Source organism: Prionailurus viverrinus, chromosome B2, assembly GCF_022837055.1.
Source record: "Prionailurus viverrinus isolate Anna chromosome B2, UM_Priviv_1.0, whole genome shotgun sequence".
In the NCBI taxonomy this organism is placed as follows: domain Eukaryota; kingdom Metazoa; phylum Chordata; class Mammalia; order Carnivora; family Felidae; genus Prionailurus; species Prionailurus viverrinus.
The window spans coordinates 30,196,087-30,257,034 of record NC_062565.1 but is presented as its reverse complement, the minus strand read 5'-3'; the positions used below and the strand labels follow the sequence as shown (position 1 = coordinate 30,257,034).

Here is a 60,948-nt window from a genome sequence, read left to right as displayed (position 1 = left end):
CTGCCTCTCCAATGGTAGGAGCCAATGGACTAAGAGACCTCATTTATATTAAAATATAAAACAATGTTGCAATTAATGATGAGAAACTGAGAAAGGGAGAAACAGGTCAGAGAGGAAGACTGGGGCATTGAGGGATAAAAAGGGGAAGGTGAGAAGGAGTGATGGGGAGACATGAGAGACAGAGAGGAAGGAAGGGCAAGAACTGGGCTGAGGCTCAGTGTCACGGGCATTTGTGATGTGCTGAAGGGCGCTCCTTGCGATGGGCCAATCTTGGTTTCAATCTCAGTTTCGGAGGTTGTGTGAAATTCGGTTTCTTTCTTGGGGAGGCCAGCAGTTGGTTTGGGGCTTTCCCTGGGTGGGAGGGGTGATGACTAGAGTCTTGTGCCCCAAACTCAGGGAAATACAGTCTCTACAGTGGGCTCTGTGGAGAAACTAGTGAAATCTCTGAGGCCTCCAAATGAAGCTGAAATGACGTTAGCTTCAAACTTGGACTTAGCCTAACCACCTAAGTTGAGATTTAATAAGTTTGACCGTAACTCAAATTTAACCTCAACCCAAATTGCAACCCAAACTCAACCCTAACCTCAAATCTAAACACATCCCAATAAATGAACCTGAAAGTAAACTTAGCCTCTAAACTAACGTAACCTTGTTTCCTATAGCTAAATCTTGAAATCTACTCATCTCCATACCTGACCCTTTAGTTAAACCTGACTCTAAAGGTAAGTCCAGTCGAAGCCACAGACCTGAAGTTGAGCTTTCTCCTGTTTCACCCCATTATTTATCCATCCCTCCATTTAAGAAATTTTCATTGGGCCCCTGGGTGGCTCAGTTGGTTAAGTATCTGACTCTTGATTTTGGCTCAGGTCATGATCTCACGGTTTGTGAGTTCAAGCCCTGAGTTGGGCTCTGTGCTGACAGCGTGGAGGCTGCTTGGGATTCTCTCTCTTCCTCTCTCTCTCTGCCCCTCCCCCGCTTGGTCTCTCTTTCTCAAAATAAATAAACTTTTAAAAAGTTTTCATTACGTGCTGGGCACTGTTCTAGGTAGTAGGAATATGGTGACAAACAAATCGGACATCCTAGCAAGGCAGAAAGGAAATAATACTGAAGAAGTCAGTAAGTAGTGCTATGAGGAAATAATACAGGGCATGTGATGAATGGCAGAGGACTACTTGAGACACAGTGGTCAGGAAAGTCCTAAGTAAGTGGCATTTAAGCTGAGACCCAAATTACAAGTAAAAGTGACCAGGTGAAGGTTTAGGGGAGAAGCATTCCAGGCAAAGGGAATAGCCTATTGCAAAGGCTGGAAGGTAGAAATGAGCTGGGGGTGTTGAGGAACAGAAAGGAAGCCGGTGTGGCTGGAGCAAAGAGAGAGTGGGAAGCAGTGGGGGATGAGGTCAGAGAGAGGAGGCAGGAGCCAGATCACACAGGGCCATGCAAAGGGAAATAAAAGGAAAATCTGGCTTTTATTCAACCATAGGAAGCCTTTGGAAGGTGTCAGTGTGTATGTGTGTGTGTGTATTAGCAGGGGAAGGGGGGAATAGGGGATATGGAGGAGGAGGAGGAGGGAGGCAGAGGTGATTGGATTTATATTTTTATTTTTAATTTTTTAAGTTTTATTACAAAAATGTTTTTGAGAGAGAGCCAGCTTGCACGTGCAGTCACCTGAGCAGGGGAGGGGCAGAGAGAGAGAGTGAAGAGGGAGAGAGAATCTCAAGCAGTTTCCACGCGAGGCATGGTGCCCCTACGTGGGGCTTGTTGAGGGGCTTGATCTCATCACTGTGAGATCATGATCTGAGCTGAAATCAAGAGTCTAACACTTAGCTGACTGAGCCACCCAGGCAGCCCTGGATTTATGTTTTTAAAAGATCCTGTGTCTAGACTGGATTGTAGGAGTAAAGAGTGAAAGCATGGACACCAGTTAGGAGGCAATCGCAGCAATAGCAGGAGAGAAGATGGTGGCAGCCATGAAAATGGAGAGAAGTAGATACATTTGGGATATGTTTCAGGGGTAGAATTGCCAGGACTAGATGATAAATTGGATGGCAGGGGAGTGGGGGTGGAAGATGGAGAGACAGAAGTGGATTCTGATGGGATGGCAGAACCAAAAGTTCAATTCTGAATAGGTTAAGTCTAAATCTTTGAGGCAGACATCCACGTGGAGATGTCACTTGGCAGTGACATAGGAGTCTGGATTTCAGAGGCAAGGTCAGAACTAGAGAGACAATGCTGGGAGTCATCAGCATGAAGATGGCATTTAATGCCATGGAACTGGAAGGGATACCTTGTCTTGTGCATCCTCTTAACACCCCCTTCAAGGTATTTATGTTTTCCCCCTCATAATAAATGTTATGTACCTTCCATTTTAAATTCCAGAAGCAGGGACCTACCTCCTGTTTCCAGAAGCAAACCCCTCCAGACTTTGTCATCTTCTCCTGAACTCTCACTGGGATCTAACCTCCCTGGATTAGATTCCTTACACCACAAGGACACTTCTACCAATCAATTTCACAGTATTCTGTGGAATTCCTTAAATATTCTGTTTCATTTTTGAAAGAGTCTTCCTCTGGCAGTATTTACCCTAATGATGCTCCTTCTCTTTTGTGGTGAAGCCTGCTCTTTCTTCTACCCAATCACTAGGAGGCAGGGAGCAGAGGAGAGACCATGATTCTGCACCACTGATAACCTCCTTTTCTTCTCTTGAAGCCCATGCCTTTCGCATTTGCCATGCTCTATCTGCACAGCACAGTCTTCTCCACCAAATCTTTATCACACTCTTAACATCTATATCTAGCTCAGTTTTTCTTCGTATCTCATCCCCACCAACATCTTTAGGGAGTTCAAAACCACACAGATGAGTCTCACGCTCTGTCCTCTCAGTGCTTCAACTCTCAATTACAACAGCTCTCCAGCCTCTTTCCCTACTTTAGGCATCCACGAGCAAGGTTGTCTCTGAAACCTCAGCCTCACTTGGAAGGGCTACATCTTTGAGATCTTGAACTCTGAATTCTCCCTCTCATCACGACCACTCCGCTTTCACAACCCCAACTCTTCCCTCCCATCAAATTAGTTCTCCATTCTAAGACTTCCAACCCCTCTTCTTTCCTTGTTTTCCTTGTCCATTTGGTTTAACTTGCACTGCATGGTCAAAAATTTCAACTACTTTCACCAGCACTTAAGAATCACTTGGTGTTTGGGGCGCCTGGGTGGCGCAGTCGGTTAAGCATCCGACTTCAGCCAGGTCACGATCTCGCGGTCCGTGAGTTCGAGCCCCGCGTCGGGCTCTGGGCTGATGGCTCAGAGCCTGGAGCCTGTTTCCGATTCTGTGTCTCCCTCTCTCTCTGCCCTTCCCCCGTTCATGCTCTGTCTCTCTCTGTCCCAAAAATAAATAAACGTTGAAAAAAAAAAAAAGAATCACTTGGTGTTCTACCAAGATGACCTTGAAAAACTTGACTTGGGTAAACTCAATTGTTTCATTCTTGGGGGCTTCTCCTGGGCTGCCAAACACTGCAGGAGGGAGTCATGTCACCAAAAGGGGCCGTCTGCTAATCCTGGCCATCTAATCTCAGAAAGCCCTCAGTGTTTCTTAATCCTTTCTTGATTCCCTGTTATACCCCTGCAGGCGTTGTTCTAAAAATCCGTGCCTCTTGACCTCTTTACTTTCAGTTGGTGATACTATCATCTATTTTATTGTGCTCAAGGCACGCCAAGCTGGATCTCTTCACGTCCTTCTTTTCCTTCACTTTATTTACATTTCATCTTTCTTTTCTTCTGACTCAGAGGACTCTCCTGTCCAAGGCTGATCCTTTGCACTGTGTATTCCACTTCCTCTGTCTTTACTATATTCTTTCCCCGCTTACATCTTTAGTATCTTTCTCTCTTCATGCACCTTGCTTGCATTTTACAAACATGTTTTTGTAATATTGTAATTTCTTGTAAATAAGAAAATCCTTCCCTGGACTCTGTTTTTCCCTCAAATGTCCATCCCATCTCTCACTTTCTTTTTCTGTGTGATGTCTCCAGAGACTAGCCCCTTTGCCCACTTTTTTTGGGAACTGGTAAAATTTTCCTTATCTGTAAAATTCGTGGGTTGAAGCAGAGATGATTCTTAGTTATCTTCCACATTCACCATTCTATGACTTTGTACCTACCACCTCCCTTTCCTCACCTCCCACTCATTCCTCAACCTATGTAAAGTGATTTCTGCCCCTTTGGTAAGTGGAAACTGTTTTCTCAAAATTTGTAATTGTCTAGTTCCTGAACCCAAAGTATCTTTTCAACCTTCCCCTACTAGACCTCTTTGAAGGATTAGATGTGGGTGCCCTGTCTCTGCTTGGCACACCCCTCCCTTGCCCTACTCCTCTTTCCCCACCTCCCCCCTTTATTGATTCTTCTTGCGCCTACCATCTTCAGGGGCTCTTCTGGTTACCCTCTCTCGGGGATCCTGTCCACTCAGGGGCTCAATCTCCGCTAGGAAGGGAATGATGCTCAAATCTACCCCTCCAGCTCAAACTTTTCTCTTGAGCTCCGGACCTGCTTGCCGGAAGTCTCCAACCTGAGTGTTATGTTAGCATCTCAAATTCAGCAGGCCGCCTTTGAGCACTTTATTACTCTAAGCATTACTTAGGGTAATTACCTGTAGTTGTTACTTACATATTGTTTATTTTATTAGAGTGTAAGTTCAGTGAAGTCAGTGAGTTTATTTCATTTAAACCCTTTGGGGGCGCCTGGGTGGCTCAGTCGGTTGAGTGTCCGATTTTGGCTCAGGTCATGATCTCACGGCTGGTGAGTTCAAGCCCCACATCGGGCTCTGTGCTGACAGCTCATAGCCTGGAGCCTGCTTCAGATTCTGTGCCTCCCTGTCTCTCTGCCCCTCCCCCACTCACATTCTGTCTGTCTCAAAAATAAACATTAAAAAAAATTTTTTTTTAATAAAAAAACACCCTTTGTTTTGCAGAGTACCCTGATCCTATCCGGCACTTAATAAAATTTTATTGATTAGGGGCACCGGGCTTCTCAGTTAAGTGTACAACTCTTTTTTTTTTTTTTTAAAGGAGTGACTGTTTTATTTTTTTCAACGTTTTTAATTTATTTTTGGGACAGAGAGAGACAGAGCATGAACGGGGGAGGGGCAGAGAGAGAGGGAGACACAGAATCGGAAAGAGGCTCCAGGCTCCGAGCCATCAGCCCAGAGCCTGACGCGGGGCTCGAACTCACAGACCACGAGATCGTGACCTGGCTGAAGTCGGACACTTAACCGACAGCACCACCCAGGAGCCCCGAGTGTACAACTCTTGATTTCAGCTCAGGTCATGATCTCACAGTCGTAAGCTCGAGCCCCGCGTTGGGCTCTGTGCTAGGTGTGGAGTCGGCTTGGGATTCTCTCTCAAAAAAGAAATTATTGATTCGATGTCTGAAACTGAATTCCTTATCTTTTCCCTCAGCCAGGTGTCTCCTTTTAGGCGGAAGGCATCATCTTTCTAATCCCCTAGGCTCAAAGCTCAGAGTCACCTAAGATTCCTCTTCCCTCAGTCCCACCATCCCAGGAGTTGTCTTGTGCTAATGACTTACCCTTTCAAGTTTCTAAGATCTGTTTCCTCCTTTAATGCCATTGTTACTGGGGCCTAAGTGAAAGTACACAAGTTTCAGAGTAAGATGAGCTTCGTGCTAATTGCACTACTTTTTGGAAGTTCAGTACGTTTATGAGCCCTTGGTTTCTTCTTTATAATAGAGATCCACCACCCACCTTCTGAACCGTTTTGGCAGAATTACTCATGTTAGGAACATGGCAGGTGTTCACCGTATGATAGTTGTTTTCTTCTTTACTCTTTGTCTGTAACCCCTGCAGCACTCTCCTGCTCTCTCTCTTCTGCACAGCTGTCACTATGGCACACAGGATGAAGGCCCAAATCCTTCATCTTGGCCTTCTGTGGTCCTTTCTTCAACATGTGCACACTCACACCTGTACTTCGTCTACCTCACAACATTCATCTTTTTCCTCAATACGCCGTTTTTTTGACTCCTGGCCTAAGCTGAAGCCATTTCACTTATCCACAGAGCCTTCCCCACCCATAGAAATTGTACCTATTCACCAGCACCAGCTCAAATGCCCTCTTCCTGCTCAGAGTCCGCCGCCCCCCGTGCTTTAGGATGGAATGCACCTTCCCCTTTCTGTATCCACCATGTCTTACGCTATAAGATTTACTCAGCACCCTGCCCTGAGTCACAGTTAGGTGTGGGCCTGCCTCCCCTGTGGGACTTATATTGAAGTAGGTTGGGTTTCTTTCAGCTACCTGATGCTCAGTTGAACTACACTGAATAGAGTCCCTCCCAAACCCTTTTCCTAACTTAACCCAAACCTGCTGCAACCCCAATTCCCCAACTGACACTCTTTTATCTTGCTAGTCTTGTTCCCTAATCCCGTTTTTCTAACTGAACCCCAATGCATCATCCTTCACTGAGAACTGATTCCTCCTTCCAGCTCTCGAGAGCAGATACACTCACACCTCCCCAGTGTTTCACGGGAGGCACTGAGTCATCCCTTGGGGACCCCTGGGCCTCCCTCCCTGCCCCCATCACAGTGGACAGGATGCCTGCTACCTGGCCCCAGGGGGTCAGAGGAAGCCAAGGCCTCTAGGGCTTAGTATTTTTATCAACCTAGGAAGAAGAGACACAGAAGCGGAAACCCTGTGGTCAGAGAAAGTGAACAGCCCTCATCTCAGGGGAACCCCCAACAGGGCCAGGGGCCAGACACCAGGGAGGGACGTTGAAAAGAAGGAGGTTTGGGGGGCCAGGTATCAGGGCTTATCTTGCTTTGGTTTTACGTAACTCTGGCAGAGGGGAAATGATTTGAAAACCAGAGAAAAATCTCCTGGAAGAGCAAATTTGGACACCAGAAGTTTCTATTGCTTACCTGTCAAGCCCCAGCTTCGAATCCTAACCCCAACTCCCCCCGACAACAAACATGGGCTCTTTGCATGCCACTTCCGAAACCTCCGGCCTGTGAGAGGAACCGGACGCCTGGGTTGCTCACAGCTCGCCGGCTCTTCTCTGAATCACAGCAGCTTCCTCTCACAGGATCTTTCTCACCAGCCCTTCCTCCTCCTGCTCCATGAACAGTTGCCTGGTCCCTGCGAGGCCTTGGGTCTCTGAGCTGTCTTCTCCCAGGGTCTTGCGCCCACCCCGTGTGCCCCTGCTTCCACGGGCTTCCCCTCCACCTCCACGCCTGGGACTCTCCCGAGTACATGGGGCCTCCAGATCTGAAAAATAGGTTTCTGACCCGTAAGATTCTCTGCGGTAGACCTGTGCAGACTGTACACGCCAGCGCATGCCTGTACCGTCTCTTCCTTTCACGGAGTTCCCTGTTGTGTCCTGGGGAATGGAACTGGGCTTTGGTACTGTCAACAGCTTCCTCTCCCTCCAACCCCCAGGACCTTTTTCTCAACTTCAGGAAAAGATACCTATCCGGAAAGCCAGGCCTGGACTGCCCAGAGATGAAGCCCGGGTCTGGGGTGGGGGCAGAAGCTGGGTAGAGAGGAGGATTGGGGCCCTGGAGGTACAGAGATGGACTAAGGAGCTAGAGGGGAGATAGCCTTGGGTGTGGATCCCTGGTTGCCCAAGAGCAGACAACCCAGGTTACATAATTTGGCTCTTTCCACCTCCCTCCCCGGCTCCTAATTTTAGCAACCGAAATTCCACTCCCCCACAGGGCTCTTCCTCTGTCCGTTCTGCTTCTATCCCGTCCTCCCACAATCTCCTCATGGCCCCCAGCTCCAGCTGCCCCCAACTCAGAACGTTCAGTGACTCAGCAAAGGGAAAGCCCTGTGCCGGGGGAAGGGGGTGTTAAGTGGGGAGGAGGATGTGGTTCTGCCCCGGGGAACTGGGGAGAGGAGGGAAACTGGTTTTGTTCCCTTTTTTGCCTCTGTTCACATCTATTTCTCCAGTCACTGCCTGCAGAGTAGAGGAGCCCAGCGCAGGGAGGGGAGTGAGACTGGGGGGCAACATGGGTCTTCTCCGGGCTGCCTAGGTATGGGGGTGGGCAAGCAGGGCCTTCCTGCCTCCAGCTGAGAGTGCGGCTCAGTGTGTGCGTGCGTGTTGCAGGTGTGTAGGAGCTGCGGGTTTTGGCAGGCGGGGTGGGAAAGGAGATGTCACGTATGATGAAAACCACAGCAATGGAAAAAGGCAGAGGAGACACTGGGAGTGAGATGTGGAACCAGGTCTTATTAGGAAATGGAGGAGTCAAGGAGCAGTGGCGGTGGCCCATATCCTCCCCACCCCCACTCGTTACAAGTTTCACTCCCACCCCATATCCTTTGCGCGGGGCAGCATCAGCCTCTTCCTCGTCACCCCCGCCCTGACCTGCCCCTTACTACTGCCCTGCCTCTAAGGCTGCACTCCCTGCAGTTTCTCACTCTTTCCCTGGGGTCACTTGAGGGCCTCTGCGTGGCGATTCAGGGCTTGAGAAAGGGCCGTCACAGCTCCCATCACGCGGCCCAGCTCCCAGGTCTCAATCTGGCTTCGGAATCGCTGCAGGAAGCGGTCAGGGTGCCAGCGGACCTGCTGGACCCTCAAGTACCTCCTCAGAGCCCCCTGCTCCTCCAAGGGGGGGCCCCTGGCCACCAGGGCTGCAGCCATGGCCTCTGGGTCCCCTCCCCCAGGGCAGGGCCAGGGCACATCGCCAAAGCGCCAGAGGCTGCCCCTCCCTGCTCCTCTTGGGTGCTCTGCCCTGGGCCCAGCCCTGGCCGGCTCTGGCCCTCGGTCCCCACGAGCCTCCTGTGCCCTCTTGGCTCGGCTCTCACGCAGTTCTTCCTCCTTGGCCCGGGCTCGGTCTCGGAAGAGCCGCTGCTCCTCCTCCTGCTGTCGCCAGTTGTGACCGGAGCCCTCAGCCCGTGGGGGTCGGCGGGCTCCCTCTGCCTCGTGCTGCTGCTGCTTCTGGGCATGTTCCCGGGCCAGGCGATCTGACCAGGCTGAGAAGGACTCGGGTTCCTGGGTCTCATGGGAAGCATCATCTGTTTGGGAGGGCAGGATGGGGGTGGTCGGGGAGATGCTGTGAAAAGGTGACAGGCAAGAGCGGCAGGGAGATTCAGAGAAAGGGGGCACAGGAAGCCAGTGGGAGCACCCATGCGGTGGGTACAGGAAAAGCAGTCAAGGGGAAGAAGGGCAGCTATGGATGGGAATGGATTCCTTACCTTCAAACCTCCCGATGACCTCCTGCCACTCATCCTCCAGTTCTCCCTGCAGCTTCTGCCTCCATTCCCGCTCCTTAGAGGCCTCGTCTTCTTCCTCTTCTTCAGCAGAATCCCAGGGAGGTCCCCAGCCCAGAATTTGCCCAGGGGTCTCCCCATCCTTATTCTTTATTCCCATAGCAGAGGGGCAGCGGCTCAGCAGTGGCAGGAAGAAGTCCGTGTAGGCTGTTGGTGGGAGAGCAGTGAGCAGAAATTAGCTGGGACTCCCACTCCTTGGCAGGCTGCCATCTTGAATCCTGCTGGTCACTCCCTCCCTTGGTCTTAGAGCAACGGAAAGGGTTGCCCACATGGAAGTCTCCTGGGCATTAGGAAATCATGGTCACCGACAAATATCTACTGATAGTTTACCACATGTGTGATAAGTGTGGTAGTTTACAATATTATGACCTATGTTCCCACAAACTGTTTCAGTGTCCTGGGAGTTCTGCTATGTTAAATGACATTTTCTAGTCTGCGTCCAGCCACCTCGGGCAATGTCAAAAACCTCTAACTATGTACTTCGTTTTTAGTTTGAAAATACTGTCACTTTATAACCCTGTGTTTCTCATCCAAAACTAATTCAGACTGGTTAAATACCTGTATGTTTTACTCTGTACCATTATAGATATACAAATAAATAAGAGGTGCCTTTGTACATGGCTTTTTTTTTTTTTAAGTATTTACCCATTTTGACAAAGACAGAGACAGCGTGATTGGGGGAGGAGTAGAGAGAGAGGGAGAGAGAGAGAATCCCAAGCAGGCGCCACACTGTTAGTGCAGAGCCTGATGTGGGACTCCATCTCATGAAACCGTGAGATCATGCCCCGAACCCAAACCGAGAGAAGGATGTCTAACTGACCCGAGCCATTCAGGAGGCCCTTACGATACTTTTCAATGAACTGAGTAAAATAAGTGTTTTCAGGGGAATTTCTCTCAGCCAACCTCATATGAGGCATACTGGAAGGGGGATTGGGAAGTAAAGGGAAATGTTCCCAGGAACAGAGCAAGGTTGTTCCAAATGACTGCTGACCTAGGGCAGGGGAAAAGGGCTGATATAGAGGGTCCCACCCAGGGGCTGGCTGACAGGAGGCTGGGGGTGAACAGCAGAGGGACTGACATTCCTGAACCCCCCTCTTCCTGAGCCCTCACTGCATCCACTCTAGCATCAGCAGAAGGCCATGCTGCTCACTTCACTACCAACCCAGCCCTCTACCCCTGGTCAAGCCCACCCACCATGGCCACCAAGCACCTCTTCACTCCGGGACAGAGGAAGGTGAGTGAAGTACCCTCCCTTCCTATGGACCTACTTTCTCTCCCTAGGGCAGGAGGAAATGGGCCGGCAGTCCTTAAATCCTTATTTTGTGGTGCTGGGAAGTACTGGCCACCTGACAAAAGGATGGGACAAGGGAAGGATTGTCCTGTCACTGCCAGGAAGGCAGGAAAACAGAATGGGCCAACCTGGGCTGGCCAAGGCCCATCACCCCCCACCCATCACCTCTTGGTGCATCTCTGAGCGCCGCCCAGCCCAAACCATATCAGGATGAGGGAAGGGGGTACTTATTACTGATGTGACTGGTCACAAGCCCTCCCAACTTGTCCCATCCAGCAAATACCTGGTCCTGTCTTTCAACTGTTTATTCCCCATTAGGGTTCACAGCCGCGGGAGGGTGGGTGGGTGCTCAGACTCCCATAGGAGGTTTTAAAATTCATAGATTTTAAGGAGTAAGGCCTCCAACTAAAAAACAGGGCAAGTAAAATATGGCACAGCATATTAAATAGCCACTAAAAATGATGCCTGTGTGAGGAAAAAACTGGCTATAAAACCATACATGGGATCCAGTCACAACCATGTGAAAAAAAGAGGCCAAATCTTATGGTTAAAAAAAATAATTAGAAGGAAATGTGTAAAAATTCTGGTCTCTGTGTGGTAGGACTAGGGGTAAATATTTTAATGTAAACAGGATACAACTGATGTGAAAAAATTTTTCTCTTTTTAAAGAATGAAGAATAAATTTAATCACTGTTAACAGTTTGCTGTGGTCCCTTCCAGTCCTGTCTTGGTGTATATAAATGCATATATGGGCGTCTTTTTTTCAGAGGTATGTGACCATGCTATTTCTATTGTTTGGCAACTTGCTTTTTTCACTTAACGTCTCATTTGTATTTTTCCACAAGAGTATACACAGCCTACCTCATTCTTTTTTATGACTGTGTAGTGTTCCGCTATGCATATGAAACAAACATCTCCCACCCCCAGTCAACAGACTTTGTTTCCAAAAATGTTCAGCCTCCTACATATATCTCTGTGGACAAGGAGTGGGGTAGATTCTCGGAAGTGGAATTTCTGAGTCAAAGAACGTGCGATTTTACTGAATTGCTCTCAAATTTGTGCCAACATACGCCCTGATACAGAATATGAGTGCCTGTGTTGTCCTTTACTAAAGTTGAGTATCACCAACCCACCCTTTTAATTTTGCTCATCTGATAGAGGAAAAGATTTCATTGTTTTTTTTTCCTTTTTTAATGTGTTTTGGCCCACTCTTTCTTCCTTTCTCTTTCCTTCCTTGTGTCCTTCTTTTTTAAAAGATTTTGTTTTTCAGTAATCTCTACACCCAACATTGGCTTGAACTCATGATCCTGAGATCAGGAGTCACAATCTCTACCAAGTGAGCCCGTCAGATGCCCCTGGCTCTTTATCTCTTTTGTGAATGACTTGTTCATGTTCTTCATCTACTTTTCCCCTGGAAATTATACATGTAGACATGAGAGCTCTTTATACTTTGTAGTACACTTTGTATACGTTTATACCTTGTGCCAAGTATTTGTAAATATTTTCTCCCATCCTTAGAAAGGTTTTATGCAGTTATATATGTATCAATATTTTCTCTCATTGCTTTTGGCTTTACGTCATCCTTAGATAGGCTTTCCCCACTCTAAGATTATAAAAATATTCTCTAGTGTTTTTTTTCTACTAATTTTTATTTTTAGAAATCCAAACAAATTTAAAAAGTATAGTACAATAAGCACCCCCACTCCTCCCACAAGGTATGTTACTGTTCTGTCATTTTTGCAACATTATTTTGTATTAAAGAAATAAAGTATCATAGGTAAAGTTAAAGCTTTCTCTAATATTGCCTTCTGAATATTATTCCCCATCTGCCCCTCACCACCAAAGGAAATGTCTCCTGTGAATTTGCTACATACCCTTCCTGTCATGTTAAGATATTTAAGCTGCTGTAATTTATTTATTTTAATTTTAGAGAGAGAAAGAGAGCGTGTGGACAAGAGGGGAAAGGGGCAGGGAGAGGACAGAATTTTAAGCAGGCTTCATGCTGGTCGTGGAGCCTGACATGGGTTTCAATCCCACAACCCTGGGATCACGACCTGAGCCGAAATCAAGAGGTGGATGCTCAACTGCTTGAGCCACTCGGTGCCCCCGTTATTGACTGATTGATTGATTGATTGATTATTTTTGAGAGAGCAAGCACGAGAGAGTGTGAGCGTGTGCACGCACAAGTCGGGGAGGGGCAGAGAGAGAAGGGGCAGAATCTGAAGCATGTTCTGTGCTGCCAGTGCAAACCCTGATGTGGGGCTTGAACCCACCAACCATGAGATCATGACATGACTTGAAGTCGGATGCTCAACTGACTGAGCCACTGAGGCGGCCCTCCGGTAATATACTTTTGAGTCAGGGGTGAGGTCGGAGTCCTTTCCTTAGATGAACCAAATACTCCAAAATTGTTTCTTAAATAGCTCACCACCCACCAGTGATTTGAAATGCCACTTTCATCATCAATTTAGCAGTACAAATCAACTTCCCAGGGTTCTTTAATATGTTGTACTTTAATATTGAGAAAAATCTAGATGAAAAAAATTTTGAAGTAAAAACACGCTCTGTGTCTTAGTGGTGGAAGCACTGTTCTTCCCCTCCCCATAACGAGGCATGATTTCTATTTTAACATCACGTTCACACTCACTGGTCCAACACACTTGTATTTGGGGAGCCTAGGTGGCTCAGTCGGTTAAGCATCCAACTTCGGCTCAGGTCATGATTTCACTGTTTGTGAGTTCGAGCCCTGCATCGGGCTCTGTGCTGACAGCTCAGAGCCAGCAGCCTGCTTCGGATTCTGTGTCTCCCTCTCTCTCTGACCCTCCCCTGCTCATGCTCTGTCTCTCTGTCTCAAAGATAAATAAAAACATTAAAAAAAACCACACCAATATTGTAAGTTTATACTGAGTGATGGTTGATAGAGGCACAGAGGAAGAAAAGGTAAAAGTGGGTAGGGTGGGGACACCCGGGTAGCTCAGTTAGTTAAGTGGCCAACTCTTGATTTTGGCTGAGGTCATGACCTCACCATCTGTGAGCTTGACCCACATAGGGCTCTGTGCTGACAGTGTGGAGCCTGCTTGCTGTTCTCTCTTCCCCTCTAGTTCTCTTTGTCTCCCCCACTTATTCTCTCTTTGTCTCAAAATAAACAAACAATTACAAAAACAAAAAGTGAGCAGGGTGGTTAGAGAAGGCTCCAAAAAGGAGGTGGGGCTTATGTTGGGCTGGAAAGGGAGGATAACTTAGCAAAGTGGAAATCAGGTGGATGGGAAGGCAGTCTTGTGAAAACATGCCTGGGGTCACTGAAGACAGAGCTGGGTAGCTGGAGTTGCAGGTTTGTGGTTGTGCCATGGTAGGTAAGGCTGAAAGGCAAATGGAACATAAACCAGATGGCTCAGCTATCTGCAAAACGGGCCACCGCTTACACCTACTGTGTAGGTCAAAGTGAGTAATAGGTGGGCGATGTCAGGTACTGTGCTGGCACAGAACAGAAGTACAGTAAATGTTACATAAAAAAACACATACACAAAGAAAACAGGCTGGCTTTGGACTTGATTGTTTTCGCAAAGACCGTTTCTTAGTGTCCACTAATTCTTGTTGTATGCAGAGAATGGTTATTGTCTGACTAAGGTGTGTTTATATGGGGGTCTTTGGCAGCTAAGACCACTTCCCCATGAGGTGATGGGTCCCAAAAAGAAGTTACCAAAAGCCATTCACTGGCTTCTCATCGGTTGTGACCGCGCAGCCAGACAATCCAGCATGAACTGCCTCATCTCTCGCCTAATGTGGGAATGGGAGAAAACCTCCCCTCCTCAGGGGATCCTGGGTCATTTCATCTGGTCAAAGGAAATATTTGCATTTTAAGACAGAATGGTCTCTAGAGCAGCTCAAAGCTGAATGAGACAGGCCATTTTACCAAAGAGCCAGAAGGCCACCTGGTGGCTGGACCGTCAGGAGAACAGGAGGAAGTAAGGCCCGAGAGGACACCACAGCTTGGGAATGACCTGAGAGCAGGTCCCCCTTAGGAAAGACAACAACCTGTCAGTTATGAGATTTCAAAAAGTTCCTGAACTTTCTGGGCCCTGCTTTCCTCATCTGTAATGAGATAATAGTATCAATCTCATATGCTTCTTAGATGTCAATACGACGAAGGAAAATCCTGCCACGCTATGAGGTAGTTTTATTACTCAAAAAGCCATAATTGGAAAATATGAGAATAAAAATAACAATACTTCTCATCTAGTGAGCGCCAAATCTGCCAAGTACTTGCCTCATTTACTTGTCACAGCTTTCATTTTAGAGAAGCAAGTTAAAATATAAATAATAATAATAATAATGATAAAAAAAGCAAATTAGGGTCACAGAAGTTAAGTTGCATGTTCCTGTTACACAGCCGGTAAGGGGTAGAGGCTGAACTTGGAGGAGGTCTGGGATCTGCCACAGGGTCCTCTGCTCTCTTGCCATGTATAACGTGAGCTGTCAAATTAGATGCTTGCATTTTGCACACCTGCTCTTTTTGTTTTTAACAAAAAATCTGAATGTGCCAGCCTATCTCATTATGTTAAGGGGAATTAAAGGGTTTTTTTAAATTTACCATATGGGGAGAAGTTTTTGGGGTGAGAGGTTTCTGTTGGGGAGCTGGAGGATGGTAATAGCAATCAAACTGAGTTAAGGTTGTTCATTCCAACCCAGATTTTCCTCCAACATTCTCACTAGAAGGAAAATCTCTAGAGGGTTTTATTTTCCTAAGGGCTATTATCTCTACTGAGCTGCCTCCGCTGTCAATAGGTCCCCACCTGAAACCCTCAGTGTCAAAGGTTTCTTAGAACTCAGATGTTTTTGGGACTTGGTAGGGCTGACCTGAAAGTACATACATCATATCTTAGGTAGCCGAGGAGAGCCTGGGTAGCTCCGGTAACCAAACACGTGAAATGTTTCTGCAGTGAAAAGCCATCAGTAGGATAAAAATGAATGATAGATAGTCTCCCTTTAGTTCAGGTTAGGTTTTCTCTCCAAACGAGTCTGGTGGCTGACTGATGAAAAATGTTTGGCTCTTAGTGTTTTGAGTTGCAGAACTGAGGCTAAGGGAGTATGGATCTGCTGATAATGGAAACGACGTCCAGCATCTACTGCATGTTAATCACAGGCCGGGTGCTCTAATTGCATATGGTGTCAGTTCATTCTCAAAACATACGTGACAGCATGGGTGCTTTGAACATGGGCACTATCATTGTATAATTCTGTAATGTATCACACAGGATAACACAGTCGTTACAGGGTACAGACGGTCTAGCTAGGCTGCCTGGGTTATAATCCCTGCTCTACCACTTTGTCACTGGGGGACTTTGGCAAGTAATTTTACTTCTCTGTGGTGTTTTCTCATCTGACAAATAGTGGAAAATATTAATTCTTATAGTTTCATAGGGTTGTTGGGAGGACTAGATGAGTGGTTTTGTGAGAAGTACTGGAATATAGCAAGAGTTATTTAACTCTTTGCACGCGGGCAAACTAAGCCTCAGGGAAGTTTAGGAAGTTGCCCAAGAATACTCAGCTGTTAAATGTGAAGCTGGGATTTGAACCTAGGCAATCTAACTGCAGAACCTACCCTCTATCCTACTTTTTGTACTGTGTCTTGACAACCAGTCAAGACACACAGTAGCTACTAATGTAGAAAGATGTGAAAATTGAAGTTGTTGTTTCGAGAATGCTGGGATCTTCAGAGAATGAATGGTAGCTCAGTAACCTAAAGGCACAAATGACTGCCACATGCCAACGTGGGCAGCTACTTTCCTCTGCATTGCTAGCTTATTTTTCATTTGTTGGCCTTCATCTCCTTCCCGTTTAGTTAGTCGCTCATGACCTTGTTCCCCACCAGGCAAACTCACCATCAGGGCCCTGGCGGGCAGCAGCGTGCAGCGCCGTGTCCCCGTGGCGGTCCTGGTGGGCAGGGTCAGCCCCAAGCCGAAGAAGCAGGCACAGGGCAGGGGCATCGTGCCGGGCACAGGCCCGGTGCAGTGGTGGGGGTTGCCCAGCGTCTACATCAAGGCCCGGGTGTCTCTGGAGGAGGGCTTGGGCCCGGACCAGCCGTCCTGCAGACAAGTAACGACGGAAGCGACGCTCTCGGCGTTGGCGGCGGGAAGTGGAGGCCATGGAAGTCTTGGGCTGAGGAAGAAGGAGAAAAAGGCAGCAGTCAGGGCCCCAGCCTTGCCTGGTCCCTCCCCCACCATCCCTGACATTCCATCTTGTTCCTCCCTTCGGTTCCCCTTCTTTTTACATCTTCAGGAACAGATGAGGCCTATCCTAACGCTCATCCCTTAACCAGATGATAGGTTTGAAAACAATTTTGAAGTGGGCTTGGGTCACAGACATTTTTAATGTAAAATTTGAGAAAAGGATAAATAATTGCTTTTGAGGCTCACTAGCCCAGGTAAGTTTTAATACGGGGCTTTGAAAAAGGCAAATAAAGAATGACGGGGGACATTTTAATCAACAGAAATCTGAATTTAAAAGTCACAGATAATTTCAAATAATGATCTAGAAATTGAATATAATCTACCCGGCAGACAGATGTGGAGGCTTCTCCCTCTGGGACCTGGGGGGAGGGGTTACTCATCAGACCTGCCCCCCGCCCCCCTAAGTACCCCCAGAGCTGTAGGCCCGAGGCCTGTGTTTAAGACGCTCGGAAGAAGGGAGGCGGGAAGGGCGGAGACACTGTAGGCTGGCGGAAATGGCGCACGCCGAGACGCAGGTAAAGGGCGGAAACGCACTTGGAAGGCACGTTACCGGATGTCGTCTCTCTCCGAGGGGAAAGGCGGGGGTGGGGGGGGTGTGTTCCCTCAGTCTGGCCTCGGGGGGAAACTAGGGGAACTTAAGGTAAAGGGTCCGTCTGAAACCGTAAGACTGGACGGTAGACGCGAAAAAGGAGCCGAGCAAGGGAGGGTAAAAACGGTGATTTAGAGATTTAGCTTCCCCTCCCCCAACAGGGAAGAGAGAAGAGATGGTTCAGAGATAGATAAGAGAGAAAAAAGAGGGGAGATGAAGAGGATTAAAAATCATGGTTAAAATGGAAAACCAAAACTAAAACCACGGTGAGGCCAAGAACTGGGACAAATCAAAAAAGACATGTGTGAAAGACATTGAAAAAAAAAAAAAGTGGGGCGCCTGGGTGGCTTGGTCGCTTGAGCGTCCGACTTCGGCTCAGGTCATGATCCCACAGCTCGTGAGTTTGAGCCCCACGTCGGGCTCTGTGCCAACAGCTCAGAGCCTGGAGCCTGCTTCGGATTCTGGGTCTCTGGCTCTCTCTACCCCTCCTCCACTCATGCTCTGTCTCTGTCTCAAAAATAAATAAACATTAAAACAAAATTAAAAAGAGTAGGACAAAGCAAACGAAAATTTGGACTTGGGAAAGACACAGAAAAAGAGATAGAAAGGGGAGGTAGAAAAAAAAAAAAGAGAGGAAGAGAAGTAGGAAGAATTCAGAAACCCAGCATACTCTTTTCCCAATTAACGACACATGTTGACTTCCTTTCCCTCTCATCCCATTTTCAAGCCCTCTATGCCTCCTTTTCATTCCTCTTTGCCCCTGTCCCGGTTGCTAGACAGCGACCCGGAAAACCCTGCACCTGCGGTGATGATAGCGAGCAGCTCTGGGCCTGGTCTCTGCTGCTCCCAGGTGGTCCTTCTGGGTACTGCCTGTGGGAGAGGTGGGAGAAGAGACCAGCCATCAGTTGGAGGATCAGTTTGGGGGAGACACCTGGTGCAGCAGGCTTAGCGGAAAAGGGGAGCACTAAGACCCAGGGACAGTGGAGAATTGCAGCGAGAAGCTGGTGGAAGAGGAGTAGGTGGTGTGTATGTGTGTTGGGGGTTGGGGGAGCCTTCTGGTACCTTGGTAGCATCCGAAACAGCATCAGCCATAACGACAGAAATGGCCAGTCAGTCTCAGGGTATCCAGCAGCTCCTGCAAGCTGAGAAGCGGGCGGCTGAGAAGGTGGCAGATGCCAGAAAGAGTGAGTTCCCTTTTCTCTCCCTTAGGAGTCTGGAAAGAAAATTGGGGTGCGGGGGGACAGCAAACGTTTGAGTCCCTGGGAAAATCCAAGGCCGGGGTGGGGTGGGGGAGAAAGCTGGGGCTGGGCTGGCTGATTAGGAGGCTGATTAGGAGGGTGATTAGCAGGGTGGGTGTTAGACTCTAGCACCCGGTCGGCTGAGAGGTGGCAGCAAAACTTTCTGGAAAGGAATGACCCCTACTATCACATTTTGTGAGGGGGTCTACTCCCACCCCCTATCCCTTCTTCTGCTTCCAGGGAAGGCCCGGCGTCTGAAGCAGGCAAAGGAGGAGGCCCAGATGGAGGTGGAGCATTACCGTCGAGAGCGAGAGCAGGAATTCCAGAGCAAGCAGCAGGCGGTGCGTTGTGGGAGAGTTGAAATGGGATCCTGGGGTGCAAGTTGGTGGGTGCATCTGATGAGGTGTGTATGGGGTGACCCTAGAAGAAAACAAGATGGTAAAGGGCTGAGGGGGACCCTTGGCAGGGACCACGTTATTGTTCAAGGTATGTGAGATGTATGAGAATCTGAGAGTTTTGAAAGACTTGGATGGCTTGTGGGGTGGGGGTGGGGGAGGGGACTTGCCACCGTCTGTGTGGAGTACGATATCATTTGGGGTGGAAAGCAAAGTTTTATGGTCACGTGTGGTGAGGTAGTGGGGGTTTTCCAGTTGTTTTAGGATGAAGTTGCATGTCAAATCTCAAAGGAAAGGGAATTGTGTTGCTTTCTTTGGTGTCTGGATATTTCCATGGGATGGGGGTGGTTTTGGCAAGGGCTTTTCTTCCTAGCCTTGCTCCAGGACTTTTTCCTCCACATACCTGTACCCTTCTTTCTGTGTTTCTGCTTTTGCCTTTCTGTCTTCTGCCCCTTTCCCGATCCCCCAGGCCATGGGCTCCCAGGGGAACCTCTCAGCTGAGGTGGAGCAGGCTACGAGACGCCAGGTACAGGGCATGCAGAGCTCCCAGCAGAGAAACCGTGAACGCGTCCTGGCCCAACTTCTTGGCATGGTCTGTGACGTCAGGCCCCAGGTCCACCCCAACTACCGGATTGCTGCCTAGAATTCACCATAGGACCTGACTGTTCCCTTCCAGTTCCCTTCCTCAAAGAAACCCCCCAAACAAAATTACCACCTGCCATCTTCACTGCTTCTTTCCTATTTTCTCTCCTTTCCATTCCCTAGAAATTCTAGGGGCAAGATCCAATAACTCTGTGAAAAGTACCCTGCTCAGATCTGAGTCTCCTTACTGTTCTTTAACCTTCACTGGGACCTTGTAAACTCCCAAGTCACTCTCACCGAAACCCTCTGTGAAATTTGTAGCATGGATAAGTAGGGATGTGGAAAAAACACTTTGACTTCAGAGCCTGGAAGCCTTGGGTTCCTTTCCCAACCCTGCCACTTTCTGGCTGTGCACCTAGGACAGCTACTTAATCTGTAGTCCAGTGTCCTCCTTTGCAAGACTGGCATGATGCTGATGGTGATAATAACAATAATACCTACCTTACGGGACTGCTGCAATGATTAGGAATCACTCTGTAAAGAGCCTAGCATGGTTTTTGGCATGTAGTTGCTGTGATTCCATAAATGTCTGCCCTATGATATTATTACCACCCGTTGCCCACCGTCAAAACCAAAACACAACTGTTTCCTCACATTTGTCAATGGCTGTCTAAATCACTCACTCATTCTGTGAACCTAGTAATTTTTCTGAAGAATTGGTTCTTCCCACCTCTCTTTTCCCAGAGACTTTATGGTCCCTGAAAAGGAAATGAAGACCTCGTTTAGCCTCTCTACTGTGGTTCCAGGAAGATGTTGCATTTCGTAGTCTCTCTTTTTGTCTCTAAATTGGTCTTTCTTTTTATTGGATTTTTCCCTTTCCTTTTCCGATTTCCCCAAAGACCCATCAGATGCTCACTGCTTCCTGAGATGTAAAGTGATGCTGTGTTCCTTTGTATGCATGGCCTCCCTTTCTACATCCTTAGCATCCTTTCCTTTGTAACAATAAGAAAGTGTCAATAATAATAATAAAAATAAAACCTTTGGGCAAATCAGTTGGTGTGTGGAAGCAGCTTCCTTTTTGCTTCATCATTTCTCACTTTCATTCACTCTCTTGTTCCTTATTTACATATTCCCCAAATACCCCAAAGCGCTGTCCTTTGAAGCTTGTTGGAAAAAATAAAAGCAACTAGTATGTTATTGTTTCTCTTAAATGAGGAACATATGTGGTTCCTCGTTGGGAATCCGAGAACTACAATGGCAACTATAGAGAAAAGCTGGGGTGTATTAACAAGCACTCTTTGCTCCTTATTTTGCATTATTTTTCTTCATGGCACTTATTACTACTTGACATTTGTTTATATGTTGTCTTCCCTGGAATGTGAACTCTGATGACAGGGCTGTTCACCGAGTCCCCGGATCCTAGGTTAGCGGTTGGCACAGGGTAGGCAGCTGATAAATACTGTTGAATCAATTGATACTTAAAGTCGGAAACATCATCCTTGGATCACTGTTCCTTCTCTTGGCCGCAGAACAATGCCTACTTCACCAAAGACTTGAACCAATGAGGTAATCCATAGGGTAATTATTAACCGGACTCTTCAAGCAGGGAGGCAGGATACAATAGAGACTAAACGACTTTTAAACAGCTAGCTTTATTTTGGATCTGTTGCTTTGTTTGTTGTAGAATGGCAATAATGGTACCTATTCCTTACTGTTAAGTGGCTAACTGGTAACAGGTAAAGAGCCGAATGTTTGCTGTCATTTTTGTTGACGTCACATCTGACTTTGGTAGCATATCAAAGACTGGGTTATCAAATGCTTCATTAAGGAAAAAATTCAAGCTCAACAATGGGGCTGCTGGAGGCGGGGCTAAAGACATTCTGGTCGAATTAACAATATTTATATAATGTTGCCTAAACCTCAAGCCCCACCACTTCTTTAAAACCTGAGGCAGAATCCACTCAGTGGATTTAGAACACCTTCCAGACTCGAATTTCCTGTCCCATAGCCTGAGGGCCCTTGGGGCATCAACTACATCGGCCAACATTTTGGGCAAGGGGAAAGGGTAAGACCCCTACGCGCGGCTCAGACTCATTCCTCCCCTCAACTGAGGTCCCACGTTCTCTAGCTCCAACGCTGACGCACCCGGGTCACCTTGACTACAGGCCAAGGACCCCGTGGGAACTCTCAGTCCCCGCCACCCTTTTTCCACCGAGCGGTGAGTCTACGGAGGGGTGCCCGGAGAGAAGACCTGCCCGACAGCAACCTAAAGGAAGAGGTGAAGTATATGGAGTAGAATAGGGCACGAGAAAATATATAACAGTAGGAGAGGATGCCAGTTTCCTTTATGTCCTTTGTTACTTGCAGTAGCGGAGGAGTTAGAAGTGGCTTTAAAAATTTTTTTCACACAGGCATTTTCTAAAGGCAACCCCGGAGCGCGCAGAACTATGGGATCGTGAAAGGGTCGCCTTCCGGTCCCTTGCGCCTGCGCGCTGGCAGCCGAGAAGGCGGGAGGCCCTGGTAAGAGGGAAGCCGAGAACCGGAAGTGAAGGCAGATTCCCTCCTTCGTCGCTGTTGCCGCCGCCATATGCGCTCGCCTTGCTCAGGTAAGCTTTGGCCTTATTTATCATCCGCTTCCATCTGCGTTTCTCTGCGGCCATTCTGCCTCGTGGACTCCTGATACCCCTTCCACAGACTATGGTCTGATCCCTGGGACCTAGATGGGTCGTTATTTGCATTGCTTGCATCCCTTTTGAGAGCTCTTAAGAGTTCGGGGGGGGGGAAGGGAAGGTAGGGGGCCCAATCCAAGATGGTGGCCCTAGCGCCATTGTGTTCCTTTTGCTCCCTGCTCCTTCGTTGGGCTCCTCGTTTATCGGATGCCCCAGCGATGGTGAGAGGCGGCGGTAGGTGCTCTTTGTTTCTGGGCATTTGCGGAGGGTGGGGCTCTTTTCACCTTCCTTCTCATCTCTGGGTCCTCTTAATGGCCCAAGGTGGGAATAGGAGGAGGAGCCGCCTTACGGGCCTGGTTGGACTTTTCTTACCTCGATTTACCAGCCTTTACTTGGAACATTTTCCAAATGTTTATGCGTGATGTCATTGTGTGTTTATAGGAAAGGAGTCTCACCTGAAGAGTAACGAAGGGTGATGAGATCCCTTACTAGAGTTTGTAGTAGAGCTGGAGTGAGAGTTTATCTCGAGTACCTTTTTTCCTATTAATTGTAGCGGAGGGAAGATAGTATTCATCTCTGACCTAGTCATTTCTCTTATTCTACTCTTCTGTCTCCCCCCCCCCCCCCCCACATTAATTACACAGGGATTTCTTAAGCACCAGAAGGAGGTTACTGAGGAGTGGGACGCGCGGATGGCAGCCAAATGATGTTTATATTTTGGGAAGTGAGCACTTTGTGCAATGATGACCTTAATCTATCACCCTTGACTGATGGCTGCCTTGTTAGGGGTCAACACTTTGAGATGTAGGGAAAGCAAAAAGTCTTCCTTTGACGGTTTTTCAGGACTTGTTTTTATCTTGTTGTCTCCATTCTCCACTCTCTTGATTCATTTTGCTTTTCATTATCTATTTTCTTCACTGTTGTTACTTAACAGATCAGGAGTTCATATGCTGGTTCTCCCCATCCTGCTTTCTGGTTTATGCTACTCTGATTCTAATCTCTTTGGGAACTTGTGTCTTAACTGCCTCACCTGGGACCACTATATTATGTTTGCTATTATGTTTTGTGTTCTTGTTATTTTTCTTTCCAGATAAAGGTGTCAGTACAGGGAAAGTGGGAAAAGTGTGGGGATGGAAAAGAGGTGGTGAAGGCTCTGCTCACGACTAATAAGTCTTTTGTTTTTCTTGTTTGTTTTTTTCCTAGCTCTTCTATCAGAAACTAGGTTTTTTGTTTGTTTGTTTTTTTAAACTGTTGCTCAAGCCCCCACTCTGCTCCCTTGTTTTCACTTACTCTGCGTGAACCTTTCCGGAGACTCCTCCCCTTCTCCCCCTGCCGGCCCAGGAATGGCAGAGAACGATGTGGACAATGAGCTCTTGGACTATGAAGAAGATGAGGTGGAGACAGCAGCAGGGGGAGACGGGGCTGAGGCCCCTGCCAAGAAGGATGTCAAGGGCTCCTATGTCTCCATCCACAGCTCTGGCTTTCGTGACTTCCTACTGAAGCCAGAGTTGCTCCGGGCCATTGTTGACTGTGGCTTTGAGCATCCGTCAGAAGGTAAATTTTCTATTGGGCCTAGAGTATTCATTAGGTTCTTTAAGGGAACAAGAAACAGGTGTGTAAAACAGTTCCTCAGATAATACATATTTATTTAGGATATATCAGGAAATAAAGTATCAAGAACTATTTTAGCAGTAGGAAAGATTTGTATAGATTGGTTTTTCATTCATGGTAACATGAAAAAGCTAGTGACCTAAAAGCAGCTGCTGTTAGTTGTTGTGACTGGTTTTTCTCTTTGCCTACTTTTTTCTTTTAAGTTTATTTATTTTGAGAGAGAATGAGCGGGGGAGGGACAAAGAGCGAGGGGGAGAGAATTTCTCCAAGTTGTCAGTGCAGAGCCCAATGTGGGGCTTGATCCCATGAGATCTCATGAACCGTGAGATCACAACCTGAGCCAAAACCAAGTCGGATGCTTAACGACTGAGCCACACAGGTGTCTGTTTGTCTACTTGTTTTTAATTTTGTTACCTAGGCTTCTAATTTTGAATTTCCAGAGAGGAGCTGGTTGGACCTTTAGTCTCTATTGGGCCAGGCCACCTATGGTCTCTGGAAACCTTTGTGGCTGATCTAAAATGAGTTGCTTTTGGGTCAGCTACCACACCCTTCATTTGTGTCCAGGGTTACATGGTCTAAAGATGGTAAGCTAAGTAGGAGAAACGGCCTGGGGCAGGCACTCAGATGTCATGGATTGTTACAGATTAAGGGAAATAGGGACAGAGCCAGGAGCACCAAAGGTGAAGTCTTGGTGGGTGGAAGAGGCCAGGCACTGGAGTTGGAGGAGGCCAAAGCCAGGAGGAACTAGGAAGGTCTGCTTTTGGGATGAATTTGATGGAGGGAGCAGAGAGGTAGAAAGGGCCTGGAAGTTGATGAGAACCATTTAAGAATTGAGTGGTGAGAAATGGGTTTGGAATGGTGAAAAAGGTTGTGGAGTTACTGAAGACTGAAGTGTAATTTATCTTTCCCCCCATCCCTCCTTCTAGTCCAGCATGAGTGCATCCCTCAGGCCATTTTGGGAATGGATGTTCTATGCCAGGCCAAGTCAGGCATGGGAAAGACAGCAGTGTTTGTGCTGGCCACACTGCAACAGCTGGAGCCGGTTACTGGACAGGTACGTTTGGGGAAAGTGCTGTGGAAGACATTTTGGTTAGGAATTTTTGAGAAGGGTGTTTTGCCTCAGCCACAAGCTGCAATCAGAGCCACGGGTGTTTGTTGCAAAGATGACCTCGGTTACCTTTTTCTGATGGCCGTGTGGGATATTGCATAGAAATTATGTGGTTAATGACTTAGATCTCAGAATTGAGGTCATTTATAATCTGTCAGATGTATTTTTGTGACCATCACTTCCCTGAGGAGATAGTAAAGGGATATACTGTTTGTCTCTGTCTGCTCTCCCCACCCCAAGGTGTCTGTGCTGGTGATGTGTCATACTCGGGAGTTGGCTTTTCAGATCAGCAAGGAGTATGAGCGCTTTTCTAAATACATGCCCAATGTCAAGGTAAGCCAGGGTAAAGACACCTGGGAGGATGAGGGTGGGGGGAGTTGTAGGCATTGAAGACTTGTAGGTCAGCCGTCTTCATGTCCATAGATGTTAAATTATCTTTATATGAATGTCATTTGCACGTTCTAGGTGGTAAGTTTCTTGCAAACTTTGGTATGCAAGGGATTTACAGTTTATGGTTCAATTGAGTGCACATTATAATTTCTGAGATGTTTGCTTTACTCTAATTTTGGAGAATCTTTAGTTTGCTTTAGTTTTTAACAGATTGGATATAGCTGTGCAGCAGGAGACTGCATGGTTAGGCTATGAAGGGTGCTCACCATGAGACCTCGCTTTTGTTTATTATTTCTTTACACTGACTTTGAATGATTTCACTGTGCTTTGGTTGAGTTTGAGAATTTTGGGGTGTGTGGCAAGAGAAGCTGGAAGCTCCAAAACATCTCTAGTGTGGTGTGTGAATTTAGAGGATTCCTGAAAGTGGCAGAAAATTGAAAGATGTTTGGTGGCCACAACAGAGTAGGCTTGGGCTGTTTTCTGTATATAACCTTGGTTTTTATAGTATGGTTTCCAAACCCAAAGTTTCAGCATCATTTGGAAGCTTGATGGCAATGCAGATTATATGGGTACCACCCCAGACCTACTGAGTATGAATATGTATTCAAATAAGATCTCCAGGTAATTGGAGTTTGAGAAGCACTGATGTGTATAACTTTCTACTCCTCTGGCTAGGATGTGGTAAAGAATAGTACTTCTGTTTGGATTGTTGTGATTTTCTCCTGTTACTCATTATTTTATGTTTTAAAGTAACTAGGAATGTTTAGTCCTAGTGCTAAACTAAAAATAATTTCTTAAAAACCAAAGTAATAATGATCAGTATCTCGTGGTAACATGTTTTGAGTAAACTAAAAGGTTTCATAACAAAAAGATTTGTATTCTCCTGTCTCTAATTGCACTCTACGGAAGGTAATCACTAGTTAACCTTTATTTTTTTTAATTTTTTTATTTCTTTGCTTTTTTCCCTAATGGTTCTGTGACACAGGTATTGGCACTGTTCTCTCAGTTTATCAAACTTCAGGTGTTTATGATTTCTTTTCATGAGAGATGTTTGTTCGTGTTGTTTTGTTATTTGAAAATTTTAATCCTTTAAAAGTAATCTAAATGTTATATATGTGTGTGAAGTAATCTCTCCTTAAATTGTCAGCGTCGTTGACATTCACTTTCTGTCCTTTAACTGGAGTGGTCTTGCTGCTGGTTGATTCTAAAAAGTTGAAAACCAGAAAAACGGTTTCCATTGTTATGACTGGAAACATGCATTGTTGGGCTTATTAGTGAGCTAGAATTGTACTTCCTCCTCTATAGGTCCAGCTCATCAGCTCATGTGGCTCGAAAGAGAACCTTTTTTTTTTTTTTTTTTAAGTTTATTTCAGTAATCTCTAACCCATCGTGGGGCCGAAACTCATGACTCCAAAATTGAGTTGCATGTTCTTCTGACTCAGCCAACCAGGCGCCCCAAAAGAGAATATTCTTGGTGTTAAGATCAACTGCAAATTGTCATGACATAATTCTTACTTTTGTTTAAAATTGTGCTAAAGTGATTCGTTCAAAAGGTTGGGTTAGTTCTATAGAATATCCTGTCTCTGGATTTGTCTGGTTACTCCGTTACGTGGTTCTTTAACTTGTTTTTTCCCCTTAGTGTTTCCTTTAACTGAAATACGAATTTGAAAGCTCAACTGACTGAAGTTAAACATTTTTGGCAAGAATTCTTTCTTCATAGTTGATATTTTGTGTACCTCCTGTTTTGTTGCAAACTTGGTTGTTCCGTAATGAGTGATTTTAGTTTCATTGTGACAGTCTGATCCTGTACTTGATCTTCTCTCCTTGAAACTAGAAAGCAGTTTCTGGTGTCATGTGATCCTATAGTAAAGACTAGATCCTCAGCAGATCTTTTCTTAATGTTTATAACATGGAGTAATGTGGTCAGCTTGAAACCGTAATTTCATAGGGTTTGTGAAGGGGCATTTAAAAATCTGAGTTCGGTTAGGAAAACTTGATGTTCATGAGCTTTTTGTGGTGCATTGCACTCTGGTGATTTCTTGCTGTCCTTTCTTACAATGAAGTGTGGCCATAGCATCATGGGAAGGAAGATTATTAGATTAAGTCAGAAGAAAGTGCTAGTCCTGACTTCCTTGATTAGCCACATAACTCTGGGCAAGTTACTTCTGTTTCTTAGCTTCAGTGTTTGGGGAATGTAATAAGAATTTTAGGTCAGGTGGTCTTTGATGTTCATTTTACCTTTGAAATACTCAAAGTTCACTTAGATTAAACTGAAAGGATGGGAAGTGCGGGGAGATTGGACTGTTTCCTCCCTTGTGAGACACTGTTTTTTTCTGGGTTAATACAGGTCGCGGTGTTTTTTGGTGGTCTGTCTATCAAGAAGGATGAAGAGGTGCTGAAGAAGAACTGCCCGCATATCGTCGTGGGGACCCCTGGCCGCATCCTAGCCCTGGCTCGAAATAAGAGCCTCAATCTCAAACACATTAAACACTTTATCTTGGATGAATGTGATAAGATGCTTGAACAGCTCGGTGAGTGGCAGTGCTGGCAAGGGGGCTGGTGATCAGGTTGTTGCCCTTTAGAGCCAAATGATGTTTTTTTGATTCAGGAGCACTTTAGTGCTGGGACGACTCTTCATCTATCACCCATGACTGATGGCTCTGGCTCCCCTGTCGATTTTTGTGAGGCCTTTTAAGGAACTTGGGTGAGCAAGGAGAAGTGTGTTTTGTCCTGTGATAGAGGTTTTGTTTCTTCGAGAGGAGTGACTTTGCTGATCTTAGACATTGCTCACACCACTATTCTCTCCTTTACAGATTCTTATACTGGGTGTCAGGGGTGGGGTAATAAACTGAAGGAAGAAGCCATTTACTCTCTGGCATTCTCTGCACAGCATCTATCAGTTTATAGCTGAGTAAATCTTTAGACCTAAGTTCTAGGATTAACGTGGAGAGTTTATGGGGTTTTTCTGTATTTCAGTGTGTCATGTGCGGTTAAGAAAGGAAAATTGTGAGAACTCACATTTAATAAATGAGAGCGTTGGGATGGACGTGGCCCCAGGGACAAGTCATTCCAAATGATTGACTCCTAAAAAAAATTTTTTTTTTAATGTTTAATTTTGAGAGAGAGACAGAGCAGGAGTTGTGGAGGGGCAAAGAGAGAGACAGTAGCTGAAGCAGGCTCCAGGCTCTGAGCTGTCAGCACAGAGCCTGATGCGGGGCTCGAACCCGCAAACTGAGATCATGACCTGAGCCACCCAGGTGCCCCTGATCTTTGACTATTTTAACGTGAGCTCTAAGATGGGCTCCAGGTAAAGATGTCTTGTTTGCCTGGCTGGATAGGAAAGCATGATCCAGAGGAGCCACAAAATGGACTCTGACAACTGGAATGTAATTTGGTGCACAATATTTGTAGACAGCAGGGGTGTGGGGAGAAAGTATGGACAAGGGCCTTGTAAAGAATTTCTCAAGGGTCTTATGCTTGTAAGTTTATGCTTATGCTTATACTCAAGAGCCTCTGCAGTGGGCCTTATCTCCATATCATAATTGTGAGCTTTGGGGTTTTTTCGTCTCATTTCTTGTCTGGTTAAAACAGCTGGAATCCGATCCCAAGTCTTTATTTCAGATTCCACTGTGTGCTGTTTCTATTGTGTTACTACAATGGATGTGATTTTACGGTGGTCGGAATAAATGGAGACCTGAGACACATCTTACTGTGAAATGACTGTTCCTTACCCATTTCCAGCAGCCATCACCTCATTGGGCTGTCTCTGGTCTTTGTCTATGATGTATGCTACTTGTCTTACAGTCTTCTTCCTTTTTCTTGTAGACATGCGTCGGGATGTCCAGGAAATTTTTCGCATGACCCCCCATGAGAAGCAGGTCATGATGTTCAGTGCTACCTTGAGCAAAGAGATCCGTCCAGTCTGCCGCAAGTTCATGCAAGACGTAAATACCCTTCTACCTTCTCTCCCTCCACTCCCCGCCCACTGCCTCCTCCCCTTCCGCGCCCTCTTCCTCCAGACTCCCTTGTCCTTCAAGTGCCAAGAAGGGGGCACGTGCCCATCTGGGAGTGATGACTCCTTGAAGAGACACATAGAGGCAGAGACAGCTAGTGTTAGGTTCTGCGCGGGCGCCAGGGAAACTCCGGAAGACTTGGTCGGGTTAACTTGAGAGCGGGTAGTGTTCGACCTTTTTTTTTCATCACAGCATTTTTGAACCTCTTCTTCCTTTTTGGGGGAGGGCAGAATTTTCTGCCCTACCACCCACCCATCGTCTCCTATACACCCCTTTACAGCCACGCACCCTCAAGGTGGCATCGAGCACACAGTTGGAGCCTTCTGCTCCTCAAAACTCATAACCTCCCGGTGGCAGGAGAGCAAGAGAGGGACAGACAGATGGCAGGGCATGTCCAAAAGAAGAGCAAACAGCACAAATGAATCCACTCCCTCCCCGCCTCCAGGGGTGGGGGCCTCTGGCACCTCAGTCCCCGATCCCTTACTCCTTACCATCCATACCTCCTCGCACCCATCCGGAAGCTCGGTTGATGTGAGCCGGCAGCGGAGAAGCACCGTGGAGCGGCGGGGGAAATGCAGACGGCACCAGCGGTGGATGGCGGCAGCGGAGGCCGCGGGGAAACCTGACCAGGAAGCCGAGGACCAAACCAGCCTCTTTTTCCGTTCCCGGTTTTTTTCCTGAATCCAAGGCGTGCCGTGCTCCCCGTTTCCCCCCATATGTGTTGGGGGGAGGGGTGTCCTGAAAGGGGGGGTAGATTTTTTTTTTCTTTTTTAAGACATTTTTTTTTTTAATACTCAAAGGAGAGGGATGTGGGAAAGGTAAAGTGAGGAGCTCCACTTGGAAGTAACCAGGTGGGTGTTAGGGTTTGGGGCTAGACGGGGCCTGTCGTATAAGTAGTGCAGTGTGTTCTTTTCCCATCCTGTACTGCTCCGCCCCATGGGATGTTTGCTATTTTTAGCTATACGTGGGGCTAGAATTAGATTTGAAGGAGGTCATGGAACTTCTTTTTGGAAAGCCTGCCTTTGCTATCCTGCTAGCTTTCTGGGATTGGGCTTTTGGTTTTCTCCCGTGGCACACATCCTTTCCTAAAATCTTGGACCCTGGGTGTTCATGTTAATTATGTCCCCAGGTTAGTGAAGAGTGCTAGGAAAGTTGGGCTCTAGAGTGGAGTCTTGTGTCAATTTGTGTTTTTATTTTTTTATGCTACCTTCCTCCCCTTCAAGGGTTTTGTGCGTGTGTGTGTGTGTGTGTATTTTTTTTTTAAGATGAGTGTATATCTACTGCTCTGAATTTGTTTCTTAGCACCAACCGTTGGTACCTTCCATGTAACACTATAGTTGGTTTGGCTCTTAGTTCAGAGACCAATGTTCTGTTCCCTTTGTTCCCTTGTGGTCTGAGGGCAAGTTGTTACTCGCCTTGAGTAACGTTTGCTTCTCTTTTTATGGCATTTTGACTGTCCATTGTAGTATTCTGATCTTAACAAATATCCACCCTCCTAATGTGGATATGATTCTCTTAGTTGGGAGGATACTCGGAGCAATTTCTGTTCTCTCCCTTGTATTATAATCAGCTTTGGTGGAGTTATTCTGACCTTGAGTCACTGTGTCCCACCAATTCCCGGGTGTTTGGATCATATTGGCCCTTTGGGGATCATCTCCTATTGTTTTCTTTCCTGTACCACCTCCCTTTGAGGTAATGGCATCTTGCCATTGGGTGGTCTCACTGCTCCTTTACCTCCCTGCAAATTTCCCTTCCCATGACAGTTTGTAGCTGGGCAGTCTTAAGACTTGATAGGAAGGAAATTAGATCTAATGTGGAAGAGACCACATTAAAATGGGGGTATTTTTGGGGATGTGGTGGGGTTTTCAATCTTCTCTCTTCTCCCCATCCCCCCCATGGGGTGTATTGGAGATCAAGTTCCTCCACCCCCCCAGGTTTAACCCCCCCACTCTGCCCTCCTCCCGTTCCCCACCCCTTCCTCCCCCCTCCCCCCCAGCCAATGGAGATCTTCGTGGATGATGAGACGAAGCTGACGCTGCATGGGTTGCAGCAGTACTACGTGAAACTGAAGGACAACGAGAAGAACCGGAAGCTCTTTGACCTTCTCGATGTCCTTGAGTTCAATCAGGTCAGTTGTTTAAGGTCCAGTAGAGGGATGAGCACGTCTCCAACTGTAGCAGAAACCTGGTTAAGTACCCTTTAATTGAGGATATGACCCATGCGATGTGAGAGAGAATGGTGGAGAAATTGTTTTTAAATGAAATTCTCTTAAGTGAGAATTCAGATGTCTTCTGGGGCTGAGCATGAACAAGGTGTGAGCAGCTGCTTTCCTGTTCCATGGCTGTCACAGCCGGGTATTCAGTAAATAAAAATCTCAATGAAGAAAATCCTTGAGGGGGTTTAATCTTGTAAAAGTTCCAAAATATCTTAGGTTTGTTGGGTTCTTAAATTTGTTTCTTGTGTTATTTACCGAGAAGCAGCGTTTCATCACTTTACCTGTTGTGTAGTTTATCTGCACCAAAAACTTTCTAAAATTAAGGTAGAATTCTTATGTTGGATGTTCTTGATGAGCAGGAAATATTGGTCCTGGTCTTTCCAGACTTTAGTTTTAATTTTTACCACTTTCTCATGAGGTTGCCTCATTCTTGTCTCTCAACACACCTGGTAGTTTTGGTTATTTTCTGTACCTTCTCTGCAGCATGTCTGCTTAGGAGACGTCAAGAGCTGAGTGAGAAAGGCTAAGTTGTATTTTGATCAGAAGAGGAATATATGGGAGGGACTAGGAGGAATTCCTTTAGAAAAGCATAGTTACTGAAAACATTCCTTGCACGTACGTAATCTCTCTAACATTCCACATGGGCCCACATCCCCCTACTCTCCACACACAGGTGGTGATCTTTGTGAAGTCTGTGCAGCGTTGCATTGCCCTGGCCCAGCTTCTAGTGGAGCAGAACTTCCCAGCCATTGCCATCCACCGAGGGATGCCCCAGGAGGAGAGGTGAGTCAGAGATGGAAAGATGTTTTGTGTCCTTGGGAAGGAAAAGAGACCATTGAGAGAAAGGACTCAACATTTTTCTAATTTCCTTTCTCACAAAGGCTTTCTCGGTATCAGCAGTTTAAAGATTTTCAACGACGGATTCTTGTGGCCACCAACCTATTTGGCCGAGGCATGGACATTGAACGGGTGAACATTGCCTTCAACTATGACATGCCTGAGGATTCTGACACCTACCTGCATCGGGTAAGCTGCATGCCCACACGGACATCCCAGTGTCCCCTCCCACCTCCCGATTTCCTATGTCTTTATACCATATGTTCTCATCCCTCCTTTTGGGTGTCTTCCTACTTTTGGGTCTTCCCAGTGCCACCCTCTGTCTCCTTCCAGGTGGCCCGAGCAGGCCGGTTTGGCACCAAGGGCTTGGCCATCACGTTTGTGTCAGATGAAAACGATGCCAAGATCCTCAATGATGTGCAGGATCGCTTTGAAGTCAATATTAGTGAGCTGCCTGATGAGATAGACATTTCCTCCTACAGTGAGTATTGATCTCATGAAACTGGCTTTTCAGTCTCCTTGTTCTTAGTGTGTTTGTCTTAAATCCCATTTACGTAAATAAGGTCTCTGGTGCATAATAGGCACTCGACAAGTTCATGTCCCCTGATCTTGATGCCCTTGTTGGGATGTGTAGTTGTCCTCTGTGTGGGGTCTTTTTCTCATGACAGATTATTTCTGTCCCCACTCCCAGTGGTTCCTCTGCACCCACAAACTACACAGACATCTGCATGTAATGGGGGGTGTTTCTGCCAGCCTCGCCATTTCCATGTCTTATTCTAATTGTGCCATGTTTTCTCTTCAGTTGAACAGACGCGGTAGAGGACTCACCCATAGTTTTGGAATGTGACCGTCTGTCCCTCTTCAGGAGATGACAGCAGGCATATGGGGGTGAAGGAGACACTACTGCCACCTTCCCTGGCAACCCCCACCCCCCACCCCATGACTTCCCCCTTTTGCATCACCACCACTCCTAAACTCCTATTTCCTGAATTGTCTGAATTTTTTTTAACAAAACTAAAAAACACATGTGTCTGTGGTGTCTATAAATGCTCCATCCCTTTATTGGATTTAGGGTGAAGTGAGGCCATGATTCAGTGTATATTCCTATAAGGACTGTGTGCCCTACTGTGGGGCCCAGGTCAGTGGGGAGGGATCAAAGGTAGGGGGATGTGACTAAGAAGACTGCAGAGGCCATGGCTCCCTGCTGCTTTCCAATTTCTGCCCTTTTTGGAGGTGTTTTCCATTTTTCTTAGTGGCCTGGGAGGGACTGGGATGTTTCTGATCCGAAGGCCCAGTGTGGGTGCTGTGTAGTGTTTCCAGTGTTGGAAGGTAAAGTGGGAACTGGTGGAAAGCTTAGGCGTCTCCTAGGCTCTCTCGATGTCTCCTCATCTGTTCCTTCAGCTTCTGGATCTTGAGCACCAGGGCCTGTGCTTCCCAAGCCCCTTCTTGGCCTTCCAGAAGGGCCTGGTACAGCTCCAGCTGCTGCTCCAGCAACTCTTCAGCTTGGGCCAGCTCAGCTGTGGGGCTCGGCCGGGGACCCTGAGTGAGGGGGGCAGAGGGGAGGGAGCATCAGCCAGGGTAGGGGGCTGAGGCTTGCTGGAAGTCAGGCCTTCTGCCTCTAACCTTTTGATCCCATTATATTAAGGTCACCTATACTGTGAAGCCAGGGTAGATTTTGGTCTCAGGGGCGATAACTGAACTTGTGTAAGGAGAGGTCATGAGAGGTGAGGACTGGCAGTCCCTTCACCTCCTCCCCTCCCGCCCCCAACTAAGAAATGATTAACTGTTAGGTGAGGGGAAATTCCTGTTCAAGGACTTCATGGACTCTGCAAGGAGAGAGCTCTGTGGGGAGAGGGAGCCCTGAGGTCTAGAGTGGGGTGGGGGTGGGGAAGGTGCTGGGGATCTGGGGATGGGAAGTAGGACACAAACTTGGGGGGGGGTGGCATCTACTTGCAGAACTGTGACAAAAAGGGATTCCTTCATGCCAGTCTCCCCCCTGGTCTCCCCACTCTTGGTGCTACTTACCCTTGGCGGTGACCTCATCTTCTCACTGCATGTGGAGCTGGTCTGCTCTTTTGTGCTTGCCTTAGGGCTCTGGGAGCAGCACCTCCAGGAACCCTGGGGCCCCAGGGGCCAGGAAGGCAGGAGGAGGCGACGGCAGCAACATGAGAGCCAGGGCAGAGGGAGGACCATGGCTGATGTAGCAGGGAGCTGTGTGAGCCGCCCAACAGCCACCAGGAACTGGCTCTTTCCCTCCAGGCCTTGGCCTCGCTTCAGTGACTGGCCCTGCCCAGGGCCCTGCCCCTATCTTCACCTCCCTCCCAATCTGGCCCTAGACAGTCTTCCTGAGGTGAAAACATTCCTGCTAGTTTAGGCAGAACTTGCTTTAGAACACCGGTGCCCAGCCTACTAGGACTTGTCTGTTTTTCCTAGCGCTATATCTTTTCTCATTTCAATTCTGCAAGGTGCAAGTTATATTGCTAGTGTCAGGAAACTGGCTCAGAGGGTTCCCTTCAGGATTCATTCAGTGAGTACCTACTGGGGCCGTCTCTGCCACATGTGCTCAAGGTCCACAGATGGTTGGTAGAGAAACCTGGAGAATTCATGCCCAGTTCTCTCTGACTTGAAAGGTTATAGCTGGCTTAAGTATTGGTTACTAAGGTCTTTCCTTTTTCTCTTGCTGCCCAGAATGGCATTTTTTCTTGTCTGTTGTGCACTACATGTTGTAGCGGTTTGCATTCTCTGGTAGTTCTGGGCACTGTTGTGTCACTCTAACCTCGGGTTCTGACAAGAGCCTGACACTGGTAACGGGTCTCAAGCTTTGTTGAACTCGTGAACCCTTTCTTCAAATCTGCATGAGAACAAAAGCTCTGTTCACACACCATGTGTGGTGTGAGCATTTATACATGTTGACTTTCTTGCAGTATGTTCTGAAATGTCTTGTGGCTGGATACCTCATAAAGGAGTGGATGGTCCAAATTTTGATCATCTGGGAAAAAGGTAGACTCTCAGGCAGAAAAAAATATCTCAGAAGACAAGATGGCTGGAGGATGGACAGCTGCTAACCAGCTCACTATCTTTGTGACATGCTGAATTTGGAGGGAAGATGGCCTTTGCCATAGCATGGGGATCCAGGAACAGGGAGGTTGACTGTCTTGGAGGTCAGTGGCTCTGAAACTTGGGGGGGGGGGCTGAAGCAACATTAGATGAGGCCAAAGACCCCCACATTCCCCATTAGCTGACATGTTCCCACTTTTAAGTGGAAGAGCCAAGAACTTTGGTAGGATTTGAGGAGGAAAAGAAGCTTCTTCATATTTCTTAGTGATAAGGTTATGCATGATTCATATTTGACTTGCAGTGTATGCATGGCTTAAAATCTTATTTTTTTAATGTTTATTTTTGTGAGAGAGAGAGACAGGGGCAGAAGGAGACAGAGACAGAATGTGAAGCAGGCTCCAGGCTCTGAGCTGTCAGCACAGAGCCTGATGCGGGGCTCAAACTCACAAACCATGTGATCATGACTGGAACCGAAGTTGGACGCTTAACCAACTGGGCCACCCGGGCGCCCCTTAAAGTCTTAATTATTAGAACACAAGAGGCCCTAACTACTGTTATGGTTGTGGGAAACTATCCAGTATAAGGTTAAACTATAAGCAAATAACATTGAAGCTAAACTAACCACATTTATAAATTAAAAGCAAGATTAGTAGCCATTAAGAAAATACAACAAATAAATTCTGTAAGACAATCTAAATGATGCACTAATAGCAAAATATCCTTTCTGAAAACTAGGCATCTGAGGTTCTATTTTAGGTTATGAACTCTAAAATGGACTAACCTCCAATACTTTGCAGTGGGTGGTCCTAAACCCCGAGTTAAAATAGAGTATGGATTTGGGTTTTGTTCATCTGTGAGAATTGGTATAAAAGAAAGTCTGCTACTTGAGTCAGCTCAAATCTATTGAATGAGTTTTGGATCTCATAATCATGGAAATAAATCATGGAAATCATGGAAATATATGTAAGCTAGATTACCTAAATTTATGTTACGGTGTAGATTTATTTTTGTTATTCTTGGGTGTCTCACAGTGTCTTAATAGAGTCTCCCCCCCCCCCCCCCGCCCCTTTATGGGAAAAGGCTTTATGGCTAATAGACACTTAATCAAATGAGAGTTGGGCCTGGCTTTTGTAGGAAGAGCCTGTCTTCAGCCAGGCACAAGCAGAGGATTATGGGAAGCATCATCCACAAGGTCAAAGGGCTGCAGAGCTCCCTGAGGCCAGTGTGCTGATACTGCATGCTTACCCAGCGGATTGGCAGACTGAGGTGACTGACATGAATTACTGTGTCCTTCAGATGAAACTCTTGTGGAGGTGGGGTACTTAGAAATATTGAAGTCCACTTAGCGTGCTCGGCAATTTTGTTCCTGTCATAGGTGATCTTCAAGGTTTTATTAGAAATACTTGGTTAAAGTTATTTTTGCCACACTTCTCTACTATAAAGTAGTAACTTTGCATTTAGTAGTAATTTTTTTTTTTTCTATATTTTATTCTTTGGAAGTGAGTCACGAAGTCCAGCCCACATTCAAGGGGAGGGCAATCAAGCTCCACCTCCTGGGAAGGGAATTCTCATATGTTACTTGGAATTATTCTGTAAGGAAGATTTGTCTTTTTTCTCCCCATTTTTATTTTTTTTTAATTAAAAAATTGTTTTTAATGTTTATTTTTGAGAGTGAGAGAGCATGAGTTGGGGAGGGACAGAGAGAGAGAAGACACAGAATCAGAAGCAGGCTCCAGGCTCCAAGCTGTCAGCACAGAGCCCGACGTGGGGCTCGACCTCACGAGTGGTGAGATCATGACCTGAGCCGAAGTCGGATGCTTAACTGACTGAAACACCCAGGCACCCCTTTCTCCCCATTTTTAAATGTATCAATCATTTATATATATCTCTATGGGCTCAATATTTTAAAAAATATTTTGGGTTCCAATCTATGGCTATTTTGCTGCTCCTATTGTTCCAGCCCTGTCCACAGGGAGTTCTTTCACATTGGCCCCTGTGTCCCTTTGACATGTCCTTTTTTGGGGGAGGTGCACTTCCTCCCTGGCATCACAAGACATCCTAGGCTCATCCTGTAGTGTTTCTTGTCTTGGCCATAGAGTCAGCTTTTTTTTTTTTCTCGGGAACCCTGGTTCCTTTTATTGGAGAATGATATTTAGAGACCAAGATCTGGGTACTGGGTGCTCATGTCACTTTTCTCAAGAGGACAAAGAAGTTCCAAGAGCTCCTGAAGCTCACACAAGCAAGGAAGTAGCTCCCATTTCAGTACCACATTGGAGTTTGTTCAGTGCAGCCTGTAGTCCCTAGTGTATGATGGCCAGTTCTCCATACATGTCTTTTTTTTTTTTTAATAAATTAAAAAATTTTTTTTCATGTTTATTTTTGAGAGAGAGAGAGAGAGAGAGAGAGAGAGCAGAGGAAGGGCAGAGGGTGAGGGAGACACAAAATCTGAAGCAGGCTCCAGGCTCTGAACTGTCAGCACCGAGCCCGATGTGGGGCTTGAACTCACGAACCGCAAGATCATGACCTGAGCTGAAGTCAGACGCCTAACTGACTGAGCCACCCAGGTGCCCATCACCTTGCATTGATCGTCAACTTTGTGTTATTTTTTCCTCTAAGTCTCTAATCACTAACATAGTTTGAAGGTTTCTTTTCCAAAGATGGCCATCTATAGTATTTTACCATCTATCTAGAAGTGGGGCCTGATTTCCCTCTTCTTGAATCAATGACTTTTGTTTCTGAGAGAGAGAGAGAGAGAGAGAGAGAGAGAACATGAGCAGGGAAGGGGCAGGGAGACAGGGAGAGAGAGATTCTTAAGCAGGGTCCACGCTTAGCGCAGAGCCCAATGCAGGGCTCAATCTTGTGACCCTGGGATCATGACCTGAGTCGAAATTAAGAGTCGGCTGCTTGCACTCTCAACAATAGCCAAATTATGGAAAGAGCCTAAATGTCCATCAACTGATGAATGGATAAAGAAATTGTGGTTTATATACACAATGGAGTACTACATGGCAATGAGAAAGAACGGATTATGGCCCTTTGTAGCAACGTGGATGGAACTGGAGAGTGTGATGCTAAGTGAAATAAGCCATACAGAGAAAGACAGATACCATATGTTTTCACTCTTATGTGGATCGTGAGAAACTTAACAGAAACCCATGGGGGAGGGGGAGAAAAAAAAAAAGAGGTTAGAGTGGGAGAGAGCCAAAGCATAAGAGACTCTTAAAAACTGAGAACAAACTGAGGGTTGATGGGGGGTGGGAGTGAGGGGAGGGTGGGTGATGGGTATTGAGGAGGGCACCTTTTGAGATGAGCACTGGGTGTTGTATGGAAACCAATTTGACAATAAATTTTATATATTGAAAAAAAAAAAAAGAGTCGGCTGCTTAACTGACTGAACCACCCAGGTGCCCCATCAATGACTGTTTTTTTTTTTATTATTTTTTTTAACGTTTATTTATTTTTGAGACAGAGGGAGACAGCATGAATGGGGGAGGGTCAGAGAGAGGGAGACACAGAATCTGAAACAGGCTCCAGGCTCTGAGCTGTCAGCACAGAGCCCGATGTGGGGCTCGAACTCACGGACCGTAAGATCATGACCTGAGCCGAAGTCGGCTACTTAACTGACGGAGCCACCCAGGCGCCCCAATGACTGGTTTTGATGACTAGAACATGAGACGGTAATACGGCTTGATTTCTGAGTTTCTGACATAAAATGGCTTGTGATTTCTGACTTGGCTGCTTGAAACACTCCCTCCTGGAACCCAGGTGCTGAGCTGGGAGCAGCCAAGCCATGTGGAGAACAGGTGGAGGAGAGCCTAGATCACCCTGCCAGTAGCCCCAGAAAGCTGCCAGCTGATGACAGTACTGCCTGCAGCCTCATAAGAGAATGCTCTTGAATGTTCTGGATTGGCTGGGCCTCCAGATGACTACAGCCCCAGACCATGTCACAGGGAGCCGAAGAGCTTCCTGCTGAGCCCAGTGAATGCAGAGAATGAGAGCTACTGAAAAGGGATTATTTGGGACTGCTACCTAGCAACACGTAACAGGAACACATAGTATATAATACCACAGTAATACTCTTATTATGTTTTTATTCATCGTCTGTTTTTCCTGTCAGACCATGTCAGGAGAGCAGGTGTTTTGTCTGTTTTGATTAAATGACTACCAGGCCTAGAATCATGCCTGGCACAGAGGCACTCACTGAATATTTGCGAAGAAATGAATAAATCCTGTGACCAGATTCCTTAAAGTGTGTCTGGGACTGAAAGAGAGAGCTGAGTGGGGGCTGGTTTTGGAGCTTGTCTTGGTCTGCTTGAGCGTTTGTCACAAAATACCACACATTGGGTGCCTTAAACAACACACTCTCTGAAGTCTCTTTTATAAGGACCCTAATCCCATTCATTGGGGCTCTACTCTCATGATTTAATCACCTCCCAAAGGCCCCACCTTCCAATATTATCACACTGGGGAGTAGATTTCAACATATGAATTGGGGGGTGGGGCACAGTCTATAGCACCGCCAAGGTTTTGGGTCACTGGTCAGGGTAGAAATGAGATTTAGGACTGGGGAAGCAGCATGAGCTTCTCAGTTCAGGGTCTGCGGGGTAGCAGAGAGCAGGGCCTGAGGGGTCCAGTCTGAGGGTCTGGGGACTTGGGTCACCAGGGAGGAAAAGTGCAGGACCCCAGACTCCTCGGCGGTGAGTTATGGAAGGTGTAGGGACTGTTACTGGGAAATGGGTGGTCAGTACCCTGGGTCCTATTGCTCATGTACTTGTAGCCTATATTGGTGTCCAGCCCACACTGCATGTTCAACACACGGTCCTCAGGCCTGGTGTGCCTCAGCTTGGTGTGCAGGCCCCTGCTCCTCATAGAGGAGGAAGGGACAACTGAAGGCCGTGACAACTGGCTGCTCTGGTCTGGGCTCAGCCCTGGTCATGAAATATTAACATAGGGAGTGGGAGTTTGGGATCAGGGTTGGTCCCTACAGAGCTGGCACCACATCTGCCCTTCACTCTCTATGGTCCAGTACCCAGAGAGCCCTCTGTAAACACAAACAGGTGTTCCTTAGGCCAGCCCTTCCCGTGCCACTCGTTCCCTTGACTCCTTCTTCCCTCCTTGTAACATCTTCCCCTCTGATGTCCTTATTTACACCCTAGCCTCATTTCCCCAGGAGCATCCTCCCTTTTCTAGACCCAGTGCACTGCAGACTTCTGCCTCTCATCTTTCATGACGCGTTCTGAGACTTACTGAACTGAGTCCAGCCCCAGAGGCAGCGGCAGAAGTGACAGGGCCTTAGGAATCTTAAGTCCTATCTTTGGAGTAGGGCACCCAGTTTCTTTGTGGGGTCCATCCCAGACCTGGGAACCAGCTGCTATCGCCTAGAGACCTTCTGCCGTGCCGTGCAGAACCAATGGGCACTCAGTGGAAACATCTAGGTTATTTTGGGTTTTGGGAAACATTTTGCACCCAAACCTGACACGGACAGGGGCAACTCTTGTGTTCAAAGCCCTATTTTGGTTGGGAGAGCAGAGGGCGACCCTGGGAGGTCCTGGCTGAGCAAGAGAAAGGGAGCTGGGTCCTCATCTCTGTGACCACACGGGGGCGCTGCTGCTGCACTGAGCAGCCTGGGAGGGTCTGGGCTGTAAGTTGCTCAGAAAAGGCTGACCTGAAGGCTGGGCATCTTCAACAGGGGCGTGAATCAGCTTCTGAGCAGCACTGGACGCCCCAGGTGTCAAGGTCAGGAATGGAGCAGGGATTGAAGGAGATGAGAGCTCAAGGAGCCTTGTGCCATCTCTGAGGTTTGTGCCGTCTCTGAGGTTTCCACCTCCCCGCTACGACTCATCTCTGCAGCTCCTTGATGACAACATTTCCTTTTCCTACTTCTTTTCAGTACTCTTTCTTGATGCCCACAATAACATTTGTATAACTTTTTCTCAGGAAGGATACATGAGAAGTTGGTCGACCTGTGCATCTTTGGCAGGGGACCGGGGCCCCTGGGTTCTTGGAAGGGAGGAAATTTTCCTCCTGCAAGCCCTTTGGAATGAATTTGAATGATCTCTTCAAAATATTTTACATTAAAAATCCCTTTCATCTGCATGACCCTTGCCAGTGAATGTACAGTTTGCTCGGCTGTGTCTGTGTGATGGGCCCATATCCAGGCCCTCCACTGCCTGGTTCCTCCCGCACGCCCAGGGTGTTCACACCTCAGAGCCTTCACTGCCCTTCCTGGCCTGAAAACATATCTCTCAGACAGCACTTCCTTCCCTGACATTCTTTTCCAACGTCCTCTTTGAGAGGCCCTCCCTGCACTAGCCTCCCCGTGTTGTCCCTCCCACCTCCCTCTGACCCCTGCCCTCTTTGCCTTTGTTCACACCCTGTTCACTGATACACATTTTAAAGTATATTTCATTCTTTATTGTCTGCCCTTCCTCGAGAATATAAGCTTTACAAGAGGACAAGAGTAGAGATTTTGATTGTTCACAGCTGTATCTCCATTGTGTTGCAAGTGCCTGATTGTTGAATTTAAAACGTTTATTGAGTGAATGAATTAGCGAATGCACATTCAGACTGACTCACAGACATGCACACTGCTACACACCAATACACAGACACCGTCACTCACACTGACACCTGCACACAGAACACGTATCGTCACTCTAGCCGGTCTTAAGGGCTTACTTCAAGTTTAACACACACCTTACTTGCTGACCTACGGCCCTTGATCTGTAACAGAACTAATTTAACTGATTTTCTTGGAGCTTTGCAGACAGTTGGCCTTGAGGAATGAAGGACCAGAGCTTTCCCAGGCTGCAGAGGCCAGCAAGTCTGTTAGAAGCTGCCTCAGCTTTCTGATTAGTCTAGCAATTCTTTTAGCAAAATGTTTGTTCTTTTTTTTTTTTTTTTTTAGGTCACACAAATGATTTCACGACCTCCCTTTGTTATCTGTAGACCTGGCCCTCTCTTGCAGAAAGAACAGAGTCCTCCTGCACATCATGCAACAAGAACCAGACTCTCACACAAACCCCTTGCACAGAGACTATTTGGAACTGGCCCCATCCAGTCTGCACGTGGTTAAGAAATGTTGCAGGCCACTGCATTCCCTTTGCTGATTAAGTACCCTGAACCCCTTTCAAAACCCCCGGGCCAGGCAGAAACCTTAGAGTTGGCTTTTGGTCAAGAGTCTTCCTTCTCCCTGGGTTACTGGCCTCCTGGATAAAGCTCAAATTCCTTTCCAATCAGAACTCATCTCTTAAGTAAGGATCTTTCAGGCTACCAGCAGCTGAACTTGGATTTGGTAACACACACACACACACACACACACACACACACACACACTTCGATGCCTAATTTTCACTCCACATTATGTTGTGAACATGTCCCAGGTCTTTATGAACGATTTGAACAACTTTCTCCAGATTATTGTGAAAGTTTCCAAATGTACCTAAAGTTTGAAAGAATAGTCCCTAGCACCCTAGACTTAGTCAATTTAATATTTGCCTCATACGTGTAATACATTGTATTTATTTTTTTAGGTTTTAAAATTTATTTTCTTTTCTTTTTTGGCAATAAATTCTATTTCTGTAATTCTGCAGAAATATTTGAAAATTACTTACCAATCTCAAGACCCTTATCCCTTAAGTACTTCAGCATTCATCTCTTAAAAAATTAATTTTTTCACTCAATATTGTTATACAATCCTCTTAGTTATTGTCTAAAATCTTCTATTTGGAGGACAGGGGAGCTCAGGGGTGCTTGGGCCGTCTCTGAGGTTTCTGTTTCCTCCAGGCAACCCCTCTTTCCAGTTCCTTAATGGTAACAGCAGGAAAATGAAAAGTAGAAACATTTTCTTCTATTCCCTAATTCTCAGTTTTTGAACCTTAGTTTTTTATTTTTTTTAAAAATAGTTTTTTTTTAAATGTTTATTTATTTTTGAGACAAAGAGAGACAGAGCATGAACGGGGGAGGGTCAGAGAGAGAGGGAGACACAGAATCTGAAGCAGGCTCCAGGCTCTGAGTTGTCAGCACAGAGACTGATGCAGGGCTCGAACTCACAGACCGTGAGATCATGACCTGAGCTGAAGTCAGACGCTTAACCAACTGAGCCACCCAGGCGCCCCTAAAAATAGTTTTAATATTTATTTACTTTTGAAAGAGAGAGAGTGAGCAGGGAAGGGGTAGAGAGAGGGAGACAGAGGGTCAGAAGCAGGCTCTGCACTGTCAGTGCAGTCTGATGTGGGGCTGAACTCAGGAACTGTGAGACCATGACCTGAGCTGAAATCAAGAGTTGGACAGTTAACCCCACTGAGCCACCCAGGTGTCCCACGAATATCCAATTTATTAAGGCAGTGTGTGCAGAAGGCTTGTGGAAGGTGAGATTTGAAAGGGGATTTGAGGTCTCTTTGTAAGGAGATGGGAATATGAAACTAAAGAATTTGGGCTTTAATTGGGAGCCATGAGAGTTGTGTTGTTTTTGGTTTTTTGCAAGTGCTTCTTAAAATTAATTTTTTTTTTACTTTGAGATAACTGAAGATTCATGTGCAATTATGAGACATAATATACGTCCTGAGCAACTTTTACTCAGTTTTCCTCAATGGTAACACCTCACAAAACTGTAGTCAATATTAAAACCAGGATATTAACATTGATACAATCCACTGTTCTTACTCAGATTTCCCCAGTTTTACTTGCATTCATCTGTGTATGTACAGCAAAACCTTGGTTTGTGAGCATAATTCATTCCAGAAACATGCTTATAATCCAAAGCACTTGTATATCAAAGCAAATTTCCCCGCAAGAGATAATGGAAACTCAGATGATTCATTCCACATCCCAATAATATTCATATAAAAATGATTACAATACTGTAATACAATATAAAATAATAAAGAAAATACAAAATATAAAGAAAAATAAACAAATTAACCTGCACTTACCTTTGAAAACCTTCATGGCTGGTGTGAGGGAGACAAGAGAGAGGAAGGTGATTGTATCAGATGACTTTCACTATCACTAAGGGAATTACTGCTATCTACTGGCTCAAAGGAATCCTTTTCTGCAAGGGGGTCATTGTATACACTCACAAGGATGTTGACTACAGTACAATATTAATAAACCCTTGGCATATACCGTATATAATGTAACTGGCAGTGAGGCAGCAGGGGAAAGGGTCTATATCTGCAGGCAGCCTGACCTAGAATGAAGCAAAGCATTCCTAAGTTTACTCTTATCTGGAAAAGCAAAGGACTGTCCATAGGTGCTTTGAAGTGACAAAAAATACACTAGTGCCAGTTGTGGGCACCTTCCAACGTTCTGAAAAATCACTGATTTCTGCCAAACACCGTGGCCTGAGACCGAGCATCCGCCATGGGAGATGATCACCCACAATCCAATGAAGAGAGAGACAGAGAACCATTGGCTCAGTTGTGACCATGTGATGTTCAGTGTCACATACTGCTCGTATTGCAAGACACTGCTCATTTATCGAGTTAAAATTTATTAGAAAGTTTGCTTGTCTTGCGGAACACTCACAGAATGAGTTACTCGCAATCCAAGGTTTTAACTGTATTTAATTCTTTTTCTTTTCTTTTCCTTTTTTTTTTTTTTTTTTTTTTTTTGGTCTGAGAAAGAGCTTGCTTTTTGGGGAGTAGAGCACTGGATGTGGCCAACACGCCACACATCACGTTCCTACACATCACGCTTAAAAAGGTATATGGGAGGTTTTGCTAAGAATGATCAACTAGAACATGGGTTCCTCTGGGCAACTTTCCCATCCCTCCGAGGAGTCGGCACATTCCCAACCATTTCCTGGAAGGCAAATGTGGTTGCTACAGGTAGAGCCCCCGCAGGGGTGCCTTCTTGTTTTTTATAAAGAACATTTTCTTTAGATTTTTGTCTTCGTTTAAGTCTTCATTTGTTACTTTCATCCTACAGACCAGCTTCTGTATGGATTGCCTCGATGTTGGCCCCAGAGAGGTCATCTTTAGCCATGATCAAGTTGTCCAGGGTTACATCATTGGTCAGGGTCATCCTGCTTGTATGGACCTGAAAGATGGGCTTCTTAGTCTTTTCATCTGGCAGGGGAATTCAATTTTCCTGTCAATGTGGCCTGGTCTGATAAGTGCTGGGTCCAAAGTTTCTATTCAGTTTGTGGCCATGATAACTTTCACATCACCCCTTGAAACAAATCCGTCCAACTAGTTCAACAGTTCCAACATTATTCGTTGAATTTCTCTCTCACCACCGGAATTTGAGTCTATCTTTTTGTTCCAATGGCATCAATTTCATTAATAAATACGACGGATGGTGCATGTTCTTCTGCAACTTGAAACAATTCCTGAAGGAGTTTGGGCCCATCACCCAGGTACTTCTGAGCCAACCACTCTTTTTAAATTATTTTTTTAAGGTTTATTTATTTTTGAGACAGAGAGAGACAGAGCATGAATGGGGGAGGGGCAGACAGAGAGGGAGACACAGAATCAGAAGCAGGCTCCAGGCTCTGAGCCATCAGCCCAGAGCCCGACGCGGGGCTCAAACTCACGGACCGCGAGATCATGACCTGAGCTGAAGTCAGACGCCCAACAGACTGAGCCACCCAGGCGCCCCCAAACCACTCTTTTTAAAAAAAAATCATTACAAACAAATTTTTTAATGTTTATTTATTTTTGAGAGAGAAACAGAGTGCAAGTGGGGGAGGGGAAGAAAGAGGGGGAGACACAGAATCCAAAGCAGGCTCCAGGCTGTGAGCACAGAGCCCAATGTGGGGCTCTAACTCATGAACCGTGAGATCATGACCTGAGCCAAAGTCAGATCATGACCTCAGCCAAAGTCAGATGCTTAAACTGACTGAAACACCCAGGCACCCCTAGAGCCAACCACTTAAGAAAGTGGCTGAGGTTAGGTTTGCTACTGCTTTGGCTAATAAGGTTTTACGTGTGTCAGGTGGAACGTACAGAATGACACCCTTGGGGGCTTTATATCCATCTCTTCATAATATTCAGGATGAGTGAGAGGAAGCTTCACAGATTCTTTAATTTTCTGGATTTGGTTGTCCAACCCCCCCACATCAGCATAGGTTTCCTGGGGGTGACTTTCCTACCTTCATCACTGTGACCAAGGGATCTGTGTTATCTGTGAGCACCCATATGACGGCATCACCTTGTGGTTGAGCAGGACCAAGCAGCCTGCTCCCAGCAGATCCTTGTCTACAAAGGAGAGAGTGCTGACGTAGTGTTCTGAGCCCACAGATGTGGACACGATGGCATGATTGTCATCAGTGATCTCTTCCAAGCTTCCTACTGACACTGGGGTCCCCCTCAGATCATCCACCTTTGATCTTTCCTCCTCTTGCTTTTCTTCTTAAAGGCTTCATTTGTTCCTGATTTCTAATGAATTCTTCCTCCATGAGAAGATAGTCTTTAATTCTAACTTCAGTAATTTTAGCCAGCACTGAGTGTGACATGTCACCAGTGGCAGCTTGCTGGCAGCATCTGGTCCCTTTGTATACTTCTCCTTCTTTCCCACTCTAGTTGGTACAGGAGGTTCGTATTTCTTTTTCTTCTCCTTGTTATCCTTCTTGCCACCTCCAGGACCATGACCACCACTCTGACTTAGACCATGTTGCTTCGGCTGCATGGACGGCCGCTGCCAGAATTGCTTAATCCTATGGAATTTTATCATATATGTGTGTTTGTTTATCTATAACCACAGTCAAAATATATTTCAAAGATTCTTTTTATTTATTGATTACAATTTTTTTTAACATTTATTTATTATTGAGAGACAGACACAGAGTGTGAGCAGGAGAGGGGCCGAGAGAGGGGAAGACACAGAATCTGAAGCAGGCTCCAGGCTCTGAGCTGTCAGCACAGATCCCGACATGGGGCTCAAACTCACAAACTGTGAGATCACAACCTGAGCTGAAGACGGTCGTCTAACTGAGCCACCCAGGCGCCCCTCTATTTTTCTAATAATTTTATAATTTTACATGTTATATATAAGTTCTATTATACATTTTAAATTCATATTATAAGGTGAGAGATTTAGGTTTGAGTTTTTTGTTTGCTTATGTGTTTTTGTCTATGGATGTCCAATTGCTCTGGCATCATTTATTGAAAAGACTATCCTTTTGCATTGAATTGCTTTTGTGCCTTTTTCAAAAGTCAGCTGAGCATATTTGTGTGTGTGGGGGCGCTATTCCTGGGTTTTCTCTTCTGTTCCATTGATCTGTATGTCTATTTATCTGCCAGTTAATTAAAATCTGTTTTAATTACTGCAGCTATATTTTAAGACTTAACATCAAATAGAGTGACTTTTCTCACTTTATCCCTCTTTTTCAAGAGTGCGTTAGCTTTTTAGGTACTATGCCTTTCTGTATAAATTTTAGAATAAGCTGGTCTAACTTTGCTGGGGCAAAAATTACATTAAACCTATAGATCAATTTGGAGGGAATCGACATCTCTACTAAGTTGACTCTTCTAATACATGAACATATTATGTCTCTATTTGATTTCTTTTAATTGCATTTTGTAATTTTCAGCATTCAGATCCTTTATGTGTTTTGTTAAATGTATACACAGTATTTCATTTTCTTTATAATAACTATAAATAATATTGTGCTTTTAATTTTGGTTTCCATATAACCTGTATTACTATATAAAAACATCCTTTTACTTTCAATCTACCTGTGTCATTAAATGTAAACTGAATTTCTTCTCACTTCAACCACCAAAAAAAAAAAAAAAAAAAAATGCTGGGACACACAGATGAGCTGAGAAAGTACAACTTAGAAGCTTTTTGAGTCTTGATTGCAATGCTGTTTAGATATTTCTGTAGGAAGGGGCAAAATCACTTTATAGATTAGATTCCTGGGCACCTGGGGGGCTCCGAAGGTTAAGTGTTGGATTCTTGGGTTCAACTCAGGTCATGATCTCAGGGTTTGTGGGTTCGAGCCCAGAATGGGGCTCTGCCCTGGCAGCACAGAGCCTTCTTGGGATTCTTTCTCTTCTTCTCTCTGCCCCTTCCCTGCTTTCTCTCTTTCTCTCAAAATAAATAAACATTAAAAAGAAAAGAAAAGAAACTGATCTCTATGAGAATCTCTAGCTGGAGCTTTGAACCACAACTTCAGGTGTAAAGAGAAAATCCATGTCCCTCCACCTCCATTCCCAGGCAAGCTCACTCTCCTGGCATCCAGTTTCCTGGGGGTGAGTTTTCTTTTAGGAGTCCGTTGGAGAGGTAAGGACTAGGAGCTCAGCACAAGTCGAGGGATTTCAGAAGGGAAAGGGACAAAACGGGGCCGATCCCAACCTGGTGTCTTATCCTGGTTTCCTCAGAAAGACCCTGGGCCAGGCCTCAGGGTGACAAAGAGCGCTCTGTGTAGGTGAGAGGAATCCGGGCAAAGTCGCGGGTCCCTGGGAAAGACTGGCTTTGAAAGTCCCGGGCTTGAGATAGGTCTGGGGCGGGAAAGCCCAGTTCCCCGCTACTCCGCGCTCATTTCACTTCTCTCAACTTGTGCCAGGTCTTCTTGCCTGGATACTCATGACGCGGCCCCAGTTCGCACTCCCATTGCTTGTCCTGTGTCTAGAGAAGCCAATCAGCGTCACCGCGGTCCCTGGCCTGTCCTGGCCACGGACCCGCTGGGACTTCTATTCTCCAGACCCTGAGGATGCGGGTCGTGATGCCCCGAACCCTCCTCTTGCTGCTGGCGGGGGCCCTGGCCGTGACCCAGACCTGCGCGGGTGAGTGCGGGGTCGGGAAGAAAGGGCATCTGTGGGGCAGGAGCGAGGGGACCGTCCGGCGGGAACGCGGGGCCCTAGGGAAAATGCCTGTCGCTCCCGCCCCAGAATCCCACCCACCCTGACAGTCCTCCCCGTCCCTCCCCGACTCCTCCCTGCTCCCCCCCACTCGGACCCCCCACCCCCTGCCCTCCTGGCCGCTTCCACCTGGGATCCGGGCCTCGCTCCGGGAGCAGGGGTCTCAAACCCTCCGCGCCCGTAGGCTCCCATTCCTTGATGTATCTCTGCACCGCGGTGTCCCGGCCCAGCCTCGGGGAGCCCCGGTACTTGGAAGTCGGCTACGTGGACGACACACAGTTCGCGCGGTTCGACAGCGACGCCTCGAGTCCGAGGATGGAGCCACGCGTGCATTGGTTGAAGCAGGAGGCGCCGGAGTATTGGGAGCAGGAGACGCGGGGCGCCAAGGACACCGCACAGACTTTCCGACTTAGCCTGAACACGCTGCGCGGCTACTACAACCAGAGCGAAGCCGGTGAGTGACGCGGACCCGGGTCCGGGTCACGACCCCATCCCCGGGGTTGCCCGAGTCTTTGGGTCCGAGCACCACCCTGAGGCCGCGGGACCCGCCCGTCTCCAAACCCGGGAAAAGCGCTCGGGCACTTTTACCCGCCATTCAGTTTTGGCTTTAAGCCCTGGGGTTCGTGGTGGGGGAGGGGGCGGGGCTCCAGGGCGGAGCTGACCTCGGGGGCGGGGCCAGGGTCTCACACCATCCAGTGGCTGTCTTCCTGCGAAGTGGGGCCCGATTGGCGCCTCCTCCGAGGATACTGGCAGTTCGCTTATGACGGCGAGGATTACATCGCCCTGAACGAGGACCTGCGCTCTTGGACCGCGGCGGACACGGCGGCGCAGATCACCCGCCGCAAGTGGGAGGCTGCCGGAGCAGCCGAGCAACAAAGGAACGACCTGCAGGTCACGTGCGTAGAGTGGCTCCGGAAGTACTTGGAGAGGGGGAACAAGACGCTGCTGCGCACAGGTACCAGGGGCCGCGGGGCTTCCCACGATTTCCCCTCCAGCTGAGGCCTCCTAAGAGGATAGGAAGAACTGGGATCCACAGCAGTATATGGCCCTCCCCTGTGTCGGGAGACTGCTCAGGTTTTCAGATCCGGTCCCAGAGAGACCCCCAAAGGGTCTTTCTTCTAGAGACTGTTAAAGGATAGAGTCTCTTCAGGGATGGAGGAGGAGACCATTTCTGAAATAATTGATCAGCGTTTCCCTTTGGCTCACGGTGGCTTTGGGAACCTTGGGGGATTTTCTCAGGCTTTGTTCTCTGCCCCACACCCATGTGTTTGGGATATCTGACTTCACCTATTCTGAGTCATTTGGCCTCCAGCCAGGTCCGGACCAGAAATCCCTTTCTTTTCTGCTCTCAGAAACCTGCCTTCTACAGTGGGCCGTCTCACCCTAATTCTAGAACTTTCCAAACAAGAAGAGATTATGTGTCTAGGCTGGTGTCTGGGTTTTTGCTCCCTTCCCCAATTCCAGCTCTCTTGTCCATCCTCAAGATGGCCACATGAGAATTGCCTCAGTGGCCCGAGACAGTTGTAAAATTCCTTAATTTTCTGACCCTTCTCTTCAGACCCTCCGAAGACACACATCACCCACTACCCCACTTCTGACCATGATGTCACCCTGAAGTGCTGGGCCCTGGGTTTCTATCCTGCGGAGATCACCCTAACCTGGCAGCATGATGGGGAGGACCTGATCCAGGACACGGAGTTTGTGGACACTAGGCCTGGGGGAGATGGGACCTTCCAGAAGTGGGTGGCTGTGGTGGTGCCTTCTGGAGAGGAGCAGAGATACACGTGCCATGTGCAGCATGGGGGGTTGCCCAAGCCCCTCATGCTGAAATGGGGTAAGGACAGGGGGAGACCTGGGTATGGAGCCAAACTTGGAGAACTCAGGAGCCCTTCTGGAAAAATTCAGCAGGGTTGAGGCTGAGACCTCGGAGTCAAGGCCCTCACTTTATCCTCTCTTCCCAGAGTCCCCTCCTCAGCGCAGCATTCCCATAGTGGGCATTGTTGCTGGTCTGGTTTCCTTTGTGGTCATCAGTGCTGTGGTGGTTGGAGCTGTCATATGGAGGAGGTAGAGCCAAGGTACGGAAGGGGAGTGCTCTGAGTTTTCTTGTCTTTCTGTAGTGTTTCAAGTCCAGGTAGAAGTTCGTCCTGCCTTGTTTATGGGAAGTGCCATCCATGCACATGTGCTTGTCCACTGTGCAGCTCATTGCTACATTCACTCTGGAGTAAAGCTCTGTGAGAGTGAAGGGCAAACTTATCACCTTGATTGTGGTGATAGGATCTGATTTCCAGCAGTCACAGATCAGAGAATAAGGTCCTTGCTGAGGACAGACTCCAGGAGAATTGTTGGTCTAGCCCTGATACCTCTTTTCTTCATGTCCCCCTGATCCTGCCATAGGTCTGTAGTTACAGTTCTGGAAACTTCCCTGTGGTCCAGGTTATCAGTTTCATCTAGGATCTCGGGCTCTGCCTCCTCCGTGGCATCTCATGTGATATTTTCTTTCCATAGGTGGAAGAGAAAGGAGTTATGCTCAGTCTGCATGTAAGTATGGAGGGGGTGATCCCTGAGACCCTGGGATAGTGTAGACAGGACCCCGTGGGGAGCTCACCTACCCCAAAGCTACTCCTTTAGTCTCATCTCCTGGGGGCTCCGACCAGTTCTGTTTGTTCTAACGCAGGTAGTGACAGTGCCCAGGGCTCTCTCCATTGCTAAAGGTGAGACCCTGAAGGGCCTGAAGTAGGGAGGGGAGAGGGGAAAGGGGCTATGCCTGGGAAATGGGGATTCTTTGAGTAGGATATCTTGAGCATGTGGTAGGCTATTGAGAACGTCAACACTTATATGACTAACCTGAATTTGTTCATGATTATTTTCTTCTGCAGTGTGAGCCAGCTGCCTTGTGGGGGACTGAGTGATGCAAGATTTGTTCACTTTCCCACTTTGTGACCAATGCCCCTGATATCTCTTTCTACAAAGGGCTTCGGCATGTGTCCTTGTTCCTATTACCATAATGTGAGGAGGTGGGGAGACTGCCCCCCGCCTCCATGACCCCACCCTACACTGACCTGGGTTCTCTTTCCTCGTCTGCTTTCATGATCCAGTAGAGGGAGAATGGGCCACCTCCATCCCTGTCTTTACTTTATGTTTCACTGAGCTACAACTTCTTACTTCCTTGTTGAACGTAGGGCTCTGGATGTGAATTTGTTTTTCCAGTTCTGGTCATGAGGAGTTGATCAGTTAGTTAAAGAAGAAGATTCCTAAAGTTTGAGAGGGGAAAGAAATGGAAACCCTTAGAACCTCCCAGAAGCTGCAGGTTTGGTGTGCAGAGTCTGCTCTGGGTGGGGACAGGAGAAAGCTGTGAGGGGCCTAGCGTGGTGGAGCTTCATGCCCAGTTGGTACAACATGGATGTGACATGGTCACTGCTCAGCTGGGGAACCTCTTTGCGCTTTTGTCTTTGTCCCTCCAGTAGCACCTGCCTTTCTGGGACTGTGATCACTCAAGATATCACCTGGATATCTGGATATTGCCCAGACCTCGTCCTGCCTCCAGGACTATGGGCAACAAGACATTGTATGGCCGGGTCAGCTGAGGCTCAGGCCTGGGTCGGGCCTCAGTCCCGTCTCTGGGTGTTTATTCGTTGTTTCTTTGTTTCTGTAGAGCATTAGGCCCGTTCTCTTTTTTGTGTGGGAGTTCTGGTCTAATTCACCTGTGGGTGTCTCCTTGGTGACAGCAGAAGGAGATGTTTGGCCTGTCAGCGTCTGCACAAGGCCCTGGGTGGCCCTGTGCATAGGAATCTGTAGTATCCAGAAGTTATTTTCAGGCTTATTCAGGTCTTGCCCTCCTTCTCGGGCTTGATTGTTCTTCCCATCTTTTCTGAAGTCTTCTGAGAGGAGCAGATTCTAGCAGACAGGAAGCATGCCATAATTTCTTATTTTAAATTAGTTCTTGTTCTGTTTCCATCTTCTGCTTGCCCACCCTCTGCCCTGGTGATCCTGGTGCTGGCTCCAGCTCCAAGTCATGGAGTTATGAAGCAGAGTCTCCTTAGATTTATATTTGGTTGGGAAATAGCACCTGTGAATCGAGGATGGTTTTTGAAAATGGGCATCTCCTTGGTGTGCAGGGGAGTTGGTGTGAGAGTGGGGATGGGAGGGGGAGGGCAGTGCTGTGAGAGGAGCACAGGGGCACTAATGGCAGTGTGAAGGGTGATTGTGCTGTTGCTGCCACAGAGCTGCTGTGGTCTGAGGCTACATTAGTAAAGATACTGCCTCCAGATTAGGGAGGTGCTCTGCACCGATCGCTCCTTCTCTGTGTGTGTTGTGTGCAAGATATATGACACACTGTTTTCTGCATCTGGGAAACACGATAGAAGTTTCTGTGTTTAGGACAAGGCGCTGCTGCTGGTCTTTACATTACACTTTTAGTAGCAAGAATGGAGATGAGGATTCCCACACGGCTGTGCATCGGCCTCACTTGTAGGGCTCGTTAAAATAAGCGATTCCTTGATCTTGCACCGAGGACTCTGAGTCTGTGGGTCCGGGGAGAGGCCTGTGCATTTTGTGAGAGGCCTGGCGCTCAGCCAGATCTGGAGCCAGTGAGGTCAGCGATCAGAGCAGCCAGCCTGGGGAGGGGCATTAAAGCCACATTTAACTGTGTGTTTGTTTTTTTTTTTTTTTAAATCTTTGGAGAGGAAAGGGAAGACATAACGTTGTCAGTATGAGATGTGGTGTTGTGAGATGTGTGTTATCGTATCCTGGGGTATGGTCGGGTGGGAGGACTAGGGAGTGGTTCGCGGTTCAGTGTGACGAACACCTCGGAATGCTTGCTCTCGGCAACTACTTCCCTGATTGACTTTTCAGAGCAAACAATGGGATCTAAGCTTGTTCAAACTTAGCCAAAAGGTACTGTGCACACACACACACACATACATTTTATATGTGTATAAAGTATTCTTTTGGGGAAGATCGTAGAATAGGCTTTGGCTACACAGCCAGGAACAGAGTCCACAAGTGCACGTTAGGGTGGGTCTCACACAGGAACTGCGGCCTCTGCTGCTGGGCACAGACGTCACTGCTCACACTGCTGCCTCCGTTGAAGCAGGACACTGGCCCCTGCGGCTAGGACTGACATCGCTGCTGCTTGTGGGACCGGGTGACACACTGCCACTCATGCCGCCTGTGCAAGTACATTCTGCACAGCTGCACCTTCTCTTTGTCACCAGGTTCAGCATGTGGTCACCTGCCTGGCAGAGCCTCACGCCATGTCTAACTGGAAGGATGTTGGGACAGCAGGTCCTTCCTCTTCTATGGAGAGAGGCGGCGTCTTCCAAAGACTCTAAATGTGGAATTCTCATGTAGGGGGGGCAGTGCTGGTGCTGGGGGTGAGGGCTGGAGAAAGGACGGCTGATTGCCGTTCTCGGAGCACAGACCTGAGGCTGCAGCTTGATCTGGTGCCCTGCAGGCACTCAGGCTCAGTTGGAGGAGCAAGTTTCTAGTAAACGACATCGCTCTTGTTCCCTGGATGCTATGTGATTAGATGCAGCTTTGTCCACTCTGGTTTACGCTCACAAATAAGTGCAGTGGCGTTGTGGGCTGGTGAAGTGATTGCTCAAAACGTGTTTGCCCAGCCTCTGTCTCTTGCAAGGAGGAGAACACCTGGGTCTGTAAGACGTCAGGGGGTCTCTGCATGCACTGACGTGTCATGTTAATGTTTATATTTCCCTGTGCATGGAAATACTCTGGGGAGAGAATCTCTAACATTTGTCAGCTTTATGTGATCCTCACAAAGGACTAAAAACCAACCAGCCAGAAAACCCAAACCACCAGCCTGTTTTTCTAGTGTAGCCATAGCATCCCTCAGAGACTTAACTGTTAGTTAATAGCAATTCAACTGAGAAAAATTATTTTATTTTATTTTTATTTTTGAGAGAGAGAGGGTGCAAGTGAGAGAGGGGCAGAGACAAAGAGAAGGAAAGAGAGAAGTGGAGCTTGAGCTCTGCTCACCCGAAGTGGGACCTCACCTCACCCGATGTGGGGCTCGAACTCATGAACCATGAGATCATGACCTGAGCTGAAGTCAGATGCTATATGACTGAGCCATCCAGGCGCCCTCAACCGAGAACATTAAAAGGTCGAATTGGCTTCAACTGTTCATGAATTGAGCAGTCTCCCAGCTAGTAAATAGAAAGGAGACATGGGGCTCCTGGGTGGCTCAGTCAGTTTAAGTGGCTTCAGCTCAGGTCATGACTTCATGGTTCGGTGTGTGAGTTCGAGCCCCACGTTGGGCTCTGTGCTGACAGCTCAGAGCCTGGAGCCTGCTTTGGATTTTGTGTCTCTGTCTCTCTCTGCCCCTCCCCTGCTCGTGCTCTGTCTTTCAAAAATAAATACTATGGCACAAAAACAGACACACAGACCAATGGAATAGAATAGAAACCCCAGAACTAGACCCACAAACGTATGGCCAACTCATCTTTGACAAAGCAGGAAAGAACATCCAATGGAAAAAAGACAGCCTCTTTAACAAATGGTGCTGGGAGAACTGGACAGCAACATGCAGAAGGTTGAAACTAGACCACTTTCTCACACCATTCACAAAAATAAACTCAATGGATAAAGGACCTAAATGTGAGACAGGAAACCATCAAAACCTTAGAGGAGAAAGCAGGAAAAGACCTCTCTGACCTCAGCCGTAGCAATCTCTTACTTGACACATCCCCAAAGGCAAGGCAATTAAAAGCAAAAGTGAATTACTAGGACCTTATGAAAATAAAAAGCTTCTGCACAGCAAAGGAAACAATCAACAAAACTAAAAGGCAACCAACCGAATGGGAAAAGATATTTGCAAGTGACATATCGGACAAAGGGCTAGTATCCAAAATCTATAAAGAGCTCACCAAACTCCACACCCGAAAAACAAATAACCCAGTGAAGAAATGGGCAGAAAACATGAATAGACACTTCTCTAAAGAAGACATCCAGATGGCCAACAGGCACATGAAAAGATGTTCAGCGTCGCTCCTTATCAGGGAAATACAAATCAAAACCACACTCAGGTATCACCTCATGCCAGTCAGAGTGGCCAAAATGAACAAATCAGGAGACTATAGATGCTGGAGAGGATGTGGAGAAATGGGAACCCTCTTGCACTGTTGGTGGGAATGCAAATTGGTGCAGCCACTCTGGAAAGCAGTTTGGAGGTTCTTCAGAAAATTAAAAATAGACCTACCCTCTGACCCAGCAATAGCACTGCTAGGAATTTACCCAAGGGATACAGGAGTACTGATGCATAGGGGCACTTGTACCCCAATGTTTATAGCAGCACTCTCAACAATAGCCAAATTATGGAAAGAGCCTAAATGTCCATCAACTGATGAATGGATAAAGAAATTGTGGTTTATATACACAATGGAGTACTACGTGGCAATGAGAAAAAATGAAATATGGCCTTTTGTAGCAACGTGGATGGAACTGGAGAGTGTGATGCTAAGTGAAATAAGCCATACAGAGGAAGACAGATACCATATGGTTTCACTCTTATGTGGATCTTGAGAAACTTAACAGGAACCCATAGGGGAGGGGAAGGAAAAAAAAAAAAGAGGTTAGAGTGGGAGAGAGCCAAAGCATAAGAGACTGTTAAAAACTGAGAACAAACTGAGGGTTGATGGGGGGTGGGAGGGAAGGGAGGGTGGGTAATGGGTATTGAGGAGGGCACCTTTTGGGATGAGCACTGGGTGTTGTATGGAAACCAATTTGTCAATAAATTTCATATATAAAAAAAATAAAAAAAATAAAGGCAGTATTGAATGAAAAAAAAATATTAAAAAAAAAAAAAAGAGAGAGACTCTTCCAGCTGCAGAAAGGAAAGGATTTTAAAGGCAGAGTGGAAGAGGAAAAAGGAAATTATTCGTTAAAAATGCATTGCTTTAAGCAAGGTGGCCCTTCTAAGGGGAAAGGAAGTGGTCTTTCAGTGGCTTACCTACTTGTGCTGAGCAGGAAATTCCAGGTTGGCTGATTACAGGTCAAATTTCTGGGAGAAGCTGAACCTGCATTTAGGTTAAGGATTAAGATCTTGGTGGTATTTGGCTTAAGTGACTTCATTTTGGGCCTGCTGTCTTCCTTTTTTTTTTTTTTTTTTAAATGTTTTTATTTATTTTTGAGACAGAGAGAGACAGAGCATGAGCAGGGAAGGGGCAGAGAGAGAGGGAGACACAGAATCGGAAGCAGGCTCCAGGCTCCGAGACATCAGCACAGAGCCCGATGCAGGGCTCGAACTCACAGACTGTGAGATCATGACCTGAGCCGAAGTTGGACGCTCAACCGACTGAGCCACCCAGGCACCCCTTCCTTTTTTAACAGGACCATGAACAGCTGGTAGCAGACAGAAGGACATGATATAAATGCTTACACTTATCCTTTGCTCCTGGATGAGAGGAAGCACAGACTTGCTTGCTCTCCCTCTAAATTTCTCTTTGTGGAGCCGTGAGGATTTTTTCCTCCATTCAACCAATGCTCTGATTCCCTGTCACCAATTCGATTCATTTCATCAGTCTTTTTTTTTTTTTTAATATTTATTTTTGAGACAGAAACAGAGCAGGAGAGGGGGAGGGGCAGAGAAAGAGAGAGACATAGAATCCAAAGCAGGTTCCAGGCTCTGAGCGGTCATCATAGAGCCCCATGTGGGGCTCGAACTCATGGATGTGAGATCATGACCTGAGCCAAAGTTGGGCGCTTAACCGACTGAGCCACCCAGGTGCTCCCAATTCAATTCATTTCAATTCTGACACTGTTGACCTGGAGTTAGCATGAGACCCACAGGTGTGAGGATGCTTCCTACAAGATTGCCCTCACTTCACAGGCACGTCTCAACTGTTACGTTCCCACGTCGCCTGCACTTTTGTTCCACTTGGCTACAAAGTTGAAGGTACTCTCAAAGTTCAATAATTTGCTAGAATGACCCTAGAACTGAGGAAAATTCCATGCTTATTATTGTGGTTTATTATAAGGACACATATGAGCAACCAGATGAAGAGGCACATGAGTGGGAGCGTGAAGGTTGCAGTTGCAGGAGCCTCTGTCACCGTGGGGTTGGAATGTGCCACCCTCTGAGCATGTCGGTGTGTTCATTTCAGAAGCTCTGTGAACTCTGTCGTTTAGAAGCTTTTATGGAAGCTTCATGATATAGGTGTGCTTGATTCCATCACTGGCCATTGGTGATTAAAGTCAGCCTCCAGAGCCTCTCCCCAGAGGTCAGGGAGGGAGGCTGAGGTTGCCAACTCTCTAATCATCGCTTGGTCTTTCAGGTCACCAGCCCCCAACCTGAAGCTGTCTAGGCCCCTCGGCCAAGTCATCTCATTAGCATACCAGAAACACTCATATTACTCAGGAGATCCCAAAGGTTTGGGGAAGTCTGTGCCAGGAACCAGGGACAAAGACCAAATAAGTCTACCACAGGCCACCCCCTGGTCTTTGACCACAGGTCCCTTGTAGCAACAGGACCATAGCTGAAAAGATACTGGCACACTACTAAAGTCCCATTCAGTCAGTGACAATTAGCCCATCATCCTGCTGTATGACAGTGTCTCCCAGGATCGCTCAGGTCTCCTGGTTCCATTTAGTCTCGTCAGGTTCCAGAAGCAGGGATGGTGTCACAGCGTATGGCTCCCTCTCTCAGGCATCTGGTATAATCGAGCTAAGAGGCAGCGTCCTCTCTTGCTCACACCTCTTGGGAGGTGTTAATGTAATGCTGGGTTTCCCTCATTACGTAACTCATTTATCCATTCCTTTACCCTCAGCTGTTGTTTCTATTTCTCTCCATCTATACCCAACTTTCTGCGGTTGGAAGGGACGTTATGTGTAGCTGCTGTGCTGGTCTAGACTGCGGGCAGCAATACATTCTGGCAAGTCCCTCCTCCCCTGTCTTCTCTCGTCCATAGAGGGGAGGGTCACACCCAGACAGAACTCGTGGGCTAACTGACCAGTAGGCAATCTAGCGGCACTCACCGTCAGCCCCAGCTTTGCCAGATGGGGTGAAGGCACAGCCCTCCCATTCGGTCCCTTAGGAAATCTCACATCAAGGTCGAACAATGGAGGTACGGTCGCCTGCTTAGGAGACCTTCCTGTTTCTGGCACTCGTACTTGCATTCCTGTCCTGAGACACTGTAGCGGGTAGGAAGAGGGAATGTTGAGGTGAACTATAGTCATACCAATGTCCTCTCACTTGGGAAGGATTATAGAGTCCACTTACATGCCCCGCCCTCCTGCCCAGATCCATCAAGGAAACAAAACAGACACCTTTTCCCCCTAGCGGGGACACTCCTGATTCCCATGCATGCTGGGTTGGAGCACACTCTGTGAAGGTGTGTGAGCCAGCACTTCATGCCTCTGTGGCCCTATTTTCACAGTATTTCCATTGTCCATTCCAACACTCTGTTAAGCTGTTTCTCTGTCAGTATATCTGTATGCCCATTGTTGGACATTATGGCTTGTAATGTATTTTTTTTAGCGTGAAGAAATGTGACCGAGCATTCCAAACTAGTACAGTGTCTTTTGTTTGTTTTGTCACGTGCACCGAAAGGCATGTATAAAAATGTTCTCAGCGGCACTGTTTATGATTGCCCCAAATGGGAAACAATGTCAGTGTGCCTAACAAGAACATATGTACATGAACTGTAGCACAGCCTTACAATGGACTACCACACAGCCCTGAAAAAGACTGGGCTCTCGCTACACCCTACAGCATGGGTGAACCTCACAGACGTGACACTGAGTGAAGGAAACCAGACACGTGAGAATATGACTTTTTGTATGTGAAGTTGAAGATGAGGACTCATTTGTAGTGCCAGAAGTCAGAAGAGTTGTTACCTCTTGTGGTGGTGTATTGACTGGGAATCTCTCCGAAACCCAAAATGCTCTGCATCTTGCTCTGGGTGGTAGTACATGGGAAGTGCATACGTGTAAAATTTCATCGAGCTGTCCACACAGGATCGATGCTCTCTGTGCATTTTATTAAAAAAAATTTTTTTACATTTATTTATTTATTTTTGAGGGCGACTGAGACAGCACGAGTTGGTGGGGGGCAGAGAGAGATGGGGAGAGAGAGAGAAAAGTCCCAAGCAGGCTCCATGCCATCAGTGCAGAGCCCGACGTGGGGCTCGAAGTCAAGAAACTGTGACACCGTGACCTGAGCCGAAACCAAGAGTCGGATGCTTAACTAACTCAGCCACCCAGGTGCCCCTATTTTTAAAAATTTTTAATTGAATTACAGCTATGTTCTTTTTCTTTTCTTTTTTTTTTTAAATAGCACTCTGGACATTTGCAACTACCACTGAGTAAGCAAAACCCAACCCAGAATGTCTGTTCCTGTCAAGACCCATTTGTAGCCCTCCCTTGGGGTTACTAGTATTGCTCTGACTTGCCAGCTATGTTCAAGGACTTCCTACCACGGAATCTGCCTCCTATCTGTCTGTAGTGTGTGGTTGGCAGTGAGAACAGTTCCTTTTGGTATTTTGGGCCACAAGGATGCAAATAGACTATATGTAGTTTCAGCCTTCTCTGGATTACTGCAGCCCCCAATGTCCCTTTAGTTCACGTACCCAGGGAGCCACCTCAAGAGAGGACATCAAGATACCCACTCATCACTTCCAATCAGCTTCCAAACTTGAA

At 46.9% G+C, this 60,948-nt stretch overlaps 5 protein-coding genes, 2 non-coding genes and 1 pseudogene across 15 annotated transcripts; 5 read left to right on the top strand and 3 right to left on the bottom strand.

Annotated features, from left to right (window-relative positions):
• Positions 1-8,200: 8,200 nt before the first annotated feature.
• NFKBIL1 (NFKB inhibitor like 1) lies at positions 8,201-17,267 on the bottom strand. Its single transcript, XM_047858058.1, has 4 exons — positions 17,108-17,267; positions 16,437-16,713; positions 9,189-9,410; positions 8,201-9,008 (listed from the first exon to the last, which is right to left on the bottom strand). Exons 1-4 carry the CDS (start codon positions 17,162-17,164, stop codon positions 8,425-8,427), a joined length of 1,140 nt encoding a protein of 379 aa, XP_047714014.1. The 5' UTR covers positions 17,165-17,267; the 3' UTR covers positions 8,201-8,424.
• On the top strand, positions 16,725-21,791 carry ATP6V1G2 (ATPase H+ transporting V1 subunit G2). Of its 5 annotated transcripts, XM_047858062.1 has the most exons (5): positions 17,339-17,639; positions 18,474-18,557; positions 18,852-18,952; positions 19,476-21,154; positions 21,717-21,791. In XM_047858062.1, exons 2-4 carry the CDS (start codon positions 18,476-18,478, stop codon positions 19,647-19,649), a joined length of 357 nt encoding a protein of 118 aa, XP_047714018.1. In that variant the 5' UTR covers positions 17,339-17,639; positions 18,474-18,475; the 3' UTR covers positions 19,650-21,154; positions 21,717-21,791. The 5 variants fall into 5 exon arrangements, with proteins under 5 accessions (XP_047714022.1, XP_047714020.1, XP_047714018.1 ...); XM_047858066.1 differs by lacking the exons at positions 17,339-17,639; positions 18,474-18,557 and adding an exon at positions 16,725-16,978; XM_047858064.1 differs by lacking the exons at positions 17,339-17,639; positions 18,474-18,557 and adding an exon at positions 17,246-17,299.
• Positions 21,792-22,955: 1,164 nt separating this feature from the next.
• LOC125166917 (small nucleolar RNA SNORD83) lies at positions 22,956-23,033 on the top strand. The gene has a single exon (XR_007152616.1). It is a non-coding gene; the product is annotated as a small nucleolar RNA SNORD83 (small nucleolar RNA).
• A 567-nt stretch (positions 23,034-23,600) lies between these two features.
• DDX39B (DExD-box helicase 39B) lies at positions 23,601-33,455 on the top strand. Its single transcript, XM_047858057.1, has 10 exons — positions 23,601-23,811; positions 24,795-24,922; positions 25,217-25,309; positions 27,714-27,897; positions 29,192-29,310; positions 31,376-31,507; positions 32,268-32,377; positions 32,476-32,620; positions 32,765-32,912; positions 33,234-33,455. Exons 1-10 carry the CDS (start codon positions 23,601-23,603, stop codon positions 33,248-33,250), a joined length of 1,287 nt encoding a protein of 428 aa, XP_047714013.1. The 3' UTR covers positions 33,251-33,455.
• On the top strand, positions 27,950-28,026 carry LOC125166918 (small nucleolar RNA SNORD83). Its single transcript, XR_007152617.1, has one exon. It is a non-coding gene; the product is annotated as a small nucleolar RNA SNORD83 (small nucleolar RNA).
• Positions 33,456-33,521: 66 nt separating the features above from the next.
• On the bottom strand, positions 33,522-34,744 carry MCCD1 (mitochondrial coiled-coil domain 1). The gene is made up of 2 exons (XM_047858067.1): positions 34,457-34,744; positions 33,522-33,970 (listed from the first exon to the last, which is right to left on the bottom strand). Exons 1-2 carry the CDS (start codon positions 34,622-34,624, stop codon positions 33,785-33,787), a joined length of 354 nt encoding a protein of 117 aa, XP_047714023.1. The 5' UTR covers positions 34,625-34,744; the 3' UTR covers positions 33,522-33,784.
• Positions 34,745-45,167: 10,423 nt separating this feature from the next.
• On the bottom strand, positions 45,168-47,162 carry LOC125165317 (26S proteasome regulatory subunit 4-like; annotated as a pseudogene).
• Positions 47,163-49,025: 1,863 nt separating this feature from the next.
• On the top strand, positions 49,026-55,603 carry LOC125165316 (patr class I histocompatibility antigen, A-2 alpha chain-like). 5 transcript variants are annotated; one of them, XR_007152063.1, is made up of 8 exons: positions 49,040-49,221; positions 49,481-49,750; positions 49,976-50,251; positions 50,855-51,130; positions 51,258-51,371; positions 51,802-51,834; positions 51,971-52,007; positions 54,510-54,533. XR_007152063.1 is itself a non-coding variant. In XM_047858037.1 (7 exons), the coding sequence occupies exons 1-5, from the start codon at positions 49,149-49,151 to the stop codon at positions 51,362-51,364; spliced, it is 1,002 nt and encodes a 333-aa protein (XP_047713993.1). In that variant the 5' UTR covers positions 49,040-49,148; the 3' UTR covers positions 51,365-51,371; positions 51,802-51,834; positions 54,510-55,603. The 5 variants fall into 5 exon arrangements, 3 of the variants coding, with proteins under 3 accessions (XP_047713994.1, XP_047713993.1, XP_047713992.1); XR_007152062.1 differs by lacking the exon at positions 54,510-54,533 and adding an exon at positions 52,173-54,211; XM_047858037.1 differs by lacking the exon at positions 51,971-52,007 and having other exon boundaries at positions 54,510-55,603.
• Positions 55,604-60,948: the final 5,345 nt, after the last annotated feature.

Coding starts and splice junctions, on each gene's coding strand:
- DDX39B (XM_047858057.1), top strand. CDS start 23,601: ATGGCAGAGAACGATGTGGACAATGAGCTCTTGGACTATGAAGAAGAT. Junction 23,812..24,794: donor CTTTGAGCATCCGTCAGAAG/GTAAATTTTCTA, acceptor CCCTCCTTCTAG/TCCAGCATGAGTGCATCCCT. Junction 32,621..32,764: donor CTGACACCTACCTGCATCGG/GTAAGCTGCATG, acceptor GTCTCCTTCCAG/GTGGCCCGAGCAGGCCGGTT.
- ATP6V1G2 (XM_047858062.1), top strand. CDS start 18,476: ATGGCCAGTCAGTCTCAGGGTATCCAGCAGCTCCTGCAAGCTGAGAAG. Junction 18,558..18,851: donor GGTGGCAGATGCCAGAAAGA/GTGAGTTCCCTT, acceptor TTCTGCTTCCAG/GGAAGGCCCGGCGTCTGAAG. Junction 18,953..19,475: donor TCCAGAGCAAGCAGCAGGCG/GTGCGTTGTGGG, acceptor CCGATCCCCCAG/GCCATGGGCTCCCAGGGGAA.
- LOC125165316 (XM_047858037.1), top strand. CDS start 49,149: ATGCGGGTCGTGATGCCCCGAACCCTCCTCTTGCTGCTGGCGGGGGCC. Junction 49,222..49,480: donor CGTGACCCAGACCTGCGCGG/GTGAGTGCGGGG, acceptor CCGCGCCCGTAG/GCTCCCATTCCTTGATGTAT. Junction 51,131..51,257: donor GCCCCTCATGCTGAAATGGG/GTAAGGACAGGG, acceptor CTCTCTTCCCAG/AGTCCCCTCCTCAGCGCAGC.
- MCCD1 (XM_047858067.1), bottom strand. CDS start 34,624: ATGGTCCTCCCTCTGCCCTGGCTCTCATGTTGCTGCCGTCGCCTCCTC. Junction 33,971..34,456: donor AGATGAGGTCACCGCCAAGG/GTAAGTAGCACC, acceptor CCCCTCACTCAG/GGTCCCCGGCCGAGCCCCAC.
- NFKBIL1 (XM_047858058.1), bottom strand. CDS start 17,164: ATGAGTAACCCCTCCCCCCAGGTCCCAGAGGGAGAAGCCTCCACATCT. Junction 9,411..16,436: donor TGCCCGCCAGGGCCCTGATG/GTGAGTTTGCCT, acceptor TCCCACCAACAG/CCTACACGGACTTCTTCCTG. Junction 9,009..9,188: donor GGTCATCGGGAGGTTTGAAG/GTAAGGAATCCA, acceptor CCTCCCAAACAG/ATGATGCTTCCCATGAGACC.